Here is a 71,542-nt window from a genome sequence, read left to right on the forward strand (position 1 = left end):
CTTCGTTCTAGAGCAGCTCTACTCCAAAACTCTGGGTGGAGCAGCTCTGCTCTAGAGTTTAGATTGTTTCTCATAACCGGTGGCAATGTCGGGTAAATAACTCCAAACTCCATGATCAGGTTGTTTTTTTAGTTTTCGGAGAAGCAAAATAGGTACTCCAAAAAATGTATTGTAGCTCCAAAAACTCCATAGAGTTTACAACTCTAGAGTTAGGGTGTTTGGCATGCTCTGGCTAGCTCCCCCTTAGAGTTTTGCTCTGGAGCCATGCCAAATAGGCCCTTAGTAAAGGCAAGAAACAAACACGATAATATATCTGTCCTATAAACTACTAGGAATCATTGTTATAATCTCTCACTCTCGAACCGGTCTAACAAGTTCTTACAAATTCTCACCACGCAAAGCAAGAGGTGTCGACGAATTGCAAGAACAACAACAATGGTGGCGGCAAGCACAAACCAGTGGTGTTGTAGAGATTTTGTGGATTTATAGGCAGCTGCTAAGACAATAGTTTCAAGGAATAGCTAATTCCACATTAGCCACAACGAGTTGAATAAACGTTTCACAATGGTGTTGTACTGGTCCTAATCCAAATCGTGCTAAAGACGTGAGCAGTTACACAAATAGTACCACCAAAAGGTCAGAACAACAATATGAAATCTAATACTATAAAATGAATGCACATAAACTGGCTTTGTTTTTTTTGCACTTGGAAACAACAATATGAAATCTAATACTATAATATTGTTGTAATTTTTCTTTTCTTTTCTTTTATACGTACTCCTCTTTTTTATAATTAGTGCGACTTTTGTGCACTTGCCTTTTCCTTTCTCTTTTTTTGTTTTTTATTTCAGCTTGACGTCTAAAATGGTGATCTAAACAAGGTGGCACGGACTCGAAACTCTAGTGGTAAGAAAACTTTAGACCAGCAACTCGACACAAATGCAGCAACCATGAATTCAACAAGTCAGAAACTAAGTAGCAAAGCAAAGTCTCAAAATGTTTTTAGGTGATTTTTTGATCTAAATATATCTTTGGGCAAAAGTGAAATGTAGGTAAATAAACAAGGAAGATGGAGATCTCTCACTGATCAACCTGAAATTTGATACCACTTGATAAACCCAACGGGTAGAAGGGGGCTCGATCTTTCGATGAGAGTTCATGATGGTTGGAAAATGGTTGGAGAATGATGTTAGCTGCCTGACTACCACAACCTAGATGGTGTGCCAAAGTTGCCTAGAGGGGGGTGAATAGGCAAAGGGAAACTTTTTCAACAAAAACTAGAAACGAACTGGGTAAAACCGGTTCAACTGATTTGCACGGGCTCAACTAAAGAATGAGATATAAACTGAATTGATCTCGAAATTCACCCAGTTAACTTTGGAAATGAGATGTTCTAGTTGATCCACAGGGTTCAAAGTAGTAGATCTGAGAAGAGCACCTTTCAAAATCCACAGACCAAAAAGATATAAACAAATCTTCCACGGAATGGTGAGAGAACGAAGAACACAAACAAACACAATGAGCAAGAACACAAGAGACACAAGATTTATCCCGAGGTTCGGTCACACCACCAAGGTGCCCTACTTCCTCGTTGAGGCGCCCACAAAGAGCTGGGTCTCTTTCAACCCTAATCCTCCCTTTGTCGACCATAAAGGTCAAGCCCACACACTAATCTTTGCTCAAACGAGCGAGTAATACAAACTTTCTTGCAGACTTCCACAAGATTTGGAGACTCACAAGAGACACCTAGTCGTCTAGGAGCTAGAAGCTCCAAGAGTAATGAATCCACAAAGAACTCGATGTAGTACCAAAGCTCGAATCAAGAAGAACAAGAAGGATTTGGACATGAAGCACAAAAATTGCAGCTCTTCAATCTCACTTAAAGATTTCTCTCCAAAGATTTGAAATGGGAGAGGCAAGAGTTGTGTGTGAGAGAGTGGGAGGTGTTTACCAGGTTAGGAATGGAGTTTGAGTCGTGCTCTTGTGTGGGGGGAGAGAGGTAGGAGTGAGTATATATAGGTAGGGCTCCAAAACTAGCCGTTTTTACTTTTCTGCACAAAAACCGGCTGAAAGGAACTACTATTGATCAACTACCAATTGGAGCAATTAGTTCCATACCTTTGCCTTTAGCAATCCTAATCTTTCTTTTAGGTGAAGATTAACCTTTAATGCTTTTGATTTTTACCAATTGAAAGACCACAATCTCTACTTATGAATTTCCATGAAATATCTTAAAAGAGATTGCATTTGAAACCCAAGCGGTTGTTTCCTATTTAGCAACCTCTATTATATGAATGACAAGAAGGTTACTAAATTAAGGAAACCTCATGATATGGACTAAATTATCCTTACAGGCATCATGCATAACATCAATCGAAACGAGATAAAAGTAGTATGATTATTTAATTAAGTTTATAGGGTAAGTTTAATTCATCACATGGTGAGTGATTAATGTAGAAGACTCAAAACCAATTTAAACAAGAGGGAATACTTCACATAGTATTGGATTGATCTTCTTTTAATGTTGAATGGCACACTCCATTTGGGAAACACATTCTCATGTTGTGAAACTACATAAATCATTTAGATAAAAACATTAGTCTCACACCTCTAGTCATATAGAGAATTTCCCTTTTGGTAAGTGCTTTAAGAATTTGAATTTCTTACTTAGCACTCTATTCATTTAAGAACATGAGATAATCCTATTTATGTCTAGGTCATGGCAATAATACGATAATTCATTTAAAATATGCCACGAATTTATCATTACCAATTAAAGCATGTAGATTTTCATAATATGAAAATGAATGTGCAATCTACCATATAATTGGATCCTTTCTAAAGCAAGGTAAATTCCTTTAAGATCATTCTTAAGTGCTTCTCTTTTTCCTATGTGGCTACACAAGACACGAAGGAATATATTAATTGAAAGCAATGTGCACTTAAGATTTAAATGTTACCATTATTTGGATATCCCTTAGTTGTAGGTCTTTTGCTTGATTCTCACAAAGGTTAATCCTTATTCCCTACAACATAAGTTCTTGCCAGAGATGAATATGAAGTTAGAGATATAACAACTCAATTCTTCTTTGGGTCAATCTTAAAAGAATAGTCAATGTAAGATTGATAGCTTGAGATAAGAATTGAGTTAAACCGCTCAAGCATCCCAAAGCTTCATATCATCTTTGGGTACCTACAAGTTCCTTCAAACATATTTTGGTACCCATCTCATGATGGGTCCATCAAGGTTAGCCAATAAGGACTTATGCACCCAAATATCCTTGGTCCTAGAATGTGGTGAACTCATCACCTTTCTAGCACATGAGTCAAATTTGGGTCTCCTAAGCATATTTGAATGTATTGACAAGTTAGGCTTAGGAGTTTTACCCTTTGGATAAACCTTGAATAGATGACCTCTTTCATGACAATTGTAGCAAATGCGGTGCTTGTCCTTGCAATGCATTTGCCTTTTGCTTTCATATTTCTTGATGGTCATCTTTCTTGATCATGCAAGGTCTTGGTTCTTCATGCGGGGGCATGAACCAATTTCATGACCCTTCTCCTTGCATCCATAGCACCCCCAATCGCTTCTCTTTGATATTTCTTTGTTGAAGCACATAGGTACATTGTTAGAGCAAATAATATGAGCATAAATTTTCTCACCTTGAGTCTTGCTCATGTCCTTCTTGGAAAGATTGGTATTCTTTTGAAGGGGTTTTGTGCATGCTACTGTTGTCCCCTTCTCAACCTTTTTCACTATATTATCATGGTTATCTTGAGAAGGTTGAGCATGACACTTTCCCTTCAATTGAGTCAGGCTCCTTTTTAGCCTCTCATTTTCTTCCTTGAGCTCATTGTTTTCTTTTGCATAGGAAACATTACTTGTTCCTGAAAATTCTAGCTCAATGGAAGATTGGCTTTCTTGAGAGCAACATTTGTTAGACATGATAATATAGTTTCTATTTGAATACATGTGCATATTGTTGGGGGCCTTCGGCTTCCGAAGGTCCTCAAAAACATGATTTAACGATGTTTCTGGAGTATAATGTGTGAACAGGTATCTTCGGACTCGAACCGGTACCACAGTGGGAGAAGCCCAAAGAATACGAAGGTCGACACAGCACCGAAGCTGTGAGCAGGAAAGCTTCGGCGTAATAGCAGAAAAGGAAACCGACTTAAAGATGAAAAGGCTATTCAGACCTCGGTGGATTACTATAGAATTACTACCAAATGTACAGGGCATGGGTGTAATTTTATATGAGCTATGTCCCGTGCCTATAAATAGGTGAACAGTGCCCCCATACTGTTCACGCTGACTTGGCATTTACTTTTGCGTCACGCTTGTATTTTTACCTTCTTTCAAGCCGAAGGTACATTTGTAATTTGATATCATTTCTATGTTTCCATAATAATATAGAAATGAGTTGATAATTATATATAATTGTGTATGTTATATTCCATACAATTCCTTCTTCATTATTATATGCTGAGTTGATGAAGGTATGTCCTTCATAACCTTCGTCCGAAAAGCATAATATCCCAAGGGAAATAATGCTTCGAAGGACGAAGGACCTTAACGTTTAACATTTTTTGTGTTGCCTTGTTCTTAACTTATAGCTTTTGAGAACAAGTCCCCAACATTGGCGCCCACCTCCGGTGAACTCACTTCCACTCTTTGAGTTTTGAACACCTTCGGCAATCATAAACCTTCGCTATGGCGCCGAAGAAAGCTTCAGCAACTGGGGCTGCAGCTCTGCAACCGCTGGACCCCAATCAGGAGACTCTCTCCCTTCGGGAGGCCCGAAGCCAGAAGAGGAAGGCTGTCAGCCCGACATTGCAAGAGGATGAGCTAGACCAAGAAATCAGAGACATGGAGATGCTTCATCAACAGGTGCAGAGGAAGAAGGAAAAGATGGCCAGGCTAGCTGAACTGCAAAGGCATATAGACGAAGCCTCTGAAGAAGTTCGTCATCTTACTCAGGATGAGCAGAATCGAAGACCTCAGCACAAAGACCTTCATCAGGAGGATTTCTTCAACGAAGATGACTGGTATGAGAATTTCCACCATGGAAATTTTGCTTTTGATGATGCTTCTCCTCTGTCCGCTGAGCTGCAGGCTACACCTTGCCCTCCGTCCTACAAGCCACCCCAGCTTCCTATATTTGATGGCCATTCAGACCCGAAGCAGTTTTTGATGAGCTACGAAGCAACAGTATCTTCGTATGGTGGCAATACTGCAGTCATGGCAAAATCTTTTGTTATGGTTGTCAGGAGTGTTGCTCAAACCTGGTATTCCTTCCTTCGACCAGGAACGATCACTTCATGGCAAAAGCTGAAGGACATGTTGTTAACCAGCTTCCAAGGGTTTCAGACGAAGCCGGTCACTGCTCAAGCTCTATTCCAGTGCACCCAGGATCACGAAGAATACCTTCAGGCGTATGTCCGGAGGTTCTTGCGTTTGAGGGCACAGGCGCCAACAGTGCCCAACGAAATTGTCATTGAGGCCATGATCAAGGGACTTCGGCCAGGACCTTCAGCTCAGTACTTTGCTAGGAAGCCTCCTCAAACTTTGGAGAAGCTGCTCCAGAAGATGGACGAGTATATTCGGGCCGACAATGATTTTCGTCAAAGAAGGGAGGAGGCTTTCACGTTTTCCGAAATGACCAGGGGCTTCGGAGAAAGATTTTATCCGAGGCACGTCAGGTCAATTCATAACTCTACTCAAAATGATGATAAGGGGAGTCAGCAGCAAAGGCCACAGGGCTCTTCACAGGCTTCGGGGCAACAGCAAAGCTCCTTTCGGCCGCCAGCTCCAAGAGGCAGAGGCGCCAGGGGCTTCGGCGGAAGATTTGGAGATCAACCAAGGAGAACATTTTGCTTGTTCTGTGGTGAAAACAAGGGCCATACCAACAGGATGTGACATGTTACCATCCAGAAGCAAAAGGAGATAGCCGAAGCTGCAGCACAACAGGGTCAGCTGAAGCAGATCATGCACACTACTTTGTATCATTCGCCTTATATCCCAGAATATGTAGGCAACCACCCTGCAGTTTCTGTAGCTTCGGCGAGTCAACCTCAAGCTTCCTGGCAACAGCCTCCGCCTCCACCACCGCTGCAACAAGGCTAGCAGCCAGAAGGGGGCCAATATGCTCAACACCAAAGGGACTTCAGAGAACAGTCCGAAGCTCGCACAGTCAATAGCACTGTGCCAGAGTCGAAGCACATTTATTGACAAATATCCTACCTTGATAGTAGTCTTTTCCATTCAGTTTTATTTTCTGTGTAATAAAGGACACTTTTTAAATCTCACGTAGTGATTTCGTTGTCTGCCACAAGGAAAATATATCTCCTCTACAGGCTTAAGTTGTTGAAGCTTAAAGATTTGCGATAGCAAGAAGGACCTTCGAATTATAAAGAGTTTATTTTAAAAGGCACGGCATGAATTCTTCGAAGCAACAAAAAGTCGTTCCAAGGAACGCAGAGTAAGTTTGCTGAAGTTACAAAAAGCCGTTCCAAAGGGAGCGCAGTGTAAGTTTTCTGCTCAAAAGTCGTTCCAAAGGGAATGCAGAGCTTACAGCGAAAAATAAACGCTGATACCGCCTAAGTAAAAGGCGAAGCGCGAAAAGTCAACGCGAATACCGCCGAAAGTAAAAGGCGAAGAAGCTCCTAAGGGAGGCTTACAGCGAAAAATAAACGCTGGTTCCGCTGAAGTAAAAGGTGAAGAAGCTCCTAAGGGAGGCTTACGGCGAAAAGTCAACGCTGATTTAAAAAGATTATGTGTTTTATTGCAGGCATGTGCGTGTATCTTCGGAATAAATACCATTTTACATAGCATAACATCATCATATCATTTCGCATAGCATAAGCATCATACATCATGCTGCATATACAAGAAGGGGGACACAATATTGATCTTCGGAAGAATGCTTTGAAAAAGGGAAAATCATGCTAAGTCATAAGGAGATACAATATTGATCTTCGGAGTGTTGCTTCGGAAAATGTTTTCACGAAGTTTGGATATTCTTCATCAGAACACTGGATATAATTGTGATAAATGAAAAATTCTTCTTCACGAAGCATGAAAAGAAGGGAAGGTGTTTTTTCGTCAAAGACTCAAAAACGGTATGTATGTAAATTTCATGCATCGTAAAGAATTGAACCATAAAAAACAAGTATATTACATTCAGGGTTACAAGATATTACACATATTACATTTCAGATGTTTTTACAATAGCACCTAGTCTTCCCTAAGTACTACTTCCGCAGCTTCGTTCAGGAGTTGATTGACAACTTGATCCATGATAGCTTCAGCCATCTTTTTAATTTCATCGTCATCTTTCGGCTGAGGGCCTGGAGACGCTTTAGTAGGATCTGAGGGAGGACAGGATACGGCTACATTGCTATTACAAATTGCGAACGAAGTTTAAAATCAAAAATTATAACACAATAAAAACCATTAGTTAATACCTATTTGCCCTTCGGGCTCTGCGGTTTTCTCAACAGCCTCTGCTACTTTTCTAGCGTCATGGATGCCTTTTTCGCTTTTCTGGATAATTTCTCGGGCCATTTCTCGGCCACCATTGTCCCAGATATCGGTGAAAAATTTTCCACCAACCATGCTAGCTTCGGCTGAAGGATCTTTTGCATCTTCGAAGGGCAAAGTAGCTTCGGACTGTGCTAAAATCTTTATATGCTCACAGCCCTTTCTCTCCAAAATGGTGGCAATCCCCCTGGCACCCGAAAAAGCGCATATGTCTCCGCGGCTATTTAAAATTTCTTCAAAGGCCTCAGCTTCGTGATTAATCCATTCGATGGGAGCTTCGGGGTTGCCTCTTGTAAAGTTTTCTTCACTCGAAAATGTGCCAACGCTGGCGAAGCTAGCTTTCATTTTCTTAACACACTCCGTAGATTTGTCATAGCATCTTTTCTTGGACGAACGAAGCTCTTCAACAGTTCCTTCTAAATGATTTGCCCATTGGTCGCTAAGTTCTCGCTTCGTTTCTTCAAGTATGCGTTCCTCTTTAGCTCTGGCTAGTTGTTTTCGAAGATCTTCAATTTCACGCTTCTGAGCCTCAGCTTGACCTTTAAAAGTAGCTTCGTCTTCTTTTATTCTATTTATCAATGAATGTAATATTTTATCTTTTTCGAGACCTTCGTTCCTTAGTTCAATTACTTCGGAACGAAGGTTGCTCAGGGCCATAACACACCCTTCGTCTTCGGCATCTTTTTGGGCCCTGAGGGCATTGCTAAGTATAAGGCCCTGCAAAGAAAAATGTGTGTGCGTCAATAAATTTAAGCAAACGAAAAATTTTGGTCTCAAGAAAAAAATACAAAGACCTCATTTTTTGCACCTTTAAGCTATTGTACGCCAAGCTGTCGGCCAGTTCGTTTTTCGACAACACCGAGAGCCCGTCTTCTAGTGTTGGGAATCCGAAGCTCTTGCTCATCTCCCGATAGACAGAAATCTCCTTGCTGTCAGGGAGACAATACAAGAAGTCTTCTTCTCCGCTGCCGTTGAATATCAATGCCCCCTTTGGATATTTCAGTTTTTGGGCGTAAAACTGGGCCTCTTGCTTTTCTTTTTCTGATAATTTTTTCCCCGAAGCATGTCGAACAATATAATCAAGGACTTTGGGGGATGCTTCGGGGGCAACAGCACTGACTTCTTCAACAAGAATTGGCTCCGTCAGTTTTTCTTCCTCGGTTTCCAAGGATTTTACCTTTGTAGGCTCTGAAGGCCCAGCTTCAGTCTCAGCTTGTTGCTTTGGAGCTTTAGTATCAAAGATTTCAATTTCCGCTTCGGAAGTTTCAACAGTCTTCTTCGGAGTTGTACTTGAGGACTTAATTGTCTCCAATACATCTAGCACATTGACCATTCTTTTTCTTTTTGGGGTCACTGCTGGGCCCTTTTGGTTTTTTAATGTCTCAACACTTGCCGAAGGACTTAAAGTTTCCAATATTTTTGTTCCTTCAGTACTCGGTTTTTCTGCTTTCTCTGCTGAGGGTGCTTCAGCTTTTTCTTCGATCTTCGACACTGAAGTTGGTTCTTTAATATCGGTGGCCGAAGAGGTTTCACCGGCGAACTCAGGCACTGAAGCTGGTTCAATGTAGCGTGGCCGGTGTGTGAGAACCTTTACCCTTTGTCTCTTTGGCGCTGGTTCGCTGGGGGCGGCTGAAGCAGTTTCCTGTGCAGAAGTTGCGTTTTTTCTTTTTTGGCCCCGCGTTGGATAGTGGTAGTCGGGGTACACGAACCCAATTGCGTCAAATACTCGGTTCAGTCTTTTCTTTTTCCGGCCTCCGAAGGCTGCTGACAATGCAGTATCTTCAGCCTTTGAATAAACCCCAAGTAGTTCATCACTTAAATTTTCAATGCTTTTTAGCCAGTCATCATCTGGCTCAACGAATTTATCTCCAAATTTGAAAGTATACTTCAGCCTGATAAGTCCACCTTCGTCAGTCTCCTTTATGGTCTCTTGCGGCATTTCCCATTTTTCCGCGAGCGGCCATACTCTGAAGGCAATATGCTCTTGAACCAGATCTCTCGTTCCAATAAAAGAGCAAACAACTCCGAAGGCTCTCTGGCATTCTTCGGCAGCTTCATTCATTTCAACCTTCGGCCTCCGTAGGCCGAAGCGTTGCCAAATAGGGCACATAATTATACCTTTAATATCTTCCCGTGTTTTCAGGTCATTCTTCACATAAAACCATTCTGTCATCCAGTCGCCGGGCCATCTCTTCCGAAAGGTTGGCACAGGACAACTTGACCCAGACCGAGAGACGAAACTGTAGCAACCGAAATTATTGTGATATTGCTCCTTACCCCAGGGTTTTGTCTCGTATAACAATTCGTGTATGTTGCAGAAACTTTTCGCATCAGGTTCCAGACCTTGGCTTCTCACGGCCCACACGAAGATATTCATCTTTATGATTGCTTCGGGGGTAAGTTGGTGAAGATAGACTTCAAATATTTTCAGCACCTCTACGAAAAAGCTGCTCAGGGGAAATCGTAATCCAGCTTTCAAAAAGCTTCGGAACACTACGACTTCATTTTCCTCAGGGGTCAAACAACTCTTTTCTCCTTCGTCGGCCCTCACAATGGACAAGTCCCGGAAATATCTTCCTCTCATGTTGACAAGATGATTTTCTTTGATACTTGATTTGCCGAAAACCGCATGGCTTGGTTGCCAGGGGCGATCTTCGGAGTCTTCATCACCGCTATCCGCATCATAACTGTCGTTGTCATCAGTATCTTCAGACAAACCTTCTAAAATCTCTTTGGTGATCTTTTCTGTGTTGGTTTTCGACATTGCTTCAAGAAACCCCAGGTTTTTCTCTTCAGAGAGACTCAGCTTCATCTTGATAGCAGCCTTTTTGTCTTCAGACATCTTCGAAAATGCTAAAAAACTGTTTTCAAAGCCGAAGCTTAAAAACTTAACAAGGCCAAGCAAGTGTTGGTGCGCAAGAGCTAAAAATTGAGTAAGCAAGAGCAGATGGCAAGAAAGCGTACCAAGTGAGCTCGTGGTATGCTCTTATTTATACGCCCAGCGCATTGAAAATTGGAAAACCCCGCTTGTCAGTGAATGTTGCTATTCTAGCAAAGGAAAGGTGTTTTTTCGGACCTTCGGCTTAAGGCCTTCGTCCATGTCGCAATTTAAATTTATTAATCTAACAAATTAATATTGCGAGGGGCTACTGTTGGGGGCCTTCGGCTTCCGAAGGTCCTCAAAAACATGATTTAACGATGTTTCTAGAGTATAATGTGTGAACAGGTATCTTCGGACTCGAACCGGTACCACAGTGGGAGAAGCCCAAAGAATACGAAGGTCGACACAGCACCGAAGCTGTGAGCAGGAAAGCTTCGGCATAATAGCAGAAAAGGAAACCGACTTAAAGATGAAAAGGCTATTCAGACCTCGGTGGATTACTATAGAATTACTACCAAATGTACAGGGCATGGGTGTAATTTTATATGAGCTATGTCCCGTGCCTATAAATAGGTGAACAGTGCCCCCGTACTGTTCACGCTGACTTGGCATTTACTTTTGCGTCACGCTTGTATTTTTACCTTCTTTCAAGCCGAAGGTACATTTGTAATTTGATATCATTTCTATGTTTCCATAATAATAATATAGAAATGAGTTGATAATTATATATAATTGTGTACGTTATATTCCATACAATTCCTTCTTCATTATTATATGCTGAGTTGATGAAGGTATGTCCTTCATAACCTTCGTCCGAAAAGCATAATATCCCAAGGGAAATAATGCTTCGAAGGACGAAGGACCTTAACGTTTAACATTTTTGTGTTGCCTTGTTCTTAACTTATAGCTTTTGAGAACAAGTCCCCAACACATATGTTAGGTTGGTATGATTTCAAATTAGTTAACACAACCTCATGAGCCATTTCTAACATGATATGTGAATCCATAAATTTATTATGCGAGCACACAAGCATATCATGTTTTTTCTTACAAAGCTAGATTTTCAATATTTAGCTTTTCTATCATGTTATTGCGCATAGTATTTTCTTTTTCTAATTGAGCAACACATGATAAAGCATTTGAAGTACTAGTTTGCTCAATTAAAATCTTTTCGTACCTTTGGACCAAATCATCATGAGAGCACTTTAGCTTCTCATGCTCTTTGGTCAACTTCTCCAAGTCTTTGAATTTTTCGATGAGGACATCTTCTTGCTTATGAAGCATTTCCTTTTGTTCTTCCGCTCTTTTCATGAGTTTGAGCAAGCTCATCCGGTTCTTGCTTAGTTGAGTGAAGAATTTTTGAAGAGCATTCTCATCTTCTATATCACTTCATGTTCATCCTCATCCTCACTTTCGCTTTCACTGTCACTCCCATTAGCGACAAAGCACATATGAGAAGTGGATTTGAAAGACGAACCTTGTGAAGAGGTGGATTCATCGTTTGGTCTTCATCGATCATTTTCTTTTTCTTCAATCTTGTTCTTCGCCTCATCTTCCTTCATTTTGAGGAACATCCTTTCGGCGATTCTCATGGCAAGATCTATTGCCCAAGGATCAACATCTGCAACAAAAGATGAAGTCGAGGCAACCTCAACTTTTTCAAGCTTAGAAGCACTTTCGTTTCTTAGTCCCCCTGACATGATCTTTTCCTCATGCGGTTAAGCGTTAGAACGAGGATTAGGCTCCGATACCAATTGAAAGTTGCCTAGAGGGGGGTGAATAAGCAAGCAAAAACTTTTTCAACAAAAACTAGAAACGAACTCGGTAAAACCGGTTCAGCCGGTTTGCACGAGCTCAACTAAAGGATGAGATATAAACTGAATTGATCTCGAAATTCACCTAGTTAACTTTGGAAATGAGATGTTCTAGTTGATCCACACTGTTCAAAGTAGTAGATCTGACAAGGGAACTTCTCAAAATCCACACACCAAAAAGATATAAACAAATCTTCCACGGAATGGTAAGAGAACGAAGAACACAAACAAACACAATGAGCAAGAACATAAGAGACACAAGATTTATCTCGAGGTTCGGTCACACCACCAAGGTGCCCTACTTCCTCATTGAGGCGTCCATAAAGAGCCGGGTGTTGGGGGCCTTCGTCTTCCGAAGGTCCTCAAAAACATGATTAACAATGTTTCCCATGTGTGATATATGTACAGGAACCTTCGGACTCGGAATGAAGATGTAGACAATATGTAAAGCATGGTTGGGACTAAGGTTGAACCAGTTCCAAAGCTACACGCAAGGAAGCTTCGGCTCAGCAGCAGAAAAAGGAACTGACTTAAAGAGGAAAAGGCTATCTAGTCCTCGATAGATTGTCCTTAAGTCAATAGTAAACATAAAGGGCATGAATGTAATTTTACACAGGCTGCGCCCTATGCCTATAAATAGATGAACATTACCTTCGTAATGTTCACGCTGACTTGTATTCATTCGTGCGTCATGCTTGGACTTTTTGCCTTCTATCAAGCCGAAGGTACAAATGTAATTCAATATTGTTCATGTTCATTCATGATGATATAAAAAAGATATATTAATGATGCCATATGATTATTCATGTCATTTCTCATGTTTCATATGCTTCTTTTCTCATTAATATATACTGCGATGATGAAGGTACGTCCTTCATGACCTTCGTCTAAAGATCATTATATCCTAAGGGAGATAATGCTTCGAAGGATGAAGGACTTTAACCATTAACATTTTGTGTTGCCTTGTTCTTGACTCATAGCATTTGAGAACAAGTCCCCAACATTGGCGCCCACCTCCGGTGAATTCAATCGACCACCTTCGGCAAGTCGTGATCTTTGTTATGCCGCCGAAGAAAACATCTTCAGGGCTAGGTGAAAGGGAAATGTGCCCTTGGGCCATTTCTATAATGTTTTGGTGATTAAATGCCCAACACAATTAACTAAGTTCTTATGGACTAAACAAAGTGAGAAATACAAATCATATTACAAGGTATGTTTCTAGACTTAGTACATTGTTTTTGAATACTAATGTGTTTGTCTAAGTACTAGAAACAGTGACAAAAGAAGGAGAAAAGAAAAGGGAAAGAGTTGGCTGTGTGCAGCCAACTCCAGCTTGGCCTGGCACACCGGACTATCCGATGGTGCACCAGACAGTGTTCGGTGCCCTAGGCTGGCCGACGGTGAACTAGCTGCTCTCGAGAATCAACGGAGTTGTACGGCTATAAATCACCGGACTATCCGGTGGTGCACCGGACTGTCCGGTGAGTCATCCGTGACGAACTCGTCGGTCTTGGGAAATGAAAAAGGTGAAGTGGCTAAAATTCACCGGACTGTTCGGTGGTGCACCGGACTGTCTGGTGAGCCAACGGTGCTTGCGGCCAATGGTCGGTTGGTCACACCGGAGTGTCCGGTGCGCCAACGGGCTCGGAGGAGCAACGGTCGGCTGCGCTAGATGTGGAAGGAGCTCGCGCATCGGACATGAATAGTGGTTGTCTGGTGGTGCACCGGACTGTCCGGTGCACCACTCGACAGAAGGCAAGAAATGCCTTCCAAGTTGGTCTCCAACGGCTCCTAGCTGCCTTGGGGCTATAAAAGGGACCCCTAGGCGCATGGAGGAGATAACCAAGCTTACAAGAAACATCCTAAGGCACCTAGACTCTGCATTCACGCAATCGAATCATAGTTCTTGAGATTTGAGCACTTTCGAGTTGTAAACTCCTCGCGCTGTGTTTGTGTGCTCACTTCTTCACTTATGTGCGTGGTTGTGCTGCGTAATTGAGTCTTGTGTGTGTTACTCTCCTCCCTTACTTCTGTGTTTCTTTTATGATCATCATTGTAAGGGAGAGAGGCTCCAAATTGTGGAGATTCCTCGCAAACGGGAGAAAGACTATAAGGAAGAAAGCCGTGGTATTCAAGTTGATCATTGGATCGCTTGAAAGGGGTTGAGGGCAACCCTCATCCATTGGGACGCCACAACGTGGAAGTAGGCAAGTGTTACTTAGCTGAACCATGGGATAAAAATCGCATGTCTCGTGTGTTGCTTCTTGTGATTGTTTTGTTCGCACGAGCGTGTTCCATAGCCACTTGATTTAACTAACACTTCAATAATCAAGTCTGTGGCTATTTAGTGTTTGATTTTATAGGATCACCTATTCACCGCCCCCTCTAGGTGCTCTCAATTGGTATCGGACCCGTACTCTTCATTTAAGGGACTAACCGACCGAAGAGATGGATCCTAAGGGAAAGGGGATGGTGGTCAACGACAAGGAGAAGGAGTCCCTCTTCAATGAGCCAAGAGATGACAAGCCCACTGACTCAGGCTCAAGTCACAAAAAGAGGTACGGGAAGAAGAAGTGACGCATCAAGAAGATCATCTACTATGACAGTGATGCATCTTCTTCTTCACCAAGGGACGACGACGACGATGACTCCTCGTCCAAGAAAAAGACGGTTAATCAAAACTATTCTTTTGATTACTCTCGCATTCCCTATAATTCAAATGCGCATCTACTTTCAATTCCCCTCGGAAAACCTCCACACTTTGATGGAGAGGATTATTCATTTTGGAGTCATAAAATGAGTAGTCATTTATTTTCTCTCCATCCTAGTATATGGGAAATTGTAGAAAATGGGATGCATTTCGATAGCACTGATAATCCTGTGATCATTAATGAACAAATTCATAAGAATGCCCAAGCCACTACTGTCTTGCTAGCTTCACTTTGCAGGGATGAATATAATAAAGTGAGTGGCTTGGACAACGCTAAGCAAATCTGGGACACCCTTAAGATATCTCATGAGGGAAACGATGCCACTATGATCACAAAGATGGAACTAGTGGAAGGCAAGCTGGGGAGGTTCGCGATGATCAGGAGAGAGGAGCCAACTCAGACCTACAACAGGCTCAAGACTCTGGTCAACAAGATCCGAAGCTATGGAAGCACAAGATGGACGGATCATGATGTCGTCCGACTCATGCTAAGGTCATTCACTATAATTGACCCCATCTTGTCAATCTTATTCGTGAAAACCCCAGGTACACCAAGATGACGCCCGAGGAGATCCTTGGAAAATTTGCGAGCGGGCGTATGATGGTGAAGGAGGCACGATACATGGACGATGCGCTAAATGGTCCACTGCCCATCTACGAGTCGCAGCCCGTTGCTCTCAAAGCAACGAGCAGCAGGGAGACACTACCGAGCAAGGTAGCTCAAGTGGAGGCTGCCGAGCTCAACGAGAACGAAATGGCGCTCATCATCAAGCGCTTCAAAACCGCCTTGAAAGGACGCAAGGAATACCCCAACAAGAATAAGACAATGGGAAAGCGCTCCTGCTTCAAATGCGGTAAGACTGGTCATTTCATAGCATAGTGCCCCGATAATGATAATGACCAGGGACAAGAAAAGCACGGGAAGAGGGAGAAGAAGAAGAGCTACAAGAAGGCGAAGGGCGAGGCGCACCTTGGAAAGGAATGGGATTCTGACTGCTCTTCATCCGACTCCGATGATGAAGGATTGGCTGCCTCAGCCTTCGACAAGTCTTCGCTCTTCCCCAACGAACGCCATACTTGCCTCATGGCTAAGGAGAAGAAGGTTTATGCATCCAGGGGCTCTAGCTGGATTATCGACAGCGGATGCACAAACCACATGACGGGGGAGAAGAAGATGTTCACCTCCTACGTCAAGAACAAGGATTCTCAGGATACGATCATCTTTAGAGATGGGAACCAAGGCAAGGTCAAGGGCTTGGGCAAGATAGCTATCACTAACGAGCACTCAATATCGAATGTATTTCTAGTAGAGTCGCTTGGGTACAACCTTCTATCTGTAAGTCAATTGTGTCACATGGGTTACAATTGTCTATTTACAAATGTTGATGTATCTGTATTTAGAAGGAGTGATGGTTCATTAGCTTTTAAGGGTGTATTAGACGACAAACTCTATTTAGTTGACTTTGCGAAAGAGAATGCCGGTCTAGATGCATGCTTAATAGCTAAGACTAGTATGGGCTGGCTGTGGCATCGTCGTCTAGCACATGTTGGGATGAAGAACCTTCATAAGCTTCTAAAGGGAGCTCATGTGTTAGGACTAACCGATGTCTGTTTTGAGAAAGATTGACCCTGTGCAGCATGTCAGGCAGGGAAACAGGTGGGAAGCACACATCACGGCAAGAATGTGATGACAACATCAAGACCACTGGAGCTCCTTCACATGGATCTTTTCAGACCCGTTGCCTATCTAAGCATCGGGGGAAGTAAGTATGGTCTTGCAATTGTTGATGATTTTTTCCGCTTCACTTGGGTGTTATTTCTACAGGATAAGTCAGAAACCCAAGGGACCCTAAAGCGCTTCTTAAGGAGAGCTCAAAATGAGTTTGAGCTTAAAGTGAAAAAGATAAGGAGCGACAATGGGTCTGAGTTCAAGAATCTACAAGTTGAAGAGTTTCTTGAGGAGGAAGGCATCAAGCACGAGTTCTCCGCTCCCTACACACCACAACAAACGGTGTGGTAGAAAGGAAGAATAGGACGCTTATCGACATGGCGATAACGATGCTTGGAGAGTTCAAGACACCCGAGCGGTTTTGGTCGGAAGCTGTGAACACATCCTGCCACGCCATAAATCGGCTCTATCTGCATCGCCTCCTCAAGAAGACCTCCTACGAACTCCTTACCGGTAACAAACCCAATGTCTCTTACTTTCGTGTATTTGGGAGAAAATGCTATATTCTGGTGAAGAAAGGTAGACATTCTAAATTTGCTCCCAAGGCAGTAGAAGGGTTTTTACTAGGATATGACTCAAATACAAAGGCGTATAGGGTCTTCAACAAATCATCGGGATTAGTTGATGTCTCTAGCGACATTGTATTTGATGAGACTAATGGCTCTCCAAGAGAGAAAGTTGATCTTGATGATATAGATGAAGATGAAGTTCCGACGGCCGCAATGCGCACGATGGTGATAGGTGATGTGCGACCACAGGAACTATAGGAACAAGATCAACCTTCTTCCTCGACACTGGTGCATCCCCCAACTCAAGATGATGGATAGGTACCTCAAGAAGAGGAGCGTGATCAAGGCGGAGCACAAGAAGAACAGGTTATGGAGGAAGAAGCACCACGGGCCCCTCCAACTCAAGTCCGAGCGACGATCCAAAGACATCACCCTCGTCGATCAGATTCTGGGTGACATTAGCAAGGGAGTAACTACTCGCTCACAATTAGCTAACTTTTGTGAGCATTACTCGTTTGTCTCTTCTATTAAGCCTTTCAGGGTAGAAGAGGCCTTGCAAGATCCGGACTGGGTGTTGGCCATGCAGGAAGAGCTCAGCAACTTCAAAAGGAATGAAGTCTGGAGCCTGGTGCCACGTCCAAAGCAAAACGTTGTGGGAACCAAGTGGGTGTTCCACAACAAGCAAGATGAGCACGGAGTGGTGACGAGAAACAAGGCTCGACTTGTGGCAAAAGGTTATGCCCAAGTCGCAGGTTTGGATTTTGAGGAGACTTTTGCTCCTGTGGCTAGGCTAGAATCAATTCGAATATTATTAGCCTATGCTGCTCACCATTCTTTTAGGCTGTTTCAAATGGATGTAAAGAGCACTTTCCTCAATGGGCCAATCAAGGAGTAGGTATACGTGGAACAACCCCCTGGCTTTGAGGATGACAGGTATCCCGACCACGTGTACAAGCTCTCTAAGGCGCTCTATGGACTTAAGCAAGCCCCAAGAGCATGGTATGAATGCCTTAGAGATTTATTAATTTCTAATGCTTTCAAGGTTGGGAAAGCTGATCCCACTCTTTTTACCAAGACTTGTGATGGTGATCTCTTTGTGTGCCAAATTTATGTCGATGACATAATATTTGGTTCTACTAATCAAAAGTCTTGTGAGGAGTTTAGCAGGGTTATGATGCAAAAGTTCGAGATGTCAATGATGGGCGAGTTGACCTACTTCCTTGGATTCCAAGTGAAGCAACTCAAGGACGACACTTTCATCTCCCAAACGAAGTACACTCAAGATCTTCTCAAGAGGTTTGGGATGAAGGACGCCAAGCCCGCGAAGACACCGATTGGAACTAACGGGCATGTTGACCTCAACAAAGGAGGTAAGTCAGTTGATCAAAAGGCATACCGGTCAATGATAGGTTCATTACTTTATCTTTGTGCTAGTAGACCGGACATTATGCTTAGTGTATGCATGTGTGCTAGATATCAATCCAACCCCAAGGAATGTCACCTTGTGGCCGTTAAGCGAATTCTTAGGTATCTAGTTGCTACACCTTGCTTCGGGATCTGGTATCCAAAGGGGTCTACCTTTTACTTAATCAGATACGCAGACTCCGACTATGCCGGGTGCAAGGTTGATAGGAAGAGTACATCAGGGATGTGCCAATTTCTAGGAAGGTCCCTGGTGTCCTAGAGTTCTAAGAAACAAACATCCGTTGCCCTATCCACCGTTGAGGCCGAGTACGTTGTCGCAGGTCAGTGTTGCGCACAGCTACTCTGGATGAGGCAAACCCTCCGGGACTTTGGCTACAATCTGAGCAAAGTCCCACTCCTATGCGACAATGAGAGTGCAATCCGCTTGGTGGATAATCCTGTTGAACACAGCCGCACTAAGCACATAAACATCCGGCATCACTTCCTGAGGGATCACCAACAAAAGGGAGATATTGATATTTATCATATTAGCACCGAGAACCAGCTAGCCGATATCTTCACCAAGCCGTTGGATGAGAAAACATTTTGCAGGTTGCGAAGTGAGCTAAATGTCTTAGATTCACGTAACTTGGATTGATCTATAGCATACATGTGTTCTATGCCTTTGATCATGTTACTTTGAGCATTTACATTATTCGTTGTATATTTATGGTGCTCAAGTTGTACAAATCCTCCCCGGACCTCACAAGTCCATTTGCAAATGGTGCACATATTTAGGGGGAGATGTGCTACAACTTGATCCTTTGAGACTAACATGTTTGTTTAAGTACACCTGATGTAGTCTCAAAGGTACATTGAAAGGGAAACTGAACTTGGACGATGCAAAGACTTCCACTGCACTCCGGTATTAGTGTATTTAATTCCAAGTTCATACTTATGCTCTCATTGCCTTTTTTGCTCTTAATTGACACTTTTGGTGAGGCAATGGGGTTAAAGGGCCAAGAATGATCCCGTTTCTGTGCTTAATGCCAAAGGGGAAAAATTAACGCCAAAGCGAAATGGATCAGCCAACCACTTGTGAATTTTTGAAAATAATAGAGTAAGAATTTGTGCTTTGCTCAAAATACTCTTATTGCAAAATTTGGTCTCTTGTGGGGGAGAATTTTGATTATGGGGGAGTTTTTGGCACTTGATTAATTTTACTCTTGGAATATCTCTCTATGTGCCCAAACAACCGTGTTTAACTTAGAGATAGGAAAATGAATTTGATTTGCAAAAACAAATCAAGTGGTGGCAAAGAATGATCCAAATATGCTAAATCCTAAGTAAAGAGAATTTGGTCTTCATTTGCATTGATGTTGCACTTCTTTTGTTGCTTTTTGATGTGTTGGCATGAATCACCAAAAAGGGGGAGATTGAAAGGGAAATGTGCCCTTGGGCCATTTCTATAATGTTTTGGTGATTAAATGCCCAACACAATTGACTAAGTTCTTATGGGCTAAACAAAGTGAGAAATACAAATCATATTACAAGGTATGTTTCTAGACTTAGTACATTGTTTTTGAATACTAATGTGTTTGTCTAAGTACTAGAAACAGTGACAAAAGAAGGAGAAAAGAAAAGGGAAAGAGTTGGATGTGTGCAGCCAACTCCGGTGCCCCAGGCTGGCCGACGGTGAACTAGAAGCTCTTGGGAATCGACGGAGTTGTACGGCTATAAATCACCGGACTGTCCGGTGGTGCACCAGACTGTCCGGTGAGTCATCCGCGACTAACTCGTTGGTGTCGGGAAATGAAAAAGGCGAAGTGGCTAAAATTCACCGGACTGTCCGATGGTGCACCGGACTGTTCGGTGAGCCAACGACGCTCGTGGCCAACGGTCGGTTGCGCAATCTACGGACGACGCGTGTCTCGCTCCAACGATCAGTTGGTCACACCGGACTATCTGGTGTGCACCAGACAGTGTTCGGTGCGCCAATGGGCCTGGAGGAGCAACGGTCGGCTGCGCTAGATATGGAAGGAGATCGCGCACTGGACATGAACAGTGGCTGTCCGGTGGTGCACCAGACTGTCCGGTGCACCACTCGACAGAAGGCAAGAAATGCCTTCCAAGTTGGTCTCCAACGGCTCCTAGCTGCCTTGGGGCTATAAAAGGGACCCCTAGGCGCATGGAGGAGATAACCAAGCTTACAAGAAACATCCTAAGGCACCTAGACTCTGCATTCACGCAATCGGATCATAGTTCTTGAGATTTGAGCACTTTCGAGTTGTAAACTCCTCGCGCTGTGTTTGTGTGCTCACTTCTTCACTTGTGTGCGTGGTTGTGCTACATAATTGAGTCTTGTGTGTGTTTCTCTCCTCCCTTACTTCTGTGTTTCTTTTGTGATCATCATTGTAAGGGCGGGAGGCTCCAAATTGTGGAGATTCCTCGCAAACGGGAGAAAGACTATAAGGAAGAAAGTCGTGGTATTCAAGTTGATCATTGGATCGCTTGAAAGGGGTTGAGTGCAACCCTCGTCCATTGGGACGCCACAACGTGAAAGTAGGCAAGTGTTACTTAGCCAAACCACGGGATAAAAATCGCGTGTCTTGTGTGTTGCTTCTTGTGATTGTTTTGTTCGCACGAGCATGTTCATAGCCACTTGATTTAACTAACACTTCAATAATCAAGTCCGTGGCTATTTAGTGTTTGATTTTACATGATCACCTATTCACCCCCCCCCCTCTAGGTGCTCTCACTAGGGGCTGCACTGCAGCCACTGGACGTCAACCAGGACACACTGCGCGAAGCTCGAACTCAAAAGAGGAAAGCCACAAGTCCAACACCCCAAGAGGAGGAGCTGGACCAGGAGATAAGGGATCTCAAAGCTATCCATCAGCAGGTCGAAAGGAAGAGAGAGAAGATGCTTCGTCTTTCCGATCTACAGAAGAAGATCGATGAAGCTGCTGAAGAAATATGTCATCTTACTCAAGATGACCAGGACCGAAAACCTCCACAAAGAGAACTTCGTCAAGACAATTCCTACAATGATGATGATTGGTATGACGATTTCCATCATGGAAATTTTACTTTTGATGATGCTTCTCCTCTATCAGCAGAACTGCAGGCTACCCCATGGCCCCCATAATACAAGCCACCTCAGCTCCCCATGTATGATGGGCACTCAGATCTGAAGTAGTTCCTGATGAGCTACGAAGCAACTATATCTTCGTACGGTGGCAATACCGCAGTCATGGCGAAGTCCTTCGTCATGGCAGTCCGAGGTGTGGCCCAGACATGGTACTCTTCTCTCCAGCTAGGGACAATCACGTCATGGCAGAAGCTTAAGGACATGCTGGTCACCAGTTTTCAAGGGTTTCAGACGAAGCCAGTCACTGCTCAGGCTTTGTTCCAGTGCACTCAAGACCATGAGGAGTACCTTCAGGCATATGTCCGAAGGTTCTTGCGTCTGAGAGCACAAGAGCCCACGGTGCCCAATGAAATCGTCATTGAGGCCATGATCAAAGGTCTTTGGCCAGGGCCTACGGCTCAATACTTTGCCAGGAAACCCCCCTAAACTCTGGAGAAGCTGCTTCAGAAAATGGATGAGTACATCCGGGCTGACAATGACTTCCGCCAAAGAAGGGAGGAAGCTTATAGATTTTCTGAGATGACTAGGGGTTTCGGAGGAAGAATTCACCCTAGGCATGTCAGATCAATCCACAGCTCCAGTCAGAACGATGACAAAGGAGGCCAGTTTCAGAGGCCACAACACAGCTCACAGTCTTCAGGACAGCAGCAAAGCTCCTTCAGGCCACCAGCTCCAAGGAGCCGAGGCGGTAGGGGCTTCGAAGGAAGATATGGGGATCAGCCCAGGAAAATCTATTGCTTATTCTGTGGTGAAGACAAGGGCCACACGACAAGAACGTGTTAGATTACCATTCAAAAGCAAAAAGAGATCGCCAAAGCAGACACCCGGCAGAATCAGCCGAAGCAGGTCTTACATACTGCTTCGTGCCACTCTCCCTACATACCAGAGTATGTGGACAATCAACCTGCAGCTTCTTTTGCTTTGGCAAGCCATTCACAAGCTTCCTGGCCTCAACTTCCACTGCCACCACCATTGCAACCTACTTATACCCGAAGCTAGTAGCAGAAGGGCGTCAGCACTCCCAGCAACAACGTGACTTCAGGGAGGAGTCCGAAGCTCGTACAGTCAACAACACTGTACCAGAATCAAAGCACATATAATGAGCAATATCCTACTTCTGAAATACTTTTATTTTCTATGACATTTTGCTTTCTGTACAAGGAACAAGCAATGAAAACTTAGTTTTAATTTCTTGTAATAATTCTGCCTGTACCAGAATGAAATATATCTTCTTCACAGATTTACAAAGCTCAAAAGTTATTTCTAAGGGAATGCAGAGCCAACATAAATGAAGCTACAAAAGTCGTTCCTAAGGGAGCGCAGCGTAAGTTTTTTGCTCAAAAGTCATTCCTAAGGGAATGCAGAGCCAAAATTGACGAAGCTACAAAAAGTCGTTCCTAAGGGAGCACAGTGTAAGTTTTCTGCTCAAAAGTCGTTCCAAAGGGAATGCAGAGCCAAATACCGCCGAAATATAAGGCGAAGAAGTTCAAAAGTCATTCCTAAGGGGATGCAAAACTTATACCACCGAAATAGAAGGCGAAGAAGTTCAAAAGACGTTCCTAAGGGGATATAGAACTTATATCACCGAAATAGAAGGTGAAGAAGCTCAAAAGTCATTCCTAAGGGGATGCAGAGCTTGTGTGTTCCAGTGTGGGCGTGTGGGTGTGTATCTTCGGCATCTTCATCATGTTGCATCATATCATCACATCATTTCGCATAACATTACATCATACATCATATTGCATTAACGGCACAAGAATCGAATACGAAGCCAATCTTCGGCAAATGCTTCGTCAAAATGAAAATGTGCTAAGGCACGAAGTAAGCTTTGGGAAATACAGTTTTATCAGCCTTGTCATAAGAAGGGATCTCTTTCTTTACGAAGCATGAAAAGAAGGGAAGTTGTTTTTTCGCCGAAGGCTCAAAAACGGTATGTGTGTAAATTTCATGCATCGCAAAGAAATAAATTACAATAATTTACATATTCGATTCAATGTTACATACATCAAATGTCACATAGTTTTGTTACAATAGAAGCTTAATGTTCATTCCATTGTCCCATACATCAAGCATTTCAAAATATTATTACAATGAAATCTATCCTTCTCTAAGAACTTTTCCGCAACTTCGTTCAAAAGTTTATCGACGACTTCATCAATAATGGAGTCTGCCATGCTTATAATGTTCAGTGCTTCCTTCATTTCTAGATCAGCTAGGGGATCGTACGGTTCTGGCGGTGGGGATAGTTCAGCCGAAGCAGATAAATTGATTAGTCCGAAGCCACAAAGCAAATACCGAAGCTAAAAAATCAAAAAATAATACATATATGTCTTTCGCGTTCTGCAGCCTCTTCAGCTCGCTTTGCTTCAGCCCGGGCGTCATGGGTGTCTTTTTCATTCTTTTTTATAATCTCGTGGGCCAGCTCTCGGCCACCGTTCACCCAGACATCGTTATAAAATTTCCCGCCCATTAAAGTTGCTTCGGCTGAAGGATCCTTCGTATCCGCTATGGAGAAGGCAGCTTTGACCTAGGCTATAGCCTTAACATGATCACATCCGGTCTTCTCCAGAATAGCTAAGATCCCCCGCGCACCGGAAAACGCACAAATATCCCTGCAATCATTTAAGATTTCCTCGAAAGCTTTAGCTTCTTCACTTATCCATTCAACAACGCTTTCGGGGTCGCCTCATATGAAATTTTCTTCAGAAGAGTAGGCACCAGGCGAAGTTAGTTTTTAATTTTTTTCACGCAATCTAAGGATTTCCCAAAGCACCTTTCCTTGGATTTGCAAAGTTCTTCAACATTTTTCTCTAACTTATTTTTCCAGTATTCACTGATTTCTTGGTTAGCCTGTGCGAGCGCACACCTTTCATTAGCTTCGGCCAGTCGTCTCCGAAGGTCTTCAATCTCGGTTTTCTGGGCTTCGGCCTGAGCATTGTAATTAGCTTCATCTTCCTTTACTTTGTTCATCAAGGAAATCAAAATTTTGTCTTTTTCCAGACCTTTGTTTCTCAGTTCAATCACCTCTGAACGAAGGTTGTTAAGAGCCATTGTATAACCTTCGTCTTCAACGTTCTTCTGTGCCCTCAGGGCATTACTAAGAATTAAGCCCTGCAAAGAGGAGGAAAGAATTGAGCATAACAAATAAAATAATTCATTCCCAACTTCAAAGTTAACTTCTATACCTTTACACTGTTGTACGCCAAGCTATCAGCAAGATCATCCTTCGACATAACCGAAAGGCCTTCTTCAAGTTTCGGAAATCCCATACTTTTAGCTATCTCCCGGCAAACGGATATTTCTTTGTTGTCCAGGAGACATTATAGGAAATCATCTTCATTACTGTTGTTAAACACTAAGGCTCCTTTCAGATATTTCAGTTTTTGAGCATAATGTCTTGCTTCCACGATTTCATCTTCGGACAATTTCTTCCCCGAAGCATGTCGATAAATGTAATCAACGGCTTCGGTTGGGGCTTCGAGGGCAGGAGATTTTGCTTTTTCTACCATATCTTGCCCTGCTGTCAAGCTGGTATCCGTAGTTTGCTGATCAGCTTTGTCTTCAGGCGTGACAGCCTTCGCCTCAATGGGCACTGTAGGCTCGGCTTCATCTTCGGCCTGGCCCTTGGCAGCTTCGGTAGCTTTCTTAATAGAAGCAGGGGTCAAGGCCTTTGTAGTTGAAAGGGAAATAGGGTCAAACCTTTTCCTAAATGATTTTGGTGGTTGAAATGCCCAACACAAATAATGGGACTAACTAGCTTGCTCTAGATTATATATTCTACAGATGCTAAAGGTTCAACACAAACCAATAAAAAGATACAACTTAGGGTTAGAAAGAAAGGAGCAAAAGAAACCGAAGAGAACCCTGGTCTGGCGCACCGAACTGTCCGGTGTGCCACCAGACAGTGTCCGGTGCCCAGGGCTGAACGACTTCAAACTTGCCACCTTCGGGTTTTTGGAGAGCCGCTCCGCTATAATTCACCGGACTGTCCGGTGGGTCACCGGACTGTTTGGTGTGCCAGCGGAGTAACGGCTAAGAAGCGCAACGGTCGACTCCAACGGTCGCCTGCAGCGTGAAAAGTGTGCGGACAGTTCGCGTAGAGTCAGAGCAGCGCCAGAAGGCGCACCGGACAGTGAACAACGCCTGTCCGATGCGACACCGAACTGTCCGGTGCCCCAAGTTGTCAGAGCTCCAATGGTCGAAACCGTCAGAACCCTAACAGTTGGGTGACGTGGCTAGCGCACCGGACTATCCGGTGCGCCCATCGACAGCAGCCTTCCCCAATGGTTGGTTTGGTGGTTGGGGCTATAAATACCCCCAACCACCACCACTCAAGGCATCCAAGTTTTTTAGACTTCACATTCAATACAAGAGCTAGTGCAATCAATACAAGACACAATTCAATAGAATCAAAGCCTCTCCAAGTCCCGATTCCACTCCAAACAAATAGTGACTAGAGAGAGAGTTTTGCTCGTGTTCTTTGAGCTCTTGTTCTTGGATCGCTTTCTTCCTTCCTCATTCTTGTTCCCAAGTGTTTTGTAAGCAAGGCAAGAGACACCAATTTGCCGGAGGCTCCTACTCTGGTGGAGACAACTAGACGGACCCCCAGAGGGACCCCGTGCTCCCCGGTCTATGGAGCTAAAGCCTGCCTTCCCCTGGAAACCCTTCTGGATTCCCTGCGGGTCCAAACTTCTGACAGGTTCATGCAGGAATGGCCACAGCCGAAGCCGAGGGCTCCCTCATCAAATGCAGATGGAGACCCAGGGTCGGGACCTAGTCTTATGGTAAGTACCAAACCAAGAAGGGCTCCACAACTCCCCCCAGCTGGGAAGGACCCTTCAAGGTAACGGGAATGCGCCGACCCGAGCGCAACCGTCTAGCTACGACTGAAGGAGTGCCTCACCCCGGTGCCGGAGCATCTCTGTAAGTTCTATCCATAGGAGCAAGTCTGAGGGGTCAAATTTGTTTCCCTTTTGTAACTAGGTAACACATACGTGTACGCCAACCCGGTGGGGTCCGTCCCCATAAGCCCGGCCTGTTGGTCTGCACCCATGCATGATAAGTTATAAAGAAAAACTACCCCTCCAGTCGTGCCCCTATGATATTTCCATCTTGCTGCTCCATGGTCTTACCTTGCAGTTTTTCAGATAATACCTTTTATCTAACCCACCCGCATGGTTCCCATCTGTCCTGACATGACGACATCTAAATTGAGCAGCCAGGCTCGCAGTTTAGGACCTCCTTTACGAAAGTTGGGAGGTCCGACAGCCTGGGAGCCGGCTCTAGAGAACGGGACCCCGTTCCATGGGGTGGTCCGGAGCCTGTGTGGCCGCTTAGCCTGGTTCCGTACCTGAAAGCCTGCACACTCCACCACTCCGTGACGGGTACCTAGTATTTGGAGCTATAAGTCCTGTGAGTCCGATAACCTGGGGTCCGGAACTAGAGAATGGACATTTGTCTCCTGGGGTGGTCCGGAGCCCGTGTAGCCACTCAGCCTGGTCCCGTACCATGGGCCTGCACGCTCCACCACTCTGTGACAAATGTCCTAGTATCTAGAGCCGCGACCCAAGGGGGTCCGAACACACAACTTGGCCACCCGGACTAAACCCTGCGAGTCCCGAGCATATATCAAAGGATGACTAATATCAGACAGGGGACCATATGGGTGTACTACTAACGCTCGCTGGCTAAAGTTGTGTACAGATCCAGATCCTGGCCAAGGCTGCCTCTCGAGAGTTATTGACAACCTTTCAGATATGCTGGTATCCAACCTCGACACATCAAGCCTGCATCCCAGGTGGGGGCCAGGAACCAGGGAGGAGTCAACAACATCACACATAGCAGGAACAGGCGGTACACAGATAAGTGCAAACACTGCTTGATAAATAGTACTCAAAAGCACCTTACATAAAGCAAAAATATTACATCCGCCTTCAAGAGGAATCCTAGTTCCATCTCTACTCTGCAAATATAAACTACTTGACGCTAGCAGGGTCGCATTGGAAGTCTGCGGCTCCTGCCCTTGCGGAATCCTCCAAGACGGCGTGACAGTAGTAATGGCCGTCTCAATGCGTGCGCCATTGCGAAGAGGTCCTCGCCCCCGTCCTCCTATGGGGGGCGACAACGAGGCCATTAAAGCCAAAGAGTTGGAGGCTCGGCGGCAGGTGGCACTGATGGTCTCGCCAGCGGAGGCAACCACCTCTGCAGTGGGCAGCCTCACCAGCGATGGCGACCACCTCAGCACCAACGACAGCGGCCACCTCCGCACCGGTGGCTTATCGACGATGGCGGCCGCCTCAGCACACGCGAAGAGGTCCTCGCTCCCGTCCTCCTACGGGAGTGAGGACAAGACCATCCAAAAACGCGGTCGCCACCCCCACGGCGTATGACGCCTTGTACGACCCCCGGACGGTGTCAGGACAGTACAGCCGGCGGCGCGGGAGACACCGCGGTTGTGGCGAACATGCGCACGGTGCGACCATCGCCCGTGCGGTGGACGGACAGCCACGCCCCGACCAAGCGGCAGGAGGCAGCGTTGGAGGCGGCACCGAAGCCATCCAAGCCAAGAAGCCGGACACGCGACAGCTGACGGCGCCTGCAGCCGGCCGGCCCCGCGTAGCCGAAGTTCGCCTCCTCCGCAAGGCTGGTGAACGTCCTTCTCCCCCGAATGCTGGAGGAAGAAGCGGGTCACCAGCCCATGCGGAAGGTAGGACCCCAACTCGACTCGCCTTCCACCCCAGCGAGGATGATGAACATCCTTGAAGCTGAGGGCAGGGGAAGGCCGCAGCCCGGCTTGCTTCTCTCCACCACAAGGCTGGTGGTCATCCTTGTAGATGACCACTGGCGGGAGATTGCAGCCGGGCTGCATGATGAAAATCCTTGAAGCCGAGCGATGGCAGAAGAGCACCAACCCCCACGAGGTCGCGCTCCTTCAACAGCAGCAAGAAGAAGACAAGATCGGCAGCACCACCGCGCAGGAAACGAAGAGCGCGAGCTCCTCGGCGGTGAGACCGTCGGAGGGGGTGGCCCTGACGTGGATCCCTCCAGTGAACACCGGTGCGCCCCATCCAGAGGCCCAGAAGGCGAAAGGGCGCGATGAATGCGAGAGGAGCGAGGCATGGCTACTGCCTGGGGGATGGACCCCTTTTAAAGACAGATTTCCCCACTTGCGCCCCGAAGCGTCACAGGCAAAGTCTCCCCCGATGCGCACCAGGGTTCCCACCCTATGACACGGGGGCCAGGCCCCACATGTCATACAGGCTGGCTCGAAGCACGAAGAAGGCAAACCGCCGCATAAGGAGCGTGCAACCGTCTCGTGGTTATGCGCCCCTTCATTTTTGCCGCAACCAGCGGTCAGGAAGGCGAATCGCCGCGTAGAAAGCGTGCAACCGCCCCGTGGTTGTACGCCCCCTCAGCTTTGCTGCAACCAGCGGTCCAACAAGGGGGCCCAGGCCCACATGTCATGCAACCGGCGTGCCGGTTACTGGGTGCGGAAAAATCACACCGCCGCTCGCGCCAATACCATGTCTCCTCGGGGCCGTCACAGAAGACTAAAAAGATAAGTTTTCAGAACCAGTGCAGCGACTCGAGGCACCCCGCGCATGGCCCAACGATGACATTAAGTACGAAGGTCACGGGCCAGTCAACCGGGGAACAAGCGTGGCAGTCAGCGTGACCATAGGAGGGCCGACAGTAATTGCATCAACAGGCGTGCAGGAGCAGCAGGCCAATCGCCAATCAGACTCTGGTCCCACCTACAGGCTCGTATCCTCCCCTGAGGCGGGCCCGGAGGCCACTGTCGGTACCCTGAATCAGGGGTACCCCCTACTACAGTATAAAGACGTTGTACACGTACGACGTCTCTTGGCCGCACGAAGAATGGCACCCGACCCCACCACATGGGCAGGTCTAGGGGCACCACGTGGCAAGGAAAGATGATGCACCCCAGGATGCATCATTAGGTCCAGACCTCCATGGAGGAACACCGGACCCCTGTACGCACAACCCGGACCCTCGGTTATGGTCCAAGACTCCCAAGAAGGCATGCTGGGTCCCTCGGATGAGCCCCAGGTCCCTCCAAGTAAGATCCGGACCACAGCAAGGTCCCGGGACAGGGGGAACCCCGGCATGAGGAAGGTTCGATGCTGGCACGTGTCCAAGCCTTGCCCTGCATGCTTACGCTCCCTCGCTCAGGCGGAGACCCGTTGCTGCCGCATGGCTTGTGGCCCATGACATAAGCCAACAGGCGGACCCTGACGTAAGGCCTCTAAAGTCACGCGGTCTCTGCATTTATTGCGGAGAGGACACGCGGCCTGCCACCATGCTGACAGATGATGTGCCCTCTCAGCATTTAATGCGTCCTGTCCACTCCGCTGGCAGATGGCGTCAGGGTCATCCTGCAGACGACGCGCCTGTCCAGTCTGTTGTCAAACATTGCGCCCGTGCCATGCAACACGCTGTGCTCACCATCCCTTATACGAGAAGCTTCCCCTGCACGCCAAGGATACGTAGATCTCGGATGTCAGGGCACGAGAAGATTGCTCCAGCGGCGAACATTTGTGGCTCCAAGTGCTATATTCGTTATGTCCCTGGGCCCATATGTCGGGGCTCAGTACCTTTGTGCATGCCCCCCTTCAGCTATAAAAGGGGAGGAATGCAACGTTACAACATAGACCCAAGTGATTCAAGACACAACTTAAGCTCAATCTTTAGGCTTAGACTCAAGTAATACAACACACAGTGGAGTAGGGTGTTATGCTCCGGCGGCCCGAACCACTTTAAACTCTTGCGTGTTCATCCCTACATCCAACTAACAAGCAAAACGCTTAGGCCCCCTCCTCATCTTAGGATTTAAGGCGGGTGTACTCCGCCACCCGGCCGGAGATTTCCTCTCTGACAATCATTATTCCTCTGCTTTGTTGCGAGTCGAAGCTTTTCCGTCTGGTGATAGCTTCGGCGTTTAATCTTCTTTGGACTCGTCTTCCTCTTGTGTGTCTTCATCATAAGGAAGAGGCTTATATCCTAAAGACGAAGCTTTCTGTAATAGCTTATGCTGAAAACAAATGGTTAATTATGTTTTTGAGGACCTTCGGAAGGAGAAGGCCCCCAACAAGCTCCATATGCTAGAGGGAAGTATGATACATCTGGTTTTTCATGTCTCCCAATTCAAGGCTTTTACTCCTGATTACTCACTTGTGTTTGCTAATTTCAAAGTGCTAGTCGACTTAAGTGCTCACAACCTCTCCCCTGAGCTAATGTCGATTGATCAAAAAAGGAGGCAAAGCAGTTCCACATGTTTTGGTACAGCGGCACAAGCTTCCAGCTGCAACAACTACCTGGGAGGATTGGTATGTTCTACATACATGAGCTCTTAATGCAGTTGCTTGCGTGCAAGCAACGTCTAAAGGGGAGGGAGATGTCACGCCCATCATGCCGACCTAGCTACATGGGTGAAGTGAAGGACAATATTCGACAACAACAAACAAACATGTTCTTTTTTAGTTTATCGCTCAGTATTACATAGTATATTTGGCACCTTTATGGGCCCAGTTGTAAGCGAGTAAACACTGTGATATATAAGCACCAAACTCTTGTGGTCAGAAAACTAAGAAGAAAAATAGAATACAAAGTCCCCGATCAACTTATCTCGCAAGTTACGATCGTTGTGTTCCCTGGACCACCGGCGATCACCGCAGCCACGAGCACGACACGCCGGCGGCTTCTGTGGCACCTACTTGAATGCAATGTGGGTGCGATCCAGGATGCTCTACTGTGGTGCTCGACGATGAGGTCGCGAACCAATCCAACTTCTCTCCTACAGTGCTCGGCGATGACCTATGTGTCTGCTTGAGTCCTTCTCGACTAACACCTTCCTTTTCTCAGATCTATAAAAGGAAATTTCAGCAGTCAACAAGGGAGAAAAGAAGTAAAGATCTCACCAGATTGAAGATGCACCGGAAGCTCCACGTCTTCTTGCCGTCGTCGTACATCGTTCAAGTGTTAGAAATATAGGCATTTTCCATAGCATTTTAATTCCATAAATTAACATTATGATGATGACATATAAAAGATAATTAACTATAGAAATCGTGATATCAAATTGATCCATACCAATATGGATCATGAGAACACAAAGCATATGAATCATATAAATCATATAAATACGATAAGCATATAAACTGACTGAACAATTGAAAATAAACATATAGCAATATAAACAGCATGACTGTAAAATTAAGACAAACAGATATAACATATTATAATAAGACAGAACAGATAAGATAAAATTATTGCTACATATGAAACAACATAGATGAATATATGAAACATATATAATCTGCAGAACGCAAAACAGTAAGGAAATAAACTGATCATACCCTCCCATGCGCTCTGATGATCCAGATCCTTGTCCAGCTTCCCTTGTTATGTCGCCAGGAAGAAGATGTTTTGGGCAGTCGCGTAGACGCTCCCCAAAAACCTAATTGTCGATCCCCCGTGCAAGGTCTTGAACGGCAAGGGCTTCGGAGGCACCTGCCCTCTCGCTGCTCTGTGCGCGCAGAGCCACGAGATGGGAATATCCTCACTTGCGGCTGGACTGTGACTTTGAAATGGTTCTGTTCTCGTGTACCAAGTGACAGGGGTTCTCCCCTACGTAACCTCTCGTAGAGGGAAGCTGAAGGAGAAGGGTCGCATGCTGCACGCCAAGAGACGGGCAGCTGAAGGACAAGGATCTCGCATGCAGCCGATGAAGAGATAGGCAACTGAAAGGTTTAACCCGGAGTTGAAACTCCCGCGGTTAATGAGTGCTAAAAATTAACACAACCACACCATGCCCGCTCGCCGCCTGCCTGCCTGCCACGCCACGCCCGGCCCGAGCCTGGCCCGGCCGGCGGCGGCGGCGCGCGCGCGCGTGTGGCACGCCCTTGTCCATTTCTTGACTTCTCAAATTAAGTGGAATAATTCCCACCATATAAGTCAAGCCAAAAGATCCTTGGACTTCTAATATGGTACTATTGGTGTTCTCCACCATTACACACCATAGAGTTTATTGAATAAATGGGCCAAGCCCATAAAAGATCCAACAATCCCCACCAAACTCTAGGGTTTGTAATGATGAAGTATTAGAATCACAATCCTTTGATATACCAGTGTTTCGATGGAGACTGTTAAGTTGAACATCCATCTAGAATAAGAGTTTCACTCATTCACAACTGAACAATGGACTAAGCCTTGAATTGACAGTTTTGTGCGAAGTGAGATTCACTCAAATCCTTTGCTGATACTAGGCTGCAAAAGGGCATTCCCGCTGTTTAGAAGCATATAAGTCACACTTCAGTGCCTTTCATGAGTATTTAGGGATTACCCAAGTCCCATAGACTGTGACCAACAGTCTGACTCATATAGGTGTATTCCTCAGAAGATGTTCTGTAGGACAACATCTCACCTTTATAAGACTCTTGGAATACATTAAGGTAAAAACCATCCTGCCTTACAGATAGGAAAGATGTGCATCAGAAATGAGTTAAAGAAGGGATCTTTCCTCACAATCTACTCCTAGCTTGTTTCTCCACTCTACTTCACGGGATCTCCGATCACATAGAGCAGGTTACCACTAGAGTAGATCTCACATGGGTCTCATACCCATTTCTCTCGATGCACTTTCTATCACATTGCTTGACAGACCCTTAGTGAATTGATCTGCTAGATTATTAGAAGTGTGGACATAATCCATCGTTATAACTCCGGAGTTTTTCAGCTTTCTGACAGATTTCAATCTTCTCTTAACATGCCTTGTAGACTTCATGTTATTCCTAGAACTGTTAACCTTTGTAATCACCGTTTGATTGTCACAGTTCATGGAAATAGCCGGTATCGGTTTTTCAACTACCGGTAAGTCCAATAGGAAATCACGAAGCCACTCGGCCTCAGCCCCAGCAGTGTCTAATGTTGCGAGTTCTGCTTCCATTGTAGACTTTGTTAAGATAGTCTGCTTGCAAGACTTCTAGGAAACAGCGCCACCTCCAAACAGAAACACATATCCGCTTGTGGCATAAAGCTCATCAGCATCAGAAATCTAGTTAGCATCACAATAGCCTTCCAGCACTTTTGGGTTTCCAGTATAATGAATATCGTATGTCATAGTACCTTTCAAATACCGCAACACTCTCTCAAGAGCACGCCGGTGATCATCTCCTGGTTTCGACACAAACCGACTCAGCTTACTCACAACATAAGAGATGTCTGGCCTTGTTGCACTTGCAAGGTACATGAGCGAGCCAATGATCTGGGAATATGTCAATTGATCCCTTGCTATTCTCTGATTCTTTCTCAATAGCACACTAGGGTCATAAGGTGTTGGAGCAGGATCACAGTCACTAAAACCAAAGCGACTCAATACCTTTTCCACATAATGGGATTGTAACAAAGTTACCCCACCATCAGCTTCTCTAACAAGCTTGATGTTAAGAATGACATCAGCTTCTCCCAAATCTTTCATTTCGAAATTGCTCGATAGAAGATTTTTAACTTCCTCAATCACATTGAGATTTTATCCAAAGATCAGGATGTCATCAACATAAAGGCACAGCATAACAGACTCACCCCCACCATACCGATAGTATACACACGTGTCAGATTCATTTACAGCAAAACCAGCAGTTGTAAGAGTATTATCAAACTTTTCATGCCATTGCTTAGGTGCTTGTTTTAGGCCATACAATGATTTTATCAACCTGCACACCTTGTTCTCTTGACCATCCACAATGAACCCTTCTGGCTGATCCATGTAGATCTCCTCATCCAACTCTCCATTTAGGAAAGCTGTCTTAACATCCATCTGATGAATGATAAGACTATAAGAGGCTACCATGGCTATTAATGTGTGGATTGTAGTCAATCGAGCCAGTGGTGAGTAGGTATCAAAGAAATCTTCACCCTCTTTTTGGGTATATCCTTTGGCCACAAGCCTTTCCTTGTACCTTTCGATTGTACCATCAGGCCTAAGCTTTTTCTTGAAGATCCATTTGCAGCCTATAGGTTGGCAACCATAAGGACGGTTAACGACCTCCCAAGTTCCATTAGACATAATAGATTCCATCTCACTCCTTACTGCTTCCTTCCATAAGTCAGCATCAGGAGAGGAATATGCCTCACTAATGGTAGTTGGTGTGTCTTCCACAAGGTACACTATAAAGTCATTACCAAAAGATTTTGCAACCCTCTGTCTCTTGCTCTTTCGAGTGACTATAGTGTCATCCTCCTCAGGGATGTGCACGTGAGGATCCTCAGCATGATCTATATGAATAGACAGTTCGTGCTCATGGGGAATTATAGTCTCATGACTTATATCACTAGGTGTATTCTTCATAGGAAACTCATTCTCAAAAAATGTTGTGTCTCTTGATTCCATGATAGTATCAACATACATATCAGGCACATCAGATTTTATAATTAAGAACCTATACCCAGTGCTGTGAAAAGAGTACCCAAGGAATATACAATCAACAGTTTTAGGCCCAAGTTTACGTTTTTTGTTGATTGGCACATTCACTTTAGTCAAGCAACCCCAAGTGCGCAAATATGAGAGATTTAATCTTCTCTTTTCCCATTCCTCAAATGGTGTGGTCTCTTTGTTATTTGTTGGAACTCTATTCAGGACATGACACACTGTCAAAATCGCCTCACTCCACCATGCCTTGAATAATCCCGCTGTACTCAACATGGCATTCACCAAATCTGTTAGAGTGCGGTTTTTCCTTTCAGCAATCCCATTGGATTGTGGTGAGAGTGGCGGTGTCCTCTCATGAATAATACCATGTTCCACGCAGAACTAATCGAACACATTAGAGAAATATTCACCACCTCGATCGGACCTTAACCGTTTTATTTTCCTCTCAAGTTGGTTCTCAACTTCAGCTTTATAGGTCTTAAAATAATTAAACGCTTCATCTTTTGTTTTTAAGAGATACACATAGCAAAATCTAGTGGAGTCATCTATAAAAGTGAGAAAGTATCTTTTACCACCTTTGGTCAAAATTCCATTCATCTCGCACAGATCAGAATGAACAAGTTTTAAAGGTGCCAAATTCCTCGCCTCAGCAGCCTTGTGAGGCTTGTGGGGTTGTTTTGATTCAACACACACATGGCACTTAGACTTTTTGACCAAGTTAAATTTAGGAATTAGATTTAGATTTGCTAACCGCATAAGACAGCCAAAGCTTGCATGACAAAAACGTGAATGCCATAAATCTGACTCATCAGAAAAATGAACAGAATTCACCATTTTATTACACACATCATGCAGTGATAAGCAGAACAAGCCTCCACAGTCATATCCTTTACCAACAAAAGTACCATGTTTCGACACAACACATTTATTAGACTCAAGAACAACTTTGTATCCATCTCGACATAGCATAGAAGCGCTAACGAGATTCCTCTTGATAGAGGGCACATGCTGCACGCTCTTCAATGGCACCGTCTTTCCCGAAGTAAACTTCAGAATGACCGTACCAACACCAAGAACATGAGCACGCGACCCATTTCCCATTAACAAGGCGCCAGACCTCCCGACCTGATGGGAAGTGAACATAGAGGCATCAGCACACACATGAACGTTTGCACCACTGTCCATCCACCACTCAGGTGAATTACAAACTGAAAGAACAAATGGTAAAGAATTACCATACTCAGATGTTCCATCTCCAGTTTCAGTGGTTACAACATTAGCTAATTTCTTGTCCTGTGTAAACTTGCGATCAGGGCACTCTCTTGCCCAATGTTGATCACTGCCACAGACAAAGCATCCTCCCTTTCCCTTGTTATTGTTGTTCTTCTTTTTAAATTGTGTTGTTTGAACAGGTTTATTTGTATTCTCTTGTTTGTTCTGGTTTTTCTTCTTGTTAAACTTGTGGAAGTTTCTCTTCTGCACCACATTAGCAGTAGAGGTCTCCACACCTTTTCCATTGTCCTTTGTTCTAGCCCTTTCCTCAACATCGAGAGTACCAATGAGCTCTTCCACATTGAACTCTTGTCTCTTATGTTTGAGAGAGGTAGCGAAGTCCTTCCAAGAAGGTGGCAACTTGGCGATTATACCGCCAGCCACAAACTTGTCAGGCAAAGGACAAGGAAAAAGTTCGAGTTCCTTAGCTAGTGCCTGAAACTCATGAGCCTGTTCCACTACAGATCGGTTCTCAACCATCTTGTAGTCATACAGCTGCTCCATGAGATACAGCTCGCTACCAGTGTCAGTTACTCCAAACTTTCCAACAAGTGCATCCCACAACTCTTTCCCTGTAGGAAGGATGATATAGCTTTTCTGGAATTTTGTATCAAGTGCGCTAATTACTGCTCCTCGAAAGAGGTTGTATTCAACCTTAAACTTAGCCTCATCCTCAGGAGGTAGGTTGACAGGCTTGCCCTCAGCGGCATGAAAACAAGACATTGCAGTAAGCCACAATTCCATCTTAGCTTTTCATATCAAGAAGTTTTTACCATCAAAAGGATCAGGCTTTAGCACAGCAGCAAAACCTCTGACAGAAAAATGCCTAACATTAGGTTTTTGGAGTGTTAGAATTATAGACATTTTCCATATCATTTAAATCCCATAAATTAACATTATGATGATGACATATAAAAGATAATTAACCATAGAAATCGTGATATCAAATTGATCCATACCAATATAGATCATGAGAACACAAAGCATATGAATCATATAAATCATATAAATACGATAAGCATATAAACTGACTGAACAATTGAAAATAAACAGATAGCAATATAAACAGCATGACTGTAAAATTAAGACAAACATATATAACATATTATAATAAGACAGAACAGATAAGATAAAATTATTGCTACATATGAAACAACATAGATGAATATACGAAACATATATAATCTGCAGAACGCAAAACAGTAAGGAAATAAACTGATCATACCCTCACATGCGCTCTGATGATCCAGATCCTTGTCCAGCTTCCCTTGTCATGTCGCCAGGAAGAAGATGTTTTGGGCAGTCGCGTAGACGCTCCCCAAAAACCTAATTGTCGATCCCCCGTGCAAGGTCTCGAACGGCAAGGGCTTCAGAGGCACCTGCCCTCTTGCTGCTCTGTGCGCGCAGAGCCACGAGATGGGAATATCCTCACTTGCGGCTGGACTGTGACTCTGAATCGCATGCTGCACGCCAAGAGACGGGCAGCTGAAGGACAAGGGTCTCGCATGCAGCTGACGAAGAGACAGACAACTGAAAGGTTTAACCCGGAGTTGAAACTCACGTGGTTAATGAGTGCTAAAAATTAACACAACCACACCACGCCCGCTCGCCGCATGCCTGCCACGCCACGCCACGCCCGGCCCGAGCCCGACCCGGTCGGCGGCGGCGCGCGCGTGTGGCACGCCCTTGTCCATTTCTTGACTTCTCAAATTAAGTGGAATAATTCCCGCCATATAAGTCAAGCCAAAAGACCCTTGGACTTCCAATATGGTACTATTGGTGTTCTCCACCATTACACACCATAGAGTTTATTGAATAAATGGGCCAAGCCCAAAAAAGATCCAACATCAAGGGCGCCTTCTTCAGCATTTGCAATCTAGTGGCGATGAGCGAGAGAGGTGGCGACAACGACGACAGTTGGTGACAGCGCAGAGGCGAGGACAAGAGAGACAACAACCTGGGGGCGGTGAGTGAGAGATGTTACGACGACGGCCCATCAGAGGAGTGGAACCCTAGCCCATCGAAACCACGGGTACACTGGGCCAGCAAACCTGCGGATATGCCTCCAAATGCGGATATGGAGATCTCGTGTAGTGTTTGCTCGTGGGCCGCTTGTCCCGTGAAAATCGGTCGGTTTTGAGTGTCCTCAAACGAGGCCTAAAAGTAAAGAGAGTACCAATTGACAGATGAATTAGCAAATTTAACTAGACAAATTATCAGTTTTTGCGGTTTGGTTGAGGTATACGCATTTAGGGTCCATCAATATTAATTGCACATCACTTTGACTAGTTAAGAGCAACTCCAAAAGAACGTGTAAACTAACTCCAAAACAGATATTAGTCAAGAATAGTGGTTTTTCTTACTCCAACAGCTCTCTCATTCTTCTCCCAAAAAATTAGCGTCCCGGATCCATAGCCTCCTCTCCCTTATATTTTGGTGTGTTCCATCCCACCCCAATCCATTCCTCAACGTATCAGATCATCCACGGTCTCCCGACGACTGTATAGATTGCGTTGCATGTCACATTTAAAGGAACTGTTGGAATACCCATCATAATTCACTCTTAAAATTTTTTAGCCAGCTCTTAATAATTAATTTTTGGGGTAAAATTTTTAACATCCTTTTCGAGTTGCTCTAATAGAGCTCTCTCTTCACCGCGAAAAAAGTATAAGAAAAAACAACAATGATAACGCATGGTTGTCTTTTTCAGTAGGTCCTGTTTATTCAGAACCATGGAGATTAAGAGGAATTTGGGATTATTCAATTATTCTAGAAATCAAAGGAATTAAAGTGGACTAGTACAATACTCGTGTGTTGCGACGATATACCAATCATATTTGTTTAAAAAAAATAAAATTAAAGTGGATCCTCTCTATAAAAAATAAATTTAAAATTAAAGTGGACATATGGTCTACATACTAGATATTAAACTGCAAATACTGCATTTTATCTTAGCCAAAAGTCGAGAGAGGTATGAGTTGAAAAGATTTGCCCCTTAGCTAGCTCGACTACTCGCCCTCCTTAAGCTAGCGAGATGGTATTATCTAGGAGCACTGTGTTGCGTGTGACTTCGTGTCGTTTTGGGTTTGAGTGTTTTCTCACAGCCCATCTAGAAGATAACGACCCCACATTATTTGACGATGTATGACAATGGTAGAACCTAGTAGAGATGTTTGGACCGTGAATTAGGATAGAAATAAGTATAAGAACTTTTTTTTAAAAGAGACGATGATGAAAAACCAGTGTTGCTTTATAGGAGTAGATATAAAGAGGATTGAAAGTGTATTTGGACTTAATCACATTATTTGTTGAAAAAATGATCAGTACAAATCAATAATTCCACCTCTGTTGATTCGTGGGTCCACTTTCTATCGGGGTTGAAACCGTCTGGAAAAGATAATCGCAATAAGATTTTGCCACTCTTGCGGGCTCATTTAAAGCAAAACTGTCTCAGCCCATGAAGCCCAACTAGTATCCTGGACAGTCCACACACTCACCTGTACGCTACCCGAAAATGAAAAAGTCACTGAGCTCAGCCGAACTGACGCCATAAAAACCATGGCTACCATGCCGCCGCCGTCCCCGTCGCCGCGTCATCCCCCGCGTACCGCCTTGTCGCCTCGCTGCACTGCCCTTCATAACCCATCGACCTACGTGTACCACTGCCAGCTTCTCAACGGCACGCCCCAGGGGCATGCGCCGCCGCGCCACGCGCGCGCGCGGCCCTTTCGGGAGCAGGAGCGGGACCTCGCCGCTTCCTACGCGCGCGAGATTGGCTCCTGCGTCCGCGTGCGGCGCTGGGGCGCAGCGTGCGAGGCGTTTGCGTCAATGCTCACCGCGGGAGCCGCCCCAGACAGGTTCCTCCTCCCGCAGGTGCTCCGCGCTTGCGCCGGCCTTGGTGCGCCCCGCCTTGCATCCGCCGCGCATGCGCTCGCCGCCAAGGGCGGGGCCGAGCTAGCGGGGGACCCCGTTGTCGGGAACGCGATCGTCGCCATGTATGCGGCGCTGGGGGACGTGGCCTCCGCCCGCGCCGCGTTCGCGTCGCTGCCCGACCGCGACGTCGTGGCGTGGACCGCGCTCATCAGCGCGCACGCCGACGCTGGGGAGCTGGAAGAGGCCTTCGACCTGTTTGAAGAGATGCAAGAGAGCGGCGTTCGCCCGGACGTGATCTCATGGAACACGCTGGTGTCTGGATTTGCAAGAAGTGGTGACCTCGTTGCTGCTCTGCATCTGTTTGACGAGATGCGGCAAAGAGGTGTCGACCCGGGAGTCAATTCTTGGAATTGCATCATCTCGGGCTGTGTGCAGAATGCACTGTATGAAGAGGCTTTGGAGGTTTTTCTGGAGATGTGTGAGAGTGAGAGGCCTGATGCGGTGACTGTGGCTAGTATTCTCCCTGCTTGTGCTGGCTTGCAGGCACTAGGCATTGGAAAGCAGCTGCATTCTTATGTTTTGCGGTGTGGAATCAAGATCAATGTGTATGTTGGAGCATCTTTGATTAGCTTGTACTCTGAGTGCGGAGAATTTGATGATGCGAGAGTTGTCTTTTCCACCATTCAGGAGAAGAATGTCAATGTGTGGAATGAGTTAGTTCAATCATATACCAGAGAGGGGAGGATGGACAAAGCTTGGGATGTTTTTGACTTGATGCAGGAGGATGGATTGAAGCCTGACATTGTCACCTATAACACTTTAATTGCTGCATATGCTAAAGTGGGTCAGAATGAACAAACATATGAACTGTTTTCACGCATGGCTGACGTCGGCTTAAAGCCTAATGTGGTCTCAATGAATGCATTGATTTGTGGTTTGCATCAACATGGCCTTTACACAGATGCACTTGAAGCTTTCAGATACATGCAGCGTTCCAGTGATGGAAAAGCAAAGGGTTGGACATTTCTTGATAATCGTGGCCCAATTCAACCAACTGGCACAACCATTACTGGTCTCCTCTCATTATTGGCAGACCTCAAGTTAGATCGTCTTGGGAAGGAAGTACACTGCTATGCTTTAAAGAATGGTTTGGCATCAAACATCTACGTTTCAAGCAAACTAGTTGACTTCTATGGTAAGACTGACGACATGACGTCTGCTGCTAATGTCTTCCAGAAAATCAGGAATAAGAATGTTGTCACATGGAACAGTCTGCTGGCAGCCTACAAGCATAATAGGAAGCCAGAAGCAACACTGAGGCTGCTCGCTGAAATGCTCGAGTCTAATTTTGATCCCAATTTGGTAACAATACACATAGCTCTTATGTCGTGTGGTATGACAATGGCATTGGGATATGGTAGAGAACTGCACAGCTACATCATAAAATGCTGGCCTGGTGGTTACCCAGCTACTCTTGCAAGTGCTTTGATAGATATGTATGGTAAATGTGGTAATATTGAGGATGCTAGGTTGGTCTTCAAGTCCATGGTTCCAAAGGACGTAGCAGTATGGAACGCAATGATGAGTTGCTATTTGCTTCATAGGATGCCTAAGGATATTATAGATTTGTTCAATTATCTGGAACAGTCAGGTATTCAACCGGATCACATTACTTTCATTTTACTTCTTTCAGCTTGTAAGCAAGAAGGTCTGTTGGAGGAAGCTCAGAGCTATTTCTACAATATGGAAGATGTATATGGCATAAAACCATCTTTAAAGCACTATACTTGCTTGGTTGATATCATGGGATCAGCCGGGCTACTGGCGGAGTCACTAACACTTATCCAAAAGATGCCGCTTAAACCGGATGCGTGCCTGTGGTCGACTGTGCTTAAAGCTTGTAAGCTGTACTCAAATCTAGAGATTGGGGAAAAGGCGGCAAAAGCTCTTTTCGAGCTTGAACCAAATAATACTTCAAACTACATGGTGCTTTCGAACATATATGCAGACACAGGCCTGTGGGATTCCACCAAGGCTGTGAGGGATGCCATGACAGAGCAAGGGTTACATGTTGAGAGACAATGCAGCTGGTTATACAATGGTACAACTGTGCACCCTTTCGAGGCTGGAAACTTGTCACATCCCGCAATTGATACAATTTTGAGTACATGGGAAGACTTAGCTACCAGGATGGAGCAATCTGGGTACTCCCCTCAAGATATTGGCCCCTATTACAATGTAGAAGTTGACCCACTGTCATGCCACCACACAGAGAAGATCGCAGTGTGTTACGGGCTTATCTCCACATCTGGTCAACAGCCAATACGCATCTCAAAGAATTTTAGGATGTGCATGGAGTGCCATTCATCCATCAAGTTCATTTCAAGGGATAAGGGCCGGGAGATAATCGTTTCAGACGGTCGCACCTATCACCATTTTAAGGATGGTACATGCAGCTGCAGAGATGTATGGTAAAAGAAGGGAGCTGGCTAAAATTGTGGATCGTCTATGCCATGAAAATTGTGTTTAGGAACACAAATATCGGCCTGGCAACATTTGCGCACACACTTGCACTGTCAGTTATGGCTAGTATCAACAATCTATGCCACCATCTTGAAGCATTCAACACTTCTAAGTATATCCAGTTTGCTCTCGCGGGCCAGGCGGGACCCAAGGCAACAAATTTGGCCAGCTTCATGTGTGAATCTAAAGCTTTTTACTGTAAAGGGACAAGCTACAATGAATACCTTAGTGATTGGGTGCAAGGTTGGGTATGCTCCTGTGGCGTCCTCAGTTGATGCCAATTCAGGAAGTCTTAAAAGTTTCACAGGCTTCCATAAAAAGAAAAGCCATGGGCATTCATCTTACCAACTACGAGTGGTCCATGCTGTAGATACTCATGACAGTCGCACTGTTCAGCTGTTCATCTACAGGTAGCAAGTAGTCTAGATGTGTTTATAGCTGCTTTTATTCAGCCAATTGGCCTCTTACATAAGCATTGGCCTCATATACGCAATTGTACTTTTAACACCCATCAGTCGTGGTATACTTATAGGTCACTATAAATGACTTGTACTTTAAACACCTGCCGTCAATCTCAGTCATGGTATACTATACCTCCGTTCACAAATATAATATATGACACCGTTGATTTTTTTTCGAAAATTTTGACCACTCATCTTATTCAAAATATTTATTTAAAAATATAAAGTTTTAACTTAAGTACAAACTACCTTAAATGATATAACAAATCATAACAAAATAAATAATAGCTAATTCTTATTTTTGAATAAGACGAGTGTTCAGAGTTTTCTAAACAAAAAAATCAACTGTGTTACAGATTCTCTTCTCAAAAAGCTTACAGATTTTTTATGGGACAGACGCAGATTCACCCTATCTACATACTTTTATGGAAAAGCAAATATCAGCCTAAACATAGAGTCTTCTATAGGCTGTGGCTCAAGAATAGGCTAAACACCAGAGATATGCTGAGAAGGAGAAACATGGAACTGGATTCCTATTCTTGCGAAAACTGTCTATGGCAAAGAGAGGAGACTCTCTATCACCTGTTTCTCAGATGCAATTTCGCGAAAGCCTGCTGGAGCTCAATTGGCATAACTCCGCCCAGAATCTCTAACCCTGAGGTGGCAGCTGCGAACCTTAACCACCAGCTTAACGTCCCCTTCTCTTTGGAGATTATTATTCTCATGACTTGGAGCATCTGGAAAAGCCGAAACGAGTGGTTGTTTTCAAACAAAGATCCTTCGGTGCACCGTTGTACGCAGGAATTCAGCAAAGAGCTGCGATTGATCATGCACAGAGCGCGGGGGAAATTTGACACCTCTATCCCGAATTGGCTGAGCCTGTGGCAGGCATAGGAGTAGTGTTCCCTTTTCATTACTTTTTAACATTTGTAAAAAGACCTTATCTTAACGTTTTCGTTTCGCTTACTTAATAAATTTCTCAGTAGGGGCCCCCTACTGATTCTTCAAAAAAAACTGTGTTATATATTTATAAACGGAGGGAGCGCTATATAGGTCATTACAAATGACAGATTATGACTTTGTTTGGTAGGGCTCCTCTGTTCTTGATAGCTCTTCCAAAACAGCTCCGGCTTCTACAAAACCGTCTGGTGCTCCTTCAAACAGGAGAGTTGTCAAAACTCAATTTGCAAACTTTGTTCAAAACCTAATCAGCGTAATCAGATTTACGTGCTAAGACCACCATCATTTTCATGACTTTGCCATCTTCTCTTTCCAGCATCTGGGTGTGACGAACCTATTTACATTTGAGGGGTGCGGATGCACTCACGAGAAAACGTATTAACAGCACCTTCATCCAATGTGCTGTAAAATTACCTGTTTATATTGAAGTGCTCTCCCGGTTGAGATTTGCACGAGTAGTTTCGAGCTGAGGACCCGCAGCCTTGAGGCTCTAGGGCAAAGCACATATCCCAAAAATGTGAGCGCAGTAGTTCTTTCAAGAAAACACCAAATACACTTGCTACAGACTATAGCAGACTTCAAAAAAAAAGGACACGAAACACCTAAAAGAAAAAGAATGTTTATTTCCTAACCAAACTAGATAACAAACACCAATCCATATCTGTCGCGACAAAAAAGGGCCTTTTTTTTAATCCAAGCCTGCTACATACTACTTGCAGTATCCTCGTAAACAACCTATCTTCATGTGGGCGGTAGGGCTAGAAATCATGACTGACTCTATCTCAGGAGCTACAAGTGTCGAACCATTTTGGATGGTGCAGCTGCGCCTGGCTTCTGAGCTGCAGGTGCTGGGAGAGGAACAGGTACGAGAAGAACTACGTGCCGGAATCCTGCGGGCCTGCTTTTGGTAGCCACAGCTTCTTCCGGATTATCAAGATCATTTCGCTCTCCTCTGATTCTGGGCTGGGCTCAGCGTCCACGACAGTCAATGCCTCCCAGTGAAGTGCGTGGAGGTACTTCTTGATGAACTCAATGACGGTGCCCTTGTCCCTCACGATGGCAAACCCAGTCGGCCTGAGGATACGATCCATTTCAAGGAGCAGGTCTTCGGCACTGCAGCCTCTTTTATCAAGGTCAGAAAAGACTGCCCATGCGTGGAGAAGATCGTATGTTCGAGGATAGGTTGAGAAGGCTTCACACCTGCAAAACGCATTATTGGATTTGAGTGAATTATAAATGTGGAAGCACGATGTTCCCGCTTCTACGGAAACCTGCCAATAATGACAATCTTGATTGCAAACAATAGATCCATTAACAAGTATATATATAACCACTAACCAATGCTGGCCTAATGATTAAGATTGGCAATGGCAATGCTACAGCCTACAATACCTTAACTTAAACCAGAAAAACAGGAAACATGACTCAAGAATGTAGTTTCAGTTGCCCAACTCCGGATCTGGCTCTTTTTTATACGGCTTTAAGAGCTCGTTTGGTTGGTGACCTGGCCTGGGAATACCGGCCAGACAGGTGTACCCGGCCACCAGGCGTCTGAAATCGATGGCTTGGGGAGCTGCCTGGCCCAGACACCTTTCCCAGGGTCACAACCAAATAAGCCCTAAAGGCACAGCACAAAACTTTTTGAGAATGTAAGACTGTTAAACTTCATACAATGTTAGCACAAAACCTTGAGGCTGGAAACCTTGAGGCTCATGATCGTACTGCTAAACTTCATATTAATTTTCACAATACAAGGCACAGCACAAAACTTTTTGAGAAGCTAAAAAATTGACAGACAATGTAAGACTGTTATTAGATGGACTGAAGACGTCAAGAGAGAGAGAGAGAGAGACTGACCAATAGGCATACAAATACAATGTTAGCATTATTGGCCAGATACCATTGCAGCAACCAAAACAGATTTCCTTTAACACAAGACATCCAGTATTTTTCAGACTCATCAAGGGTACAGCAGTAGCAGAATGGTTCTAATGAGCTTCATCCTAAAGGTACTCAGTGAAACAGCTCTCGCCACTGCACCAACCTACTCTTCTTTGTTATGTCTAAAATACCAAGAAAAAATTCTAACAAGGAAACACTCCTTAGTTCCTTACAAAGCACTGAAGGAATTCGCTCCAAAGTTATAGTTGCGTAGGCAGGCACATCCAATAAGAAAAGACAAGCACAACAGGCTCAACAGTGTTTCATCATAAAAATTCAGCTGTGCTCTTGTAAGTTGTAACATGGGCTGTGGTGTCTCTGCCCACGGGTGGAGTAAGGTTTGATAGTTTTCTCGACCCACGTAAGGTCTTCTTCTTAATACAATGCCGGAGGGCTGTCTTACCCCCGCGGGTCAAGGTTTTTTTAGATATGGCATTCACCATCAATATAAAGTTGCAATTTGCACTTCTAATGACCACTAAAACATAAGGGCATAAGGCATGGCAAAATGGTACCGTGTTGATATCTCTTAGCTGTACAAAATTCAATAATACCAATGAATAAACTTATAGGTTCTTAACACATACCAGTCGTGATTGCTGCCTATCAGCCCTCTATCATAGATTATCTTGAGGGTGCTTGGTCCATCATGTGGCACAACATTCATCACCCATACGTCTTTCTCCTTGAGTGCAGCAGCAAATGACCCAAAGTTTGCCTTCATGTCCATGATGTTTCTAATAGTGTCTGGTTTTACCTTTGGGCCCAGCAAACTCCAATAGTTTTCTACTCTTTGCTGCCACATTTCCTGCACAGCAAGAATTACATCAGCAATCTTTATGCAGCTCTTAAGACTCAAATAAGAAAGTTCTGAATGTAAACAGCATGCCACGATCATATAGACATTGTAAGGTCAACTAACCGTGTCCTTTTCAAATGTGTCAGCAGTAATGTACAAATCAGCAAGACGGGGAGGCGGGGCTGTCAATCGGGCAGGCCAGGGAGCTAGCCCAGTTCCCCCATCTCTGTGCATTTCTGAAAACATAAAATGACTTATTCAGTATTCTTGCATTCCAAGATTAGAGAAAGTGAAATAAAAGGGGCAGAGGGAATGTACACCATATGGCTAGCTATTACTGACAAAAACGAAAACTATATATTGAAAAAAAAAGTCATTTCAAGAATTGTTTGTCTACAAAAAAGGAACAATACCTTGACATAAGCAGAAAAAACCATAAGACCACGAATTAACAAATGAACTAATTTAGTGTTATATTCGTATCCCAAAGTCAGAAATCGTGTATGACAAATGAGAGAAGCAAAATGTCACAAGTATGGCTCCTGCATTGTTCGAAAAAAAAGTACGGTACAGCCTTAGTATCAAATGACTAGGTGGGAACAGGATAATTACTCACGTTCAGGATACGGAGTAATGCAAGCTTCCATTGGAACTCCCCATACTGAATCTGGATCATTGCCACTTTTGCATAGAGGTGGCTTTGTACCATGTGCTCGCCTCTTGTAACAATCATTGTCCAGAGGTTTCACCCAAATAACAGTTTGGTTTCTTTTCTCTGCGATTTTCCAGCACATCCTTTCTACAAGGGCACTCATTTCTTTCCAGATTCGGAGATCCTCCTCATCCTGTGCATATGCTTCAGGAGAGGAGTAAGCAAAATAACCTCCAGGCCTGAGCAATCTATCTAGTTCAAGCAGAAGAATCCCATCTCTTTGAAGCCAATCGATCCTACAACGTGAACAATGGGCTAGTTCAAATGATCTACTTGGGTACGGAAGCCTTTTTGTTCCCAAAACACCAAGATATGCAGGGATCCCTCTTTCGAGTGCAAACTGAATCTGATTCTGATGCACATCATTTGGTGCCAAAGACATTGCTATCACATTAGAAGAAAGAAGATATCCTCCAAAACTAGCAACTCCACAACCAACATCAAGAACTGTACGAAGCATCCCATCATTGTTTATATTGTTATCCTTGAAATTTAGCATCTGCCAAACAGTAGAGATGGGTTAGATTAAAGAATTTCAGGGCAACTTACAAAAGAATCAAGACAAAAGGCTTACATTTGCAATATTTGATATATATTTGTCAGCTCCATGGTGAAAATGGGTTCCACCACCTGGAAACTTGATCTTTTCACCAGCTTCAACCATCCAGTTCTGGTCTGACTTCTCTTTTGCAAGGTGAGTGTGTGGAATGTTTGCTTTCCACACTACATCACGACTTTTTGGCCATTTTATAGGAACCTGAAAAAATAGTGGATCTGATACAACTCAGCAAGGATCCATTCAAACAGAACTAATTTCAGATGAGTATATAGTGGAAGGTCAGTGGACGTGTTAAACCTGGTAATGGTCTGGGCCAGAACTGGTTTTCGTGGTCTGATTTTTCTATTGGGCTAAGTTGGTTTGGAGGGAAACGAGCTCGAGCTGTGCAGGCTGGTGGAGCAGTTGGGTTTGGGTTTGTATGCACAATGAATCAAACTGGTTTGGTTTTAGTCTGAACATTTCGATTTGCCGATTGACTGAAACCATGGTTATGACCCAGCAAGACACCATGCACCAGGCATAACCCCATCCGCATCATTACAGTGTTGAAGCGATGGTCCCATCCTCGTCTGTGATCCATGTATGCCAAGCACCACACCTGGTGGCGAAAGTTCTAACTTGACGAAGCATGTCACAGGGCAACTGCGGCGGTGCTGCGGCGGCGTCACCAGTGCCATGCATGCGCCACAAAGATGAGTAGTTAGCAGTAGGGCCATGGAGATGGCACAGTAAGAGCTGATTTAGTCATTGCCTGAAACCATGGGCTTGGAAATGGTTCACCGACAAAACGCCTCAGGTTGTAGCCTGGGTTGAAAAATGCAACAGTTTGGATTGGTTTGAATGTAGTGGAGTGGGTTGAATGGTTGATTAAACTTTAAATGTTGCACATGGTTTGGAGTGGGTTTAGTTTGGATCCCATACCATTAGCAGGTTTACACGTGTTATTAACAAGAAAAATATGAATAAACCAGAAAAGCACAGGGAAAAGATATAACCATGTCTTGAGACAACGAAGACAAAATCATCTTAGTCAACTTGCAAAAGAGATTATATCGTTGATTGAATGAAACACATACTAGGTTGGATGCTTGAAATGCTCGGTCTATGAACTCAAAACAGGTGCAATGCTCAGTCCATGAACTCAAAACAAGTACAAAACCTAATTGGAATAAAAGAACACTTTGAGAGAAGATTTAAATCAGTAGTGACCTTATAGCCATGTGGTGGAGGAATCAAGCAATTAAAACGCCTTTCAGGTGGAGGGCAATGCCTCTCATAGTGCTCCATCAGGTTTAAATCCAGCTTCAGCCTCATTTGATATATCAAGTTCCTATCCAAGCAGGGGATCAGTTCAGAGTGCCGGTCATCACACACCTAAGCAACCAAGAAAACAAACAATTTAAATCATGAACAGACAATCCACAAGAGAAAAGGGCTGGTCACGCGTTGGGAACTTACAGGAAAGCTCTTGGGCTTGACATCATCTGCATCCCCGGTTCCAAAAATGGACTCTTCAGAGCCATCCTCACCATCATCACTGCCCCATCCAAGTGACCGTGAGAATTTGGTCCCGTACTCAAATGCGGCGCTCCCAGCCTGTCCATTGGAGCCCGAGAAATACAAGAAGAGGAGACATAGGCACACAATCATCACACAGCACAGCACAACCGGCCTCTTGCTGTGCCCCGAGTCATTTCTCCCCTTCATCCCGGATCCCAACGAGCCTTGCCCTCCCTCTAGTAAGCACAGGCCTCAGGATTCATAAATGACTGACTGGAAACCCTCCCCTCTCAGTCACACTGATCTGCAAAGAACACCAGTCCTTAGAAACAACCCTATCACTATAAGAAGCTATCAGTAAGCAGGAAACCCTACCACAAACACAGCCTGCAGAACTGAACCAAGATGGAAGCCCCCCGATAACGGAAATCAACGAGAAAAAAATAAACTCTCCCACCAAACGCCCCAAGACTTGTACAAGATGCAATTAAACGGGTCATTTCCTGTCAAGTAAGCCAACCTTCAATGCCCAAGGGTGAAACAGAAACAGCAGCAGCAGCAGTGAAGTGGGGGACAGATCACGAAGAGGAAAGGTCACCATACCCCTTTAAATAAAGCACCCTTTTGCGGGTTATTTTACTCGCGGATTCCGATCTCGAGGGCTCTTGTTGGGGGAAGCGGGCTTGGAATTCGGAATTCCGTTCCCCCGCACCGAACCTTAAGAACTTGGATTAGGCGGCCAAGCATACACGGAATGAAAATTCGGATTTGACGCAATTTTTGGATTAGGCAGCCAGACGCACAACAGACGCTGAGACGCATTAAAAATGCTTTGAATTTGACGCGGTTCAAATGCTCGACAGCGACGGCCACACTGCGCCACGGTGTGGCAGTGCGACGCGTGATGGGAGTGGAATACAGCGAGATCGCAAACTAACCACTTGAACGTTGCGGGCCTAGTCCCAAAACAGACGGAACCAACCGAATCCTAACAGACGAGTAAAACACCAAACGGAAGCAATCACAACACGGGATAGATAGACCTCGGCCGCGACCGCTGCGCAGGCATCGGGCTGAAATCGCGCAAGCGAGCACACGTATCCACGGCGGCTGCTACCTCGGGCGAACCCCGACGGAACGCCGGGCCGTGTGAACGGCGGCAACAGATCGAGCAAGGCTGCCCCGCCGCCGCCGCCGCCTGGGCCGAGGCAGGGACCCGCATTGCGGCGCGGACCGAGAGGAGGCGAGGGATGGAGGGACAGAGCGACGCACCGTGTCGCGGGTCGCAGCGCCACCGCGGGGCGCGGTCGCCTCCGGTCGCAGCGCAGGGGTGGAGCGGAGAGGCAGCCGGTCACGGAGCGAGCGAGCGCCAGCGGAAGGCCTCGACTTGCGGGGTAGCGCGAGCGAATGTGGAGAGAGAGAGAGATGTAGGCCTATTAGGTAAAAGCTGCACTCCGGTGAGTTAAGGTGGCAGGATGATGACGACGCGGGGATTTATTATAAGTAAATACTCTCTCTTCGTCTTAAAATAAATTTTGTTTTACATATTTAATAGATTTATACATTAATGTGTTTTATTTATGTGTCTAGATTTATTTTCATCTATTTGATTTGAAGTAATACTAAATTAGTAGTACTACTTATATACAATTAATATAACCTAGCAAATTTTTACTGATTATGTTACCGCGTGCCACTGTGGCTGGTTTGGTGACCACGGATCATGAGGGAGAGGGTAGAGAGCGTAGACGAACCGTGAGCATGAGGAAATACGGAACAGATCAGATAAACATAACAATATTAAGAGTTTGTTTGGTGGACAGGGATATGAAGGGGGTCCATAGAGGAGGGATGTCCACCAAACTGTCCCTAAGCGGCGTTGGTTGGGGATTTGGATGAAGATCTTTGTCACCGTCCGTCTAGAGTCTAGTGGGGCTACCAGAATTGAGTAGTGACACTACTGTTTTATCTTGTGTCGTTGTCGTGACTTGTTTCCAGCAGATTATACGTCCTCATATTCAAACTTCACTTTGCAAATAGTGTAGGCTACAACAGTGCAAAACTGTGTTTTAGGTGATCATATGGATAAATACAGCCCTCACATGAGTCTTAGGTTCCACTTTATACATCTTTTCGTTTTTTTAATTCTAATAAAAACGATCTATTTTTCATTTCAACATGTTGGTATCGAATTGCACGCCATTGTTACGAGAATCGGGGAGAGACATGCTGAAATCGGATCCCCATCGAATTAAAGCAGTATAGGTTCGCAATATCAGCAATAACTAATATGCAATCCGACTTCATGTGCAAGCGTGCAAGTGAATCTTCTTGTCCATTAAGTTATGATCCTGAAAGTTCCCTTGTCCGGGATCTAGATGTCGCCTAGAGAGGGTGAATAGGCGAATAAAAAATAACACTTAGAAACTAGAAATTCTTACTCTACTCGAAGATTGGATTGCAATGGAATGAAAGACCCTTCGAATAGGTCGCAGTGGAATTAAAGTTCATGTCTCAAAATACCCTACACTTCAAAGACAACTTATACCACATATAAGTATTGAAGTGCAAGTATAAAATACAATTAAGAGAGAGAGAGCACATAACACAGAGCAGAGCACATAGACACAGGGATTTATCTCGAGGTTCGACCAAACCTGAAATGCTTGTCTAGTCCTCGTTGAAGTTAGCCACACCTTGGCTTGGAGTCTTGTCGGCGTTTCGAACCCGGGGGGTCCCTGGACCGACGAGTAAATTGTCGCCGCGTGCCCCAGCCTAGATGGGTCGACGCGAGACGGAGCGCGAAGGGGAGAAGAAGCCGGAGGAAGACAAGCGTAAAAGGGGAAACCCACGACCTTCGTGTTTGTCTCGCGCCCAGGTCGGATGCGCTTGCAGTAGGGGGTTACAAGCGTCCACGCGGGAGGGAGGGAGCGGCTTACGCGAGCGTCGTCCCGTACTTCCCCGCGCGGCCAACCCTCTATAAGAGGGCCCTGGACCTTCCTTTTATAGGCGTAAGGAAAGGATCCAGGTGTACAATGGGGGGTGTAGCAGTGTGCTAACGTGTCTAGCGGAGGAGAGCTAGTGCCCTAAGTACATGCCATCGTGGCAGCCGGAGAGGTTTTGGCACCCGATTCGTGTGGTGTCGTGGCCGTCGGAGGAGCGCTGGAGCCTGGCGGAAGGACAGCTGTCGGGGCTGTCAAGTCCTTGCTAACGTCCCCTTGCTTCCGTAAGGGGGCTGAGAGCCGTCGTCGTCATAGAGCATGCGGGGCGTCATCATTACTTGTTTACCGGGGCGAGCCAGATGGGACGCCGGTCTTGTTCCCCGTAGCCTGAGTTAGCTTGGGGTAGGGTAATGATGGTGCCTCCTGTGATGTGGTCGGTCTGAGCCCTTAGTTGGGCGAGGTGGAGGCTCCTCCGAGGTCGAGGTCGAGTCTGTCTTCCAAGGCCGAGGTCGAGTCCGAGCCCCTGGGTCGGGCGAGGCGGAGACCGTCGGCTGAGGCCAGGGCTGAGTCCGAGCCCTGGGGTCGGGTGAAGCGGAGTTTGTCGTCTTCCGGGGCTGAGCCCGAGTCCGAGCCCTGGGGTCGGGCGAAGTGGAGTTCGTCGTCTTCTGGGGCTAAGCCCGAGTCCGAGCCCTGGGGTCGGGCGATGCGGAGTTCGTCGTCTTCCGGGGCTGAGCCCGAGTCCGAGCCCTAGGGTCGGGCGAAGCGGAGTTCATCGTCTTCCGGGGCTGAGCCCGAGTCCGAGCCCTGGGTCGGGCGATGCGGAGTTCGTCGTCTTTCGGGGCTGAGCCCGAGTCTGAGCCCTGGGGTCGGGCGAAGCGGAGTTCGTCGTCTTCCGGGGCTGAGCCCGAGTCCGAGCCCTGGGGTCGGGCGATGCGGAGTTCGTCGTCTTCCGGGGCTGAGCCCGAGTCCGAGCCCTGGGTCGGGCGAGGCGGAGCTTCCTATGGCGCTCGAGGCCGGACTTGGCTGCTGTCAGCCGCACTCTGCCGAGTGGCGCAGCAGTCGGAGCGGCGCAGGCGGCGCTGTCCTTTTGTCAGGCCGGTCAGAGGAGCGGCGAAGTGACTGCGGTCACTTTGGCTCTGTTGACTGAAGGGCTGAAAGGGAAATGTGCCCTTGGGCCATTTCTAAGTATTTTGGTGATTTAGTGTCCAACACAAGTGCCTAAGTGTAAAAAGGTGGACAAAGTACGAATCAAGGATAAAGGTATGTTTCTCAGACTTAGTACATTGTTTTATGGACTAATGTATTGTGTCTAAGTGCTGGAAACAGGAAAATCCAATTGAAAATGTCTTGGCTCGAGCAGCCAAGACTCTGCTCAGTCTGGGAACACCGGACTGTCCGGTGGTGCACCGGACAGTGTCCGGTGCGCCAGGCTGGCTCGAGCGAAGTGGCCGCTCTCGGGAATTCACCGGTGACGTACGGCTATAATTCACCGGACTGTCCGGTGTACACCGGACTGTCCGGTGAGCCAACGTTCGGCCGGGCCAACGGTCGGCCGCGCAATCTGCGTGGGACACGTGGCCGAGCCAACGGCTAGAAGGGGGCACCGGACTGTCCGGTGTGCACCGGACGTGTCCGGTGCGCCAACGGCTCTCAGGCTGCCAACGGTCAACTGCGCCATTTTTGGAAGGAAATCGGGCACCGGACAGTGTCCGGTGTGCACCAGACTGTCCGGTGCGCCAGTCGACAGAAGACAAGATCAGCCTTCCTAGAATGCTCTCAACGGCTCCTAGCTGCCTTGGGGCTATAAAAGGGACCCCTAGGCGCATGGAGGAGAACACCAAGCATTCCTACAACATTCCTAAGCACCAAGACCTCGATTCCGCGCATTTGTTTCATTGTGATAGCATATAGAGCTCTAGTGGAGTTGTGAACTCATTGAGTTGTGTTGCGAGCTCTTGTTGCGACTTGTGTGCGTGTTGACACTCTGATTCTTGTGTCTTGTGTGCGTTGCTAATCCTCCCTTGCTCTGTGCTTCTTTGTGAACTTCAAGTGCAAGGGCGAGAGGCTCCAAGTTGTGGAGATTCCTCGCAAACGGGATTGAGAATAGCAAGCAAAAAACCGTGGTATTCAAGTGGGTCTTTGGACCGCTTGAGAGGGGTTGATTGCAACCCTCGTCCGTTGGGACGCCACAACGTGGAGTAGGCAAGCGTTGGTCTTGGCCGAACCACGGGCGTCAGGATAAAGGTGTCAGGCCACCTTTGCATTAAATGCTCCTGCGATTCGGTCAGTCGGCGCGGCGATCGGGCCAAGGTTGCTTCTTGGCGAAGACTGGGCCTCGGGCGAGCCGAAGGTGTGTCTGTTGCTTGAGGGGGCCCTCGGGCGAGACGTGAATCCTCCGGGGTCGGCCGCCCTTGCCCGAGGCTGGGCTCGGGCGAGGCGAGATCGTGTCCCTTGAGTGGACCGAGCCTTGACTTAATCGCACCCATCAGGCCTTTGCAGCTTTGTGCTGATGGGGGTTACCAGCTGAGATTAGGAGTCTTAGGGGTACCCCTAATTATGGTCCCCAACAGTAGCCCCCGAGCCTCAAAGGGAGTGTTAGTACTCGCTTGGAGGTTTTTGTCGAACTTTTTTGCAAGGGGACCGGCCTTTCTCGGTTGCATTTTGTTCCGGTGGGTGCGCGCGAGCGCACCCACCGGGTGTAGCCCCCGAGGCCTCGGAGGAGTGGTTTGACTCCTTCGAGGTCTTAATGCGTTTCACAATGCTTCGGCCGGTCTGGTTGTTCCCTCGTGCGAGTTGGCCGTAGCCCGGGTGCACGGTCGGGTCCCAAGTTCTCGGGCTGGTATGTTGACGCTGTCAACGGTTTGGTCGGAGCCGGGTTTGCGAGAGCAGCCCCCGAGCCTTCGCACAGGGCGAGAGGACGATCAAGGACAGACTCGACTTTTTTACATACGCCCCTGCGTCGCCTTTCCGCAAGGAGGAGGGGGGAAAAAGCGCCATGTTGCCCTTGGAGGGCGCCGAACATGGTGTCTGCAGTGAGCTGCTAACGGGTAATCTGAGTGGACGCCCGTGCCCCATTTGTTAGGGGTCGGCTAGAGGCCCGGAGGCGCGCTCCAAAAGTACCTGCAGGTGATCTGCCGGACCCGGTCCCCTTTTGACGGGGTCCGAGGGCTCGATGCCTCCCTCTGATGGGATTCCGTTACAAGATCGTTCCCACTGGTCTCGGAAATGTCCTAGGGTACCTCGAGAGCGTAGCCCGAGCCTTGGTTATGTATCGAACGTACCCAGGGTCATCCCTCGCTCTGTGTCTGAGGCGGCTGTGAACCCTTCGTGGGCCAGCCTACGAACCCCTGATCAGTAGTGGGCGCAGAGCCCGAGTGGCCTGAGGCGGCCGTTGAACCCCTCCGAGGGGCCGGCCTTCGAACCTCTGATCAGTAGGGGGCTCGGGGCCCGTTTCCTTCGCGGAGAAGGATCCCTTTCGGGGTATCCCCTTTCCCGGTCCCTGTTGTAAGAGAGAGAAAGAGGAAAAGGAAAAGGATACGAAATCGAAACGACGTGGCGCACCTTTTTTGACGCAGTCGTTATGGCGAAGGCGAAGCGTCGCCCGCTTCTCCTGCCAAAGGTGCCGCCGCGAAGTTAATGCGACGGGGCGAGTGGTTCGCCGGGCAGCCGTTGCGCGTGCGCGAGCCGTTCGAGGAACGGAACACGGGCGCGCCGTCTTCACGCCGTGGGAGAGGGTTCTCTCGTTGTCCCATGAGGGGACGTGAGCTTGGCTGATGACGTGACCGCTGCTTCCGCCCTCCTGCCACCGCCATTACTGCCGGCCCATTTTTGGTCGCATCGACTGTCGCGCCTTCTCCCGCGGCAGACTGTCCTGTGACCGGTGCGCCTAGCTGGCACTGTTGGGTCATACGCAGGGTTGCCTCGAGTTGTGGTACTGGTTCCGCAGTCGAGGAGGCGCAGTAGTGGTGCGAGGGGCGGTGCAGTTGCTCGCACGTAGCAACCGGCGCGCCGGTTGCATGACGTGTGGGCCTGGGCCTCCATGCTGGGCGCGTTGGAGTCAAAGGGGTGCGCCCACTTGGCGCGGTTGCATGCCGACTGCATGGCTGTCCGCCCTTTCACCCGCTGGTCTGGGCGAAAGTGGAGGAATGCTTGTAACCGCTGGGCAGTTGCATGCACCGCGCGCGGCGGTTTGGCTTCTTCTGCCCTGGGCCAGCTTGCATGACGCGTGGGACCCAGCCCCCGTGTCGTAGGGGGAGGACCTTGGAGCGTGTTGGAGAAGACTCAGCCCGCGATGGCTGAGGACGCAAGTGGGGAGAGTTGCCTTTAAAAGGAGGGTGACCCCCTTGAAAGGCGACCATGTCTTCGCGCTCCCTTATGCATCGCGTCTTTCCACCTTCCGAGCCCCCAGATGGGGAACACCCGCAATCCTTCCGCCTTGTCGTTGGAGGAACGCAACTTCGTGGAAGTTGGTACCTTTCAACCATCGTTCGACTTCAAGGATTTTCATTAGGCAGCCTGGCCGCATCCCCTCGCCGGTGGTCACCCAAGACGGTGACCACCAGCTCCTGGGTGGGGAGAAGCAAGCCAGGCTGCGGTCTCTGCCCCTCCCTCAGCTTCAAGGATGTTCATCATCAGTGCTGGGGAGGGGAGTGCGCCGAGTTGGGGTTGGTCTCCGCGCGGGCAGCGGCCCGCTCCTTCCCTCAGCGATCGGGGGGAAGGGCGTTCGCTGTTCGTGGCGCTGGCAGCTGCCGCGTGTCCGGCTCTCCGGTCCGGGTGGCTTCGGCGCCGCTTCCGGTGCCACCTTCCGTTGCGGCAGCCGGAAGAGGTTTCTCCGCCGACGAGATAGTCGGTGCCGCCCGCAGACTGACCTCCAACTCTACAGCCTTCTGCTCGTCCTTGCCTCTCGAGTGAGGGCGTGGGCGAGGGCCTTATGGCAGCAGCATCCGCCCTGAGGTCATCGCTGCTGCTGTTCGGCCCCTCGGAGCAGAAGTCGTCGTCGTTGCTGTTGGAGCGGGCGGCGGCGAGCCACCCGTCGGCCTTCTGTTGCTCCGCAGGCCCTCCAATCGTGTGGGGTTGTTCGTACCTGCGGAGGTGGAACCGGAGTTCCATTTGTAATGGCACCTTGAGTGCCGGTGTCTTGTTCATTGTGGCTGTCAGGGCCTGAACATGTATGTATTTTCGGCACGGAGTCGTGTTTTTTCCTCATTTCGAGCACTAAGACTCGCCTGTCGGCTATCTGAACCGCTTCACCAAGCGTGAGTCGCCTCGTGCGAAGGTGACGAGTGAGGTATCCGTATCCCGGAGGTGTAGGAGTCCCTCGGCTCGGTCGGCCTTGCTGTCCGAGGCTTCTCTTGCTTAGTTAAAGGAACCCTCGGCCGCTCTTCGATGAGCCGAAGCCGGAGGTAGCGGTGTCAGCACGGACAGAGGCAGAGTTGGCTCGAGAAGAAGATTTGGTCGGCCGGAGCCTGGCCGGGCCATCCACTGGCGGGACCGACGCCGGAGTTGAGTTGCCGAGGCCACGAGCCTGGCTGATGTCCTCGGGGGACAGCCGGCTGAGGCTTCGGGGTGGCCGGCCGAGCTGTCTGCTCGAGCTGGATTCCTGGAGAAGACCCCGCCGGCGATGGTCCGGGCGTGGTGCTGATGTCGTCCTTCGGGGTGGAGATCCTCCGACCGCGTCGCCGTCCGAGGCTAGGCCGGACTTTGCCGAAGGTGTAGTTGACGCCGAGGGTGCTGCTGCTGCCTTCAACTGTCAATGTCCGAGCCTGCAGGATCGGGTTATCTTGTAGTGTGTGTATGTTTTCTGCGGCCGTCGAGGCCCAAACACACTGTCGTCGTGTTGTAAAGCTGCGTTCCTTTTCCTGTTGTTTCGAGTATCTGGACTTATTTGTCGGTAACAGAATTGCTTGTCCGAGCGAGAGTTACTTTTCACGGAAGGTGATGAGTGAGGTATCCGTATCCCGGAGGCGTAGGAATCCCTCGGCTCGGTCGGCCTTGCCGCTTACGTGCACTCTTACTCATCCATAGGGTTCTGTCACCGACGTAGTCGAGAAGGCCCGAAAAATCGTTTCGGCAGAGGAGTTTTCGAGCGTGAAGACTTGTTCGGTCCGCGGAATCACTTATCCGAGCGTGAGTTACTTATCGCAGAAGGTGATGAGTGAGGTATCCGTATCCTGGAGGCGTAGGAGTCCCTCGGCTCGGTCAGCCTTGGCTGCTTACGTGTACTCCATCGTTTTCAGGATCCACTTTCGAAGAAGTCGAAAAGCACGAAAGACATTCTAGCAGAAAAGATCTTTTTCCGAGAAAAATTTTGACGCAGAGGGGGTTCCCCCCTTTTAGCCCCCGAGGGAGGGTCGGGCTTTGCCGAGGCAAGGCTGACCCTTCCTTGATGACTAGACTTTGAATGTGACCGAGGCGTATGAACGACTTGAAAGCAACTTAAGGGTAGAAGCGACGTAGCTGTCGGATGTTCCAAGCGTTGCTGTAGACCTCGCCTTGACTGTTGGCCAGCTTGTACGTTCCGGGCTTCAGAACCTTGGCGACGACGAACGACCCTTCCCAGGGAGGCATGAGCTTGTGCCGCCCTCGGGCGTCTTGTCACAGCCGAAGCACCAGGTCGCCCACCTGGAGGTCTCGGGACCGAACCCCTCGGGCGTGGTAGCGTCGCAGGGACTGCTGGTACCGCGCCGAGTGTAGTAAGGCCATGTCCCGAGCCTCTTCCAGCTGGTCCAGTGAGTCTTCTCGATTAGATCGTTTGCTTTGGTCGGCGTAGGCCCTCGTCCTTGGGGAACCGTATTCTAAGTCTGTGGGCAAGATGGCCTCGGCCTCATAGACTAGAAAGAACGGTGTGAAGCCTGTGGCTCGGCTCGGCGTTGTCCTCAGACTCCAGACCACCGAGGGGAGCTCCTTCATCCATCGCTTGCCGAACTTGTTGAGGTCGTCGTAGATCCGCGGCTTGAGCCCTTGCAGGATCATGCCGTTGGCACGCTCTACTTGCCCATTCATCATGGGGTGAGCCACGGCGGCCCAGTCCACCCAGATGTGGTGATCCTCGCAGAAGTCCAGGAACTTCCTACCGGTGAACTAGGTGCCGTTGTCGGTGATGATGGAGTTCGGGACCCCAAAGCGATGGATGATGTTGGTGAAGAACGCCACCGCCTGTTCGGACCTGATGCTGTTTAGGGGTCGGACCTCGATCCACTTGGAGAATTTGTCGATGGCGACCAACAGGTGCATGTAGCCCCCGGGTGCCTTCTGCAAGGGGCCAACGAGGTCCAGACCCCACACAGCAAACGACCAGGTGATGGGTATGGTCTGCAGAGCCTGAGCGGGCAGGTGGGTCTGCCTTGCATAGAATTGACACCCTTGGCAGGTGTGGACAATTCTAGTGGCGTTGGCCACCGCGGTCGGCCAGTAGAAGCCTTGTCGGAAGGCGTTTCCAACAAGGGCTCGAGGTGCTGCGTGATGGCCGCAAGCCCCCGAGTGTATCTCTTGTAAGAGCTCCTGGCCTTCGGTGATGGAAATGCATCGCTGGAGGATGCCTGAGGGGCTACGGTGGTAGAGCTCCTTCCCGTCTCCCAGCAAGACGAACGACTTGGAGCGCCGCGCCAACCGCCGAGCTTCGGCTCGGTCGAGGGGTAGCTCTCCTCGGTGGAGATATTGCAGGTACGGGGTCTGCCAGTTTCGATTAGGCGTGGCCCCGCTCTGCTCCTCCTCGACGCGCAGTGCCTCACCCTCGGGGGCCGAGGGTACCTCGGGCCGAGCTGAGGGTGCCTCGGGCTGAGCCGAGGGTGCCTCGGACCGAGCCGAGGGTGCCTCGGGCTAGGCCGAGGCCTTCTCGGGCTCGGGTGTGTCGTCGGTCTTGACGGAGGGTTGATGCAGGTCTCGGGAGAAGACGTCCGGGGGAACCGTTGTTCGCCCCGAGGCTATTTTAGTCAGCTCGTCCGTAGTCTCGTTGTAGCATCAGGCGATGTGGTTGAGCTCGAGCCCATAGAACTTGTCTTCCAGGCGTCGAACCTCATCGCAGTAGGCTTCCATCTTCGGGTCGCGGCAGTGGGAGTTTTTCATGACTTGGTCGATGACGAGCTGCGAGTCACCACGAGCGTCGAGGCGTCGGACCCCTAGCTCGATGGCGATGCGCAACCCGTTGACCAGAGCCTCGTACTCGGCCACATTGTTGGACGCCGGGAAATGGAGGCGTAGCACGTAGCGTAGGTGCTTCCCGAGGGGCGAGATGAAGAGCAGGCCTGCGCCTGCTCCTGTCTTCATCAGCGACCCATCGAAAAACATGGTCCAGAGTTCCGGTTGGATCGGAGCTGTTGGGAGCTGGGTGTCGACCCATTCAGCCACAAAGTCCGCCAAGACCTGGGACTTGATGGCCTTCCGAGGGGCGAACGAGATCGTTTCGCCCATGATTTCCACCGTCCACTTTGCAATTCTACCCGAGGCCTCTCGGCACTGGATGATCTCCCCCAGGGGGAAGGATGACACCACAGTTATCGGATGAGACTCGAAGTAGTGTCGCAACTTCCGCCGTGTCAGGATCACCGCGTACAGCAGCTTCTGAATTTGTGGGTAGCGGATCTTGGTCTCGGACAGTACCTCACTGATGAAGTAGACTGGCCTCTGGACGGGCAATGCATGCCCCTCTTCTCGTCTCTCAACCACAATCGCGGCGCTAACCACCTGAGTGGTAGCGGCGACATAGATCAAGAGGGCTTCTCCGGCAGCGGGGGGCACCAAGATGGGCGCGTTCGTGAGGAGCGCCTTCAGGTTCCGAGGGCTTCCTCGGCCTTAGGGGTCCAAGTGAAGCACTCGGCCTCCTTAAGAGGCGGTATAGAGGCAGGCCTCTTTCGCCGAGGCGCGAGATGAAACGGCTCAGAGCCGCAAGGCATCCCGTGACCCTCTGTACACCTTTCAAGTCCTTGATGGGCCCCATGCTGGTGATGGCCGCGATCTTCTCCGGGTTGGCCTCGATGCCCCGCTCAGAGACGATGAACCCCAAGAGCATGCCTCGGGGGACCCCGAAGACACACTTCTCTGGATTGAGTTTTACGCCTTTCGCCTTGAGACATCGGAATGTCGCTCCAAGGTCGGAAAGGAGGTCGGAGGCTTTCCTCGTCTTGACTACGATGTCATCGATGTAGGCCTCGACCGTTCGGCCAATGTGTTCGCCGAACATGTGGTTCATGCACCTTTGGTATGTCGCACCCGCATTCCTCAAACCGAACGGCATGGTAACATAGCAGTACATGCCGAAAGGTGTGATGAAAGAAGTCGCGAGCTGGTCGGACTCTTTCATCCTGATTTGGTGATACCCTGAGTAGGCATCGAGGAAAGACAGGGTTTCGCACCCAGTAGTGGAATCCACGATTTGATCGATGCGAGGCAGAGGGTAGGGAACTTTCGGACATGCTTTGTTTAGACCGGTGTAGTCTACACACATCCGCCATTTCCCTCCTTTCTTTCTCACAAGCATAGGGTTGGCAAGCCATTCGGGATGGAATACCTCTTTGATGAACCCTGCTACCATTAGCTTGTGGATCTCCTCGCCTATGGCTCTGCGCTTTTCTTCGTCGAATCGGCGCAGAGGCTGCTTCACGGGTCGGGCTCCAGCTCGGATATCCAGCGACTGCTCGGCAACATCCCTCGGTATGCCGGGCATGTCCGAGGGACTCCATGCGAAGACGTCGGCGTTTGCGCGGAGAAAGTCGACGAGCACTGCTTCCTATTTGGGATCGAGCTCAGAGCCGATCCGGATCTGCTTGGAGGCGTCGTTGCTCTGGTCGAGAGGGACGGATTTAACCGTCTCCGCTGGCTCGAAGTTGCCGGCGTGGCGCTTCACGTCTGGCGCCTCCTTTGAGAGGCTCTCCAGGTCGGCGATGAGGGCCTCGGATTCGGCGAGGGCCTCGACGCACTCCACGCACTCCACGTCGCATTCGTATGCATGTCGGTACGTGGGGCCGACGGTGATGACCCCGTTGGGGCCCGGCATCTTGAGCTTGAGGTAGGTGTAGTTGGGGACGGCCATGAACTTGGCGTAGCATGGCCTCCCCAGCACTGCGTGGTAGGTTCCTCGAAACCCGACCACTTCGAACGTGAGGGTCTCCCTTCGGAAGTTGGAGGGTGTCCCAAAGCAGACGGGTAGATCGAGTTGTCCGAGGGGTTGGACGCGCTTCCCGGGGATGATCTCGTGAAAAGGCGCAGCGCCTGCCCGGACCGAGGACAAATCAATCCGTAGGAGCCCGAGGGTCTCGGCGTAGATGATGTTGAGGCTGCTGCCTCTGTCCATGAGGACCTTGGTGAGCCTGACGTTGCCGATGACGGGGTCGACAACGAGCGGGTATTTCCCCAGGCTCGACATGCGGTCGGGGTGGTCGTCTTGGTCGAAGGTGATGGGCTTGTCGGACCAGTCTAGGTAGACTGGCGCCGCCACCTTTACCGAGCAGACCTCCCGTCGCTCTTGCTTGCGGTGCCGAGCCGAGGCGTTCGCCACTCGCCCACCGTAGATCATGTAGCAGTCATGGACCTCGGCGAACTCTCCTGCCTTGTGATCTTCCTTCTTATCGTCGTCGCGAGCCCTGCCACCCTCCGCGGGTGGCCCGGCCTTGTGAAAGTGGCGCCGAAGCATGGTGTACTCCTCAAGGGTGTGCTTGACAGGCCCCTGATGATAGGGGCACAACTCCTTGAGCATCTTGTCGAAGAGATTGGCACCTCCGGGAGGTTTTGAGGGTTCTTGTACTCGGCGACGGCGACAAGGTCCGCGTCGGCGGCGTCGCGTTTCGCTTGCGACTTCTTCTTGCCTTTCTTCTTGGTGCCGCGTTGAGTTGACGCCTCGGGGACATCTTCCAATAGGCGGCCCTGGGGCTGCTTGTCCTTCCGGAAGATGGCCTCAACTGCCTCCTGGCCAGAGGCAAACTTGGTGGTGATGTCCATCAGCTCGCTCGCCCTGGTGGGGGTCTTGCGACCCAGTTTGCTCACCAGGTCGCGGCAGGTGGTGCCGGTGAGGAACGCGCCGATGATATCCGAATCGGTGACGTTGGGCAGCTCGGTGCGCTGCTTCGAGAATCGCCGGATGTAGTCCCGAAGAGACTCCCCTGGCTGCTGGCGGCAGCTTCGGAGATCCCAGGAGTTCCCTGGGCGCACGTACGTGCCCTGGAAATTGCCGGCGAAGGCTTGGACCAAGTCGTCCCAGTTGGAGATCTGCCCCGGAGGCAGGTGCTCCAACCAGGCTCGAGCGGTGTCGGAGAGGAACAGGGGGAGGTTGCGGATGATGAGGTTGTCATCGTCCGTTCCACCCAGGTGGCAGGCCAGCCAGTAGTCCGCGAGCCACAGTTCCGGTCTCGTCTCCCCTGAGTACTTTGTGATAGTAGTCGGGATTCGGAACCGGGTCGGGAACGGCGCCCGTCGTATGGCGCGGCTGAAAGCCTGCGGACCGGGTGGTTCGGGCGAGGGACTCCAATCCTCCCCGCTGTCGTAGCGTCCCCCACGCCTGGGGTGGTAGCCTCGGCGCACCCTCTCATCGAGGTGGGTTCGACGATTGCGGTGAGGGTGTTCGTTGCCGAGGCAACCCGGGGCCGCAGGCGCTGTGTTGCGCGTGCGTCCGGTGTGGACCGAGGCTTCCCGCATGAATCAGGAAGTCGCGGCGCGATGTTTCGAGGGGTACCCCTGCCTTCGGGAGGCAGAGCTTTCGGCCCGTCGGACCGCGGCATCCTCCAGGAGATTATTGAGCTCTCCCTGGATACGCCGCCCCTCGGTGGTTGATGGCTCCGGCATCGCGCGGAGAAGTATTGCCGCTGCAGCCAGGTTCTGGCCGACCCCACTGGAAACCGGTGGCGGCCTTACCCTGACATCGTCGGCGATGCAGTGCTGGATGCCCTGGGGTAGATGACGCACTTCTCCGGCCGGAGGTTGGCCCGCCCATTCCTGCCCAATGTCCCGGCGGAACGACTCAAGTGTTCCTGCTCCCTCGCCGAGCCTGGCCTGCATCTCGCGGATTTGCTCGAGTTGTGGGTCATGACCCCCCGCCGGGACGGGGACCACAACTAACTCCCGAAGGATGTCAACGCGAGGCACAGGCCTAGGGGGATCACCGTTCTCCGGCATACCAAGATGGTTGCCTTCGTCGGGACCCCCTACATCGACGTGGAAACATTCACGACTTGGGCCACAGTCCTCGTCGCCGAGGCTGCGGCTACCGTCGGAACAGTCGGAAAGGCAGTAGTCGCATGCGGTCATAAAGTCCCGCATGGCACTGAGGTTACCAAGTCCGGAGAAATCCCAACTAAAGTCGGGCTCGTCATCTTCCTCAGAACCCGAGGGCCCGTAGGTCGAGACGGTCATCAGCTGGTCCCAGGGTGACCGCATACGATACCCCAGAGGGTTTGGACTCGCCTCTATGAGAGCGTCCACCAAAGCGAAGTCGCTTGGTGGGTCGAGGCTGAATCCAAAAGGCACGAGATGGGAATCGGTCGGTACCTCTTGGTCGACGGGCGGTGACGAAGTCACGTCAGGGGCAGACTGCACCGTCGTCTCAGGTATGAGGGTGACGCCCAGCAAGTCCTTTGCGAGCGTGCTGGCGTCATCCGTTTGCTTGGGGTTGGCATGTTGCGGGGAGACGACGCTCGTCTTCGTCTCAGACGCGAGGTCGATGCCCGACGTGCCCCCGTTGGGGCGCCGGCGTCGTCGACTCGCTCGACAGCCGACGAGGTGCTGCCTCCTGCTTGGCCTTGGTTGCCCCACCTCCTCCGTCGGCGGGGGAGGGGACGGGACAAACCCGAATGTTGTTCTTCCACCACGTGGGGAAGACGTCGTCGATTCCGCCGCCGGCGGGCAGGTTGTCGGCCGCCATTGTCGCTGTCGCGCGGCGGGGGAAGGAGTATCATGTCGTAGCTGCCGTCGAGGGACATGAACTCAAGACTCCCGAAACGGAGCATCGTCCCGGGCTGAAAAGGTTGCTAGAGACTGCCCATCTGGAGCTTGACGGGAAGCTGTTCGTCAACACGCAGCAGGCCCCTACCTGGCGCGCCAACTGTCGGCGTTTCAAACCCGGGGGGTCCCTGGACCGACGAGTAAATTGTCGCCGCGTGCCCCAGCCCAGATGGGTCGGCGCGAGACGAAGCGCGAAGGGGGGAAGAAGCCGGAGGGAGACAGGCGTAAAAGGGGAAACCCACGGCCTTCGTGTTTGTCCCGCGCCCAGGTTGGATGCGCTTGCAGTAGGGGGTTACAAGCGTCCACGCGGGAGGGAGCAAGCGGCTTACGCGAGCGCCGTACCGTCCTTCCCCCGCGCGGCCAACCCTCTGTAAGAGGGCCCTGGACCTTCCTTTTATAGGCGTAAGGAAGGGGGGTGAATAGGTGATCCTATGAAACTTAAACTTAATGCCACAAAACTTGGTTAAGCGTTAGCCCACTAATTGCCAAGTGGCAAGAAAGGAGTTTCAACAAAACACAATAACCAAAAAGATATCAATCACAAAGATGGCACGGTGGTTATCCCGTGGTTCGGCCAAGACCAACGCTTGCCTACTCCACGTTGTGGCGTCCCAACGGACGAGGGTTGCAATCAACCCCTTTCAAGCGGTCCAAAGACCCACTTGAATACCACGGTGTTTTGCTTTGCTTTTCTTAATCCCGTTTGCGAGGAATCTCCACAACTTGGAGCCTCTCGCCCTTACACTTGAAGTTCACAAAGAATCACGGAGCAAGGGAGGGATTAGCAACTCACACAAGACACTAAGATCACAGCAAATACGCACACACAAGACCCAGACTTAAGCTCAAATGACTATCACACTAGAACGGAGCTCAAATCACTAGAATGTCGAACAAGTGCGCAAGAATGATGTGTGAGTGATCAACAATGCTCAAAGGATGCTTGGTATCTTCCTCCATGCGCCTAGGGGTCCCTTTTATAGCCCCAAGGCAGCTAGGAGCCGTTGAGAGCATTCTAGGAAGGCTGATCTTGCCTTCTGTCGACTGGCGCACCGGACAGTCCGGTGCACACTGGACACTGTCCGGTGCCCGATTTCCTTCCAAAAGTGGCGCAGTCGACCGTTGGCAGCCTGAGAGCCGTTGGCACACCGGACATGTCCGGTGCACACCGGACAGTCTGGTGCCCCCTTCTAGCCGTTGGCTCGGCCACGTGTCCCGCGCAGATCGCGCGGCCGACCGTTGGCTCACCGGACAGTCCGGTGCACACTGGACAGTCCGGTGAATTATAGCCGTACGTCGCCGATGAATTCCCGAGAGTGGCCAGTTCGCTCGAGCCAGCCTGGCGCACCGGACACTGTCCGGTGCACCACCGGACAGTCCGGTGCTCCCAGACTGAGCAGAGTCTTGGCTGCTCGAGCCAAGACATTTCCAATTGGATTTTTTCTGTTTCCAGCACTTAGACACAATACATTAGTCCATAAAACAATGTACTAAGTCTGAGAAACATACCTTTATCCTTGATTCGTACTTTGTCCACCATTTTACACTTAGGCACTTGTGTTGGACACTAAATCACCAAAATACTTAGAAATGGCTCAAGGGCACATTTCTCTTTCAATCTCCCCCTTTTTGGTGATTTATGCCAACACAACATAAAGCAAGTAGAACAAGTACAAAATCAATTCAAATAAGAACTCAAAATTGTTTTGATTCAATTTTGACATATATGGATCATCCTTTGCCACCACTTGGTTTGTTTTTGCAAATCAAACTCAAATTTCTATCTCTAAGTCAAACATACTTGTTAAAACATAAAGAGAGTCATTACAAGAGAAATTGATTCAAGATTTCAAAAACTCCCCCTTTTTCCCATAATCAACATTTCTCCCCACAAGAAGCCAACTTTTGACAAGGGAGACAATAAAAGAGTTTTGACAAACCAAAAGCTCTATTCTACTATTTTCAAAATCTCTCAAGTGGTAGCTGATCCATTTATCGCTTTGGCCTTTATTTTCTCCCCCTTTGGCATCAAGCACCAAAACGGGATCAATCTTGGCCCTTAACCCCATTGCCTCACCAAAATCTTCAACTAAGAGCAAATAGGCAATAAGAGTATAAAGATGAACTTGGAGAAGTTACTCTTTTCATCGGAGTGCAGTGGAAGTCTTGCATGGTCCAAGTCCACCTTTTCCCTTTCAATCCTCCTTTGAGGCTAAAACAAACTCAAGCACATGGTTAGTCTCAAAAGGGTCAAGTTGTAACACACCTCCCCCTAAATATGTGCATCACTTACACAAGGACTTGTGAGATCCGGGGAGTGCTTGTACAACTTGAGCACCACAATAAGCAACAAAATGCAGAATGAATATGATCAAAGGCATAAACACATGTATGCTACAATTCAATCCAAGTTCCACGAATCTAAGACATTTAGCTCACTACGCAGCCTGCAAAAGGTCTTCTCATCTAGAGGCTTGGTAAAGATATCGGCTAGCTGGTTCTCGGTGCTAACATGGAACACTTCGATATCTCCCTTTTGCTGGTGGTCTCTCAAAAAGTGATGACGGATGTCTATGTGCTTTGTGCGGCTGTGCTCAACAGGATTTTCCGCCAAGCGGATAGCACTCTCATTATCACATAGGAGTGGGACTTTGCTCAGATTGTAGCCAAAGTCCCTGAGGGTTTGCCTCATCCAAAGTAGTTGCGCGCAACACTGTCCTGCGGCAACATACTCGGCCTCAGCGGTGGATAGGGCAACAGAAGTTTGTTTCTTAGAATTCCATGACACCAAGGACCTTCATAAGAATTGGCACGTCCCCGATGTACTCTTCCTATCGACCTTACATCCAGCATAGTCAGAATCTGAATATCCAATCAGGTCAAAGGTAGACCCCTTTGGATACCAGATCCCGAAGCAAGGCGTAGCCACTAAATATCTAAGAATTCGCTTCACCGCCACTAAGTGACATTCCTTAGGATCGGATTGAAATCTAGCACACATGCATACGCTAAGCATAATATCCGGTCTACTAGCACATAAATAAAGACCGTATCATGGACCGGTATGCCTTTTGATCAACGGACTTACCTCCTTTGTTGAGGTCGGTGTGTCCGTCGGTCCCCATCAGAGTCTTTGCGGGCTTGGCATCCTTCATCCCAAACCGCTTTAGCAAGTCTTGCGTGTACTTCGTTTGGGAGATGAAGATGCCGTCCTTGAGTTGCTTCACTTGGAACCCAAGGAAGTAGTTCAACTCGCCCATCATCGACATCTCGAATTTCTGTGTCATCACCCTGCTAAACTCTTCACAAGACTTTTGGTTAGTAGAACCAAATATTATGTCATCGACATAAATTTGGCACACAAACAAATCACCATCGCAAGTCTTAGTGAAAAGAGTTGGATCGGCTTTCCCAACCTTGAAAGCATTATCAATTAAAAAATCTCTAAGGCATTCATACCATGCTCTTGGGGCTTGCTTAAGTCCATAGAGCGCCTTAGAGAGCTTACACACGTGGTCGGGGTACCGTTCATCCTCGAAGCCAGGGGGTTGCTCAACGTACACCTCCTCCTTGATTGGTCCGTTGAGGAAGGCGCTCTTCACATCCATTTGGAACAACCTGAAAGAATGGTGAGTGGCATATGCTAGCAAGATACGAATGGACTCTAGCCTAGCCACAGGAGCAAAAGTCTCCTCAAAGTCCAAACCTGCGACTTGGGCATAACCTTTTGCCACAAGTCGAGCCTTGTTTCTTGTCACCACCCCGTGCTCGTCTTGTTTGTTGCGGAACACCCACTTGGTTCCCACAACATTTTGCTTAGGATGAGGCACCAACGTCCAAACTTCATTCCTTTTGAAGTTGTTGAGCTCCTCCTGCATGGCCAACACCCAGTCCGGATCTAGCAAGGCCTCTTCTACCCTGAAAGGCTCAATAGAAGAGACAAAAGAGTAATGCTCACAAAAATTAACTAATCGAGATCGAGTAGTTACTCCCTTGCTGATATCACCCAGAATTTGGTCGACGGGATGATCCCTTTGAATCGTTGCTCGAACTTGGGTTGGAGGTGCCGGTTGCGCTTCTTCCTCCATCACATGATCATCTTGTGCTCCCCCTTGATCACACGCCTCCTTTTGATGAACTTGTTCATCATCTTGAGTTGGGGGATGCACCATTGTTGAGGAAGACGGCTGATCTTGCTCCTTTTGTTCCAGTGGCCTCACATATCCAATCGCCATGGTGCGCATTGCGGCCGTTGGAACGTCTTCTTCATCTATATCATCAAGATCAACAACTTGCTCTCTTGGAGAGCCATTAGTCTCATCAAATACAACGTCGCTAGAGACTTCAATCAAACCCGATGATTTGTTGAAGACCCTATACGCCTTTGTATTTGAGTCATAACCTAACAAAAACCCTTCTACGGCTTTGGGAGCAAATTTGGAATTCCTACCCTTCTTCACTAGAATGTAGCATTTACTCCCAAAAACTCGAAAATACGAAACATTTGGTTTGTTACCGGTTAGTAGCTCATACGACGTCTTCTTGAGGAGGCGATGAAGGTAGACCCTATTGATGGCGTGGCAAGCCGTGTTCATGGCTTCCGACCAAAAGCACTCGGGGGTCATGAACTCTCCAAGCATAGTCCTCGCCATATCGATGAGCGTCCTGTTCTTCCTCTCTACCACACCATTTTGCTGAGGTGTGTAGGGAGCGGAGAACTCGTGCTTGATCCCCTCCTCCTCAAGGAACTCCTCCACTTGAAGATTCTTGAATTCGGACCCGTTGTCGCTCCTTATCTTCTTCACCTTGAGCTCAAACTCATTTTGAGCTCTCCTTAGGAAGCGCTTGAGGGTCCCTTGGGTTTCAGACTTATCTTGCAAAAAGAATACCCAAGTGAAGCGGGAAAAGTCATCAACAATAACTAGTCCATACTTACTTCCTCCTATGCTCAGATAGGCGACGGGTCCGAAGAGGTCCATATGTAGCAGCTCCAGGGGTCTTGATGTGGTCATCACATTCTTGATGTGATGCGCTCCTCCCACTTGTTTACCTGCTTGACAAGCTGCACAAGGTCTATCTTTTTCGAATTGCACGTTAGTCAAACCTATCACGTGTTCTCCCTTTAGAAGCTTGTGAAGGTTCTTCATCCCCACATGTGCTAAGCGGCGATGCCACAGCCAGCCCATGCTAGTCTTAGCAATTAAGCATGCATCTAGACCGGCCTCCTCTTTTGCAAAATCAACTAAATAAAGTTTGCCGTCTAATACACCCTTAAAAGCTAATGAACCATCACTTCTTCTAAAGACAGACACATCTATATTTGTAAATAGACAATTATATCCCATATTACATAATTGACTAACAGATAGTAAATTATATCCAAGAGACTCAACTAAAAACACATTAGAGATAGAGTGCTCATTTGATATTGCAATCTTGCCTAAACCTTTCACCTTGCCTTGGTTCCCATCACCGAATATGATTGAATCTTGGGAATCCTTATTCTTGACGTAGGAGGTGAACATCTTCTTCTCCCCCGTCATATGGTTTGTGCATCCGCTGTCGATAATCCAGCTTGAACCCCTGGATGCATAAACCTGCAAGGCAAATTTAGGCTTGGGTCTTAGGTACCCAACTCTTGTTGGGTCCTACAAGGTTAGTCACAATTGTCTTAGGGACCCAAATGCAAGTTTTATCACCCTTGCATTTTGCCCCTAATTTCCTAGCAACTATCTTCCTATCCTTTCTACAAATAGCAAATGAAGCATTTAAAGCATGATAAATTGTAGAGGGTCCATTCATAACTTTCCTAGGAACATGAACAATATTCTTTCTAGGCACATGATGAATATTTTTCTTAGGCATATCTCTACCATGCATATAGG

The 71,542-nt window shown here is 47.9% G+C and overlaps 2 protein-coding genes and 1 pseudogene across 8 annotated transcripts; 1 reads left to right on the forward strand and 2 right to left on the reverse strand.

The window, feature by feature from the left end:
* Positions 1 to 39,320: 39,320 nt before the first annotated feature.
* LOC111589358 (uncharacterized) lies at positions 39,321 to 39,435 on the reverse strand (annotated as a pseudogene).
* Positions 39,436 to 39,956: 521 nt separating this feature from the next.
* On the forward strand, positions 39,957 to 43,447 carry LOC103626169 (pentatricopeptide repeat-containing protein At5g04780, mitochondrial). The gene has a single exon (XM_008646563.3). It carries the CDS (start codon positions 40,019 to 40,021, stop codon positions 42,806 to 42,808), a length of 2,790 nt encoding a protein of 929 aa, XP_008644785.1. The 5' UTR covers positions 39,957 to 40,018; the 3' UTR covers positions 42,809 to 43,447.
* Positions 43,448 to 44,782: 1,335 nt separating this feature from the next.
* Positions 44,783 to 51,303, reverse strand: LOC100381424 (putative methyltransferase PMT3). 7 transcript variants are annotated; one of them, XM_008645693.3, is made up of 9 exons: positions 50,392 to 51,016; positions 50,164 to 50,291; positions 49,747 to 50,092; positions 49,498 to 49,662; positions 48,304 to 48,486; positions 47,634 to 48,228; positions 47,141 to 47,253; positions 46,806 to 47,026; positions 44,783 to 45,477 (listed from the first exon to the last, which is right to left on the reverse strand). In XM_008645693.3, exons 3-9 carry the CDS (start codon positions 49,993 to 49,995, stop codon positions 45,153 to 45,155), a joined length of 1,851 nt encoding a protein of 616 aa, XP_008643915.1. In that variant the 5' UTR covers positions 49,996 to 50,092; positions 50,164 to 50,291; positions 50,392 to 51,016; the 3' UTR covers positions 44,783 to 45,152. The 7 variants fall into 7 exon arrangements, with proteins under 7 accessions (XP_008643915.1, XP_023155795.1, XP_008643917.1 ...); XM_023300027.2 differs by having other exon boundaries at positions 49,747 to 50,087; positions 50,392 to 50,579; XM_008645695.4 differs by lacking the exons at positions 50,164 to 50,291; positions 50,392 to 51,016 and adding an exon at positions 51,061 to 51,303 and having other exon boundaries at positions 49,747 to 50,087.
* Positions 51,304 to 71,542: the final 20,239 nt, after the last annotated feature.

This window comes from Zea mays, chromosome 5, assembly GCF_902167145.1.
Source record: "Zea mays cultivar B73 chromosome 5, Zm-B73-REFERENCE-NAM-5.0, whole genome shotgun sequence".
In the NCBI taxonomy this organism is placed as follows: domain Eukaryota; kingdom Viridiplantae; phylum Streptophyta; class Magnoliopsida; order Poales; family Poaceae; genus Zea; species Zea mays.

Coding starts and splice junctions, on each gene's coding strand:
- LOC103626169 (XM_008646563.3), top strand. CDS start 40,019: ATGGCTACCATGCCGCCGCCGTCCCCGTCGCCGCGTCATCCCCCGCGT.
- LOC100381424 (XM_008645695.4), bottom strand. CDS start 49,995: ATGAAGGGGAGAAATGACTCGGGGCACAGCAAGAGGCCGGTTGTGCTG. Junction 48,229..48,303: donor ATATATCAAATATTGCAAAT/GTAAGCCTTTTG, acceptor ACTGTTTGGCAG/ATGCTAAATTTCAAGGATAA. Junction 47,254..47,633: donor CATTACTCCGTATCCTGAAC/GTGAGTAATTAT, acceptor TTATGTTTTCAG/AAATGCACAGAGATGGGGGA.